The 71725-nt window shown below is 36.4% G+C and overlaps 6 protein-coding genes and 2 non-coding genes across 8 annotated transcripts; 3 read left to right on the top strand and 5 right to left on the bottom strand.

Annotated features, from left to right (window-relative positions):
• Window positions 1-2685: 2685 nt before the first annotated feature.
• On the bottom strand, window positions 2686-5562 carry LOC111992135 (uncharacterized). The gene has a single exon (XM_065770198.1). The coding sequence runs from the start codon at window positions 5560-5562 to the stop codon at window positions 2686-2688; it is 2877 nt and encodes a 958-aa protein (XP_065626270.1).
• Window positions 5563-32807: 27245 nt separating this feature from the next.
• Window positions 32808-36615, top strand: LOC112002198 (probable protein phosphatase 2C 42). Its single transcript, XM_024034351.2, has 4 exons — window positions 32808-33478; window positions 34342-34712; window positions 35047-35283; window positions 36139-36615. Exons 1-4 carry the CDS (start codon window positions 33163-33165, stop codon window positions 36349-36351), a joined length of 1137 nt encoding a protein of 378 aa, XP_023890119.1. The 5' UTR covers window positions 32808-33162; the 3' UTR covers window positions 36352-36615.
• A 1543-nt stretch (window positions 36616-38158) lies between these two features.
• LOC112002215 (uncharacterized) lies at window positions 38159-46836 on the top strand. Its single transcript, XM_024034369.2, has 16 exons — window positions 38159-38579; window positions 39474-39668; window positions 39761-39835; window positions 39943-40110; window positions 40187-40350; window positions 41140-41358; window positions 41549-41675; window positions 42190-42378; window positions 42730-42816; window positions 42976-43130; window positions 44432-44551; window positions 45451-45676; window positions 45861-45920; window positions 46039-46212; window positions 46296-46405; window positions 46550-46836. Exons 1-16 carry the CDS (start codon window positions 38391-38393, stop codon window positions 46713-46715), a joined length of 2424 nt encoding a protein of 807 aa, XP_023890137.1. The 5' UTR covers window positions 38159-38390; the 3' UTR covers window positions 46716-46836.
• Window positions 46837-49080: 2244 nt separating this feature from the next.
• Window positions 49081-49167, bottom strand: LOC112002226 (small nucleolar RNA snoR118). Its single transcript, XR_002881871.1, has one exon. It is a non-coding gene; the product is annotated as a small nucleolar RNA snoR118 (small nucleolar RNA).
• Window positions 49168-49276: 109 nt separating this feature from the next.
• On the bottom strand, window positions 49277-49350 carry LOC112002225 (small nucleolar RNA R66). The gene has a single exon (XR_002881870.1). It is a non-coding gene; the product is annotated as a small nucleolar RNA R66 (small nucleolar RNA).
• Window positions 49351-52782: 3432 nt separating this feature from the next.
• On the bottom strand, window positions 52783-53733 carry LOC136066187 (uncharacterized). Its single transcript, XM_065770100.1, has one exon. It carries the CDS (start codon window positions 53731-53733, stop codon window positions 52783-52785), a length of 951 nt encoding a protein of 316 aa, XP_065626172.1.
• A 9042-nt stretch (window positions 53734-62775) lies between these two features.
• LOC111983139 (calcium-binding protein CP1) lies at window positions 62776-63684 on the top strand. Its single transcript, XM_024014796.2, has one exon. The coding sequence runs from the start codon at window positions 62915-62917 to the stop codon at window positions 63413-63415; it is 501 nt and encodes a 166-aa protein (XP_023870564.1). The 5' UTR covers window positions 62776-62914; the 3' UTR covers window positions 63416-63684.
• Window positions 63685-64160: 476 nt separating this feature from the next.
• LOC111983140 (DNA replication complex GINS protein SLD5) lies at window positions 64161-69100 on the bottom strand. Its single transcript, XM_024014797.2, has 6 exons — window positions 68524-69100; window positions 66950-67072; window positions 66547-66629; window positions 66342-66451; window positions 64710-64785; window positions 64161-64619 (listed from the first exon to the last, which is right to left on the bottom strand). Exons 1-6 carry the CDS (start codon window positions 68698-68700, stop codon window positions 64523-64525), a joined length of 666 nt encoding a protein of 221 aa, XP_023870565.2. The 5' UTR covers window positions 68701-69100; the 3' UTR covers window positions 64161-64522.
• Window positions 69101-71725: the final 2625 nt, after the last annotated feature.

Below are 71725 nucleotides of genomic sequence, written 5' to 3'. Positions count from 1 at the left end.
ACCTTGGCTGCAGAATAGGGATGAGAGAGGGGAACAAAATGAGAGTATTTTGTTAACCTATCTACTACAACCAAAATGACCTCATAACCTTGAGACTTTGGTAAACCTTCAACAAAATCTAAGCTTACATCTGTCCAAGGAGTGGTAGGAATCTCCAAAGGCTGAAGCAAACCAGCTGGGACAGATGTCTCAGACTTAATCCTTTGACACACATCACATTCCCTTACAAAAGTCTTGATGTCTGCCTTCATTCCATGCCAGAAAAATTCCCTTTTAGCCCTCTGATATGACTTAAGGAAACCTGAGTGCCCAGCCACAGGACTGCTGTGAACCAACTGCAACACTTGAGTCTTTAAAGGGCATTGAGGACCCAAGAAAAATCTACCTTTAAAGAAAACCAAATTATTTTGCCAAGTGAATCCTTTGGAAGCAGTACCAGCTTGAATGGACTGAATCAATTGCTGCATAAACTGATCTTGAGCATAACTATCTCGAAGAATATGCAACCAACTAGGATCGGGTACTGAAATAAGCAACATACAACTACTCTTAGGAAACTCCTCATGCTGATCTGGAATAGGCATATAGTCAGACCTCCTTGAAAGAGCATCTGCCACTTTGTTTTCAATCCCTTTTTTGTATTCCACTATGAAGGCATACCCCAACAACTTAGCCAACCACTTCTGCTGAGCTGGTGTGGCAATTCTCTGCTCCAATAAGAACTTCAAACTCTGATGATCAGTTCTCACAATGAAGGGCCTGCCCAACAAGTAAGGCCTCCATTTCTTGACTGCCGTGGCCAAAGCAAGCAATTCAGTCTCATAAGCAGACAAGTGAAGATGTTTTCCCTTCAAAGCCTGGCTGTGATAAGCAATGGGCCTCTGTTCTTGCATCAAAACAGCCCCTAACCCATACCCTGAGGCATCACACTCAATGATGAAGGACTTTGAAAAATCTGGAAGAGCCAACACTGGAGGCTGAACTACTGCAGCCTTGAGTTCATTGAAAGCAAGAAGAGCTTTGTCTGTCCAATGAAACCCATCCTTTTTGAGAAGATCAGTTAAAGGCTGAGCAATAGCTCCATAGTTCTTGATAAATTTCCTGTAGTAACCTGTGAGACCAAGAAACCCTCTCAAAGACTTAATGTTTTGAGGAATTGGCCACTGTTGCATAGCTAAAGTCTTCCTAGGATCAGCTTTAACCCCACTACCCGAGATGATATGGCCTAAATATTCAACCTCCTCACATCCAAACACACATTTAGATTGTTTAGCATACAACTGATGAGATTGTAGGACCTCTAACACAGTCTTCAAGTGAGAGAGATGGTCAGAAAAGTTGGAACTGAAGACCAAAATGTCATCAAAGAAAACCAATACAAATTTTCTCAAATAAGGCCTAAAAATAGCATTCATGAGAGCTTGAAAGGTTGAAGGAGCATTTGTTAGGCCAAAGGGCATTACAAGGAACTCATAGTGACCCTCATGGGTCCTAAAGGCTGTTTTAGGAACATCCTCTGGTTTCATGCGGATTTGGTGATATCCTGACCTCAAATCCAACTTAGAAAAAATGGTAGAACCTGCAAGTTCATCTAGCAACTCATCTACCACAGGAATTGGAAATTTATCCTTAATGGTAGCCTTATTAAGTGCTCTATAATCAATGCACATTCTCCAACTACCATCAGCCTTTCTAACAAGTAAAACAGGTGAGGAAAAAGGACTTTGGCTAGGTTGTATTGAACCAAGTTCTAACAATTCATTTACAATTTTCTCAATTTCAGACTTTTGGAAATAAGGGTACCTGTAGGGTCTTTCACAGACTGGTGGGCTGCCATCTTGTAACACAATTTGGTGTTCATGCCCACGGATTGGTGGTAAGGCAGTAGGAATTTCAAACACCTTGGGAAATTTAGCCAAAAGATCTGACAAAGCTGCAGGCAGTAAGGGCTGATCCTCAGGACCTGATTTGGTGATAGCAGAAATATGAAGAAGCAACCCCTTCTTTTCACCATGAGAGAACAAGCTGTCTGCCTCTGAAAAGCTTGAAGTTGACAGCTGCATTCCTTTCAGAAACACTCCTTTACCCAAATAAGCAAACCTCATGGTTAAGAGTTTAAAATCCCATACAATAGCACCCAATGTGCTCAACCACTGAGTACCAAGGACCACTGCACAGCCCCCTAATTGCAGCACATTGAAATCCACCACAAACGCAGACCCTTGGATAATAATGGTCACCCCATGACAAACCCTAGAGTCTTAATAGTATTGCCATCAGCCACCTTAACTTCTAAAATTTGGGAAGTATCTAATGGTAATTTCAGAGTCAACAACTCAGCAGCATCCAAAAAGTTGTGTGTGCTCCCAGAATCAATGAGAGACACCACTTCATGATTCTTGATTCTACCCTTCACCCTCATAGTCTGAGCAGATGGATTACCCACCAGAGCATACAAGGTGATCTCAGCAGATACATGGTCAGAGGCTTTCCCTTGTTCTTGAGGTCCCAACACCACTCCATCTTCCTCTAACTCCACTAATTGTGCATCGGAACAATGTTCAACATCCATCCAACCCTCTAACAAAAACAGTTTTGCCCCTTTACACTTATGTCCTAAATGCCATTTCTCATCACAATTATAACATAAGCCCTGTTTCCTTCTCTCCTCCATCTGGGCACTGGTTAGCTTTTGCAATGGAAGCTTAACCTTAGAATCATTCCTACCTTCCAANTTTTGTATTCCACTATGAAGGCATACCCCAACAACTTAGCCAACCACTTCTGCTGAGCTGGTGTGGCAATTCTCTGCTCCAATAAGAACTTCAAACTCTGATGATCAGTTCTCACAATGAAGGGCCTGCCCAACAAGTAAGGCCTCCATTTCTTGACTGCCGTGGCCAAAGCAAGCAATTCAGTCTCATAAGCAGACAAGTGAAGATGTTTTCCCTTCAAAGCCTGGCTGTGATAAGCAATGGGCCTCTGTTCTTGCATCAAAACAGCCCCTAACCCATACCCTGAGGCATCACACTCAATGATGAAGGACTTTGAAAAATCTGGAAGAGCCAACACTGGAGGCTGAACTACTGCAGCCTTGAGTTCATTGAAAGCAAGAAGAGCTTTGTCTGTCCAATGAAACCCATCCTTTTTGAGAAGATCAGTTAAAGGCTGAGCAATAGCTCCATAGTTCTTGATAAATTTCCTGTAGTAACCTGTGAGACCAAGAAACCCTCTCAAAGACTTAATGTTTTGAGGAATTGGCCACTGTTGCATAGCTAAAGTCTTCCTAGGATCAGCTTTAACCCCACTACCCGAGATGATATGGCCTAAATATTCAACCTCCTCACATCCAAACACACATTTAGATTGTTTAGCATACAACTGATGAGATTGTAGGACCTCTAACACAGTCTTCAAGTGAGAGAGATGGTCAGAAAAGTTGGAACTGAAGACCAAAATGTCATCAAAGAAAACCAATACAAATTTTCTCAAATAAGGCCTAAAAATAGCATTCATGAGAGCTTGAAAGGTTGAAGGAGCATTTGTTAGGCCAAAGGGCATTACAAGGAACTCATAGTGACCCTCATGGGTCCTAAAGGCTGTTTTAGGAACATCCTCTGGTTTCATGCGGATTTGGTGATATCCTGACCTCAAATCCAACTTAGAAAAAATGGTAGAACCTGCAAGTTCATCTAGCAACTCATCTACCACAGGAATTGGAAATTTATCCTTAATGGTAGCCTTATTAAGTGCTCTATAATCAATGCACATTCTCCAACTACCATCAGCCTTTCTAACAAGTAAAACAGGTGAGGAAAAAGGACTTTGGCTAGGTTGTATTGAACCAAGTTCTAACAATTCATTTACAATTTTCTCAATTTCAGACTTTTGGAAATAAGGGTACCTGTAGGGTCTTTCACAGACTGGTGGGCTGCCATCTTGTAACACAATTTGGTGTTCATGCCCACGGATTGGTGGTAAGGCAGTAGGAATTTCAAACACCTTGGGAAATTTAGCCAAAAGATCTGACAAAGCTGCAGGCAGTAAGGGCTGATCCTCAGGACCTGATTTGGTGATAGCAGAAATATGAAGAAGCAACCCCTTCTTTTCACCATGAGAGAACAAGCTGTCTGCCTCTGAAAAGCTTGAAGTTGACAGCTGCATTCCTTTCAGAAACACTCCTTTACCCAAATAAGCAAACCTCATGGTTAAGAGTTTAAAATCCCATACAATAGCACCCAATGTGCTCAACCACTGAGTACCAAGGACCACTGCACAGCCCCCTAATTGCAGCACATTGAAATCCACCACAAACGCAGACCCTTGGATAATAATGGTCACCCCATGACAAACCCCTAGAGTCTTAATAGTATTGCCATCAGCCACCTTAACTTCTAAAATTTGGGAAGTATCTAATGGTAATTTCAGAGTCAACAACTCAGCAGCATCCAAAAAGTTGTGTGTGCTCCCAGAATCAATGAGAGACACCACTTCATGATTCTTGATTCTACCCTTCACCCTCATAGTCTGAGCAGATGGATTACCCACCAGAGCATACAAGGTGATCTCAGCAGATACATGGTCAGAGGCTTTCCCTTGTTCTTGAGGTCCCAACACCACTCCATCTTCCTCTAACTCCACTAATTGTGCATCGGAACAATGTTCAACATCCATCCAACCCTCTAACAAAAACAGTTTTGCCCCTTTACACTTATGTCCTAAATGCCATTTCTCATCACAATTATAACATAAGCCCTGTTTCCTTCTCTCCTCCATCTGGGCACTGGTTAGCTTTTGCAATGGAAGCTTAACCTTAGAATCATTCCTACCTTCCAACTTAGGTAACCCCAAAATAGAAGGTCTACTAACCTCGGTTACAGGCCTAAAAGATTTCTTGTTGCTATATAAGAATTCTTCTTGAATCTTAGCTAGCCCAAATGCATCATTAAGAGACTTAGGAACTAACATCCTCACAGGCAATCTAATCTCATCTTTTAGACCACTCAAAAAACAACTAAGTTTGTGAGACTCAGACAATCCTTTAATTCTGTTAGAAAGGATTTCAAAGTTACCTTTGTAGGAAACCACAGAAGTAGTCTGCTTCAGCCTAGTGAGTGCTTCCATTGGATCATCGTAGGCTGAGGTACCAAAACGTGTTTGCAGAGCTTTGATAAAAACCTCCCAACTCACAAAGCCACCTGCTTGTTCCGAATCTTGAAACCAAATGAGAGCTTCTCCATCGAGATGATAAGAAGCCATGAGTACTTTCTGATGTTCTGGAGTACGATGGAATGAGAAGAACTGATGTGTTTTGTAAATCCAACAAGTTGGGTCTTCACCATGAAACCGAGGAAAATCCAGCCTCAAATTCTTGATGGTACCCACTGAAGAAGATTCTAGGTTGGTGGCATTCCCAATTTGAAGAGATCGTGATTCATTGCTGGAAGAATTAAGACGTCGTTCATCATTCTCAGCTATTCTTTGCATAAACGAATTGAGGGTTTGCAATTGCTTCTGAATCTCTTGTAAGGTCTGTTCATGGCAGTCCAAAACCTTGGACATGGTTGCGATTTTCTCTGTGTTTTGGGAATTTGATCGTGTTTCTGTCATGGTGGTGTATTGGGATTAACTAAGCTCTGATACCAATGTTAAGATTCAGAATCAAGGCTTGGTTTTAGTAGATTACTTAGAGGGAATCTGGTCCTCCGAGAACAAAGAATAGAAGAAATGTAAAGAATTGAGAGTAAAGGAAAGAGAGAGAGAGTTAAGCAAATCTGGAAAAGAAGAAAAGAATTAGGCAATCTTCAACATGCCTTTTCATTAGCTCATGACCCCCTGTTATACATTCAATCCGTAACTAACTAACCAATCCGTAACTAACTAACCAACTACTCCAACGGTTATCAACTACTAACTTCCTCCAGGTCAGCATCTAATAGAGGTGCCTAACAGAATTGGATGGCTCCAATTGTGTCGTACCTCAAAGACGGACGACTCCCAGAAGGGAAGGACGAAGCTAGAAAATTAAGGGTGAGAGCAGCCAGGTACATTCTTATGGACGGAATTCTTTATAAAAGAGGTTTTTCCCAGCCTTATCTCAAGTGTTTAGCCCCGGACGAAGCAAACTATGTAATAAAGGAAATTCATGAAGGAGCATATGGTAATCACTCAGGAGCCAGGTCGCTCGTTCACAAAATCGTCCGTGCAGGGTATTATTGGCCAAATATGCAAGCTAACGCTAAGGCCTACGTCAAGGTCTGCGATCAATGCCAAAGGTTTAGCAACATCCCCAAGCAGCCATCAGAGTATTTGACTCCAATGACAGCCCCATGGCCTTTTGCCCAATGGGGACTAGACATTCTAGGTCCATTTCCATTGGGTGTAAGGCAAATGTAATTCCTCGTGGTTGGTATTGATTATTTTACCAAGTGGGTAGAGGCAGAATCTGTGGCCAACATCACACAACAAAATGTCAAAAACTTCGTGTGGAAGAACATTGTGTGCAGATTTGGAGTACCTAGGGTGCTGGTATCAGACAACGGACGACAATTTAACAATGCACTTTTCAAAGATTTTTGCATGCACTTTGGAATTCAAAGTCACTACTCCTCTCCAGCCCACCCACAAGCTAATGGCCAGGCGGAAGTTGCAAACCGATCCTTGTTAAAGATAATCAAGACTCGGCTTGAGGGGGCTAAGGGAGTATGGCCGGATGAGCTACCAGGTGTCTTATGGGCGTATAGAACGACAGCAAGAACTCCTACAAGGGAAACTCCTTTCAAGCTAGCCTATGGAACAGAAGCGGTCATACCTGCGGAAGTGCATATGGCCAATCATAGAGTGGCGATGTATCAAGACAAAGATAACGAGGAACAACTCTGTTTGAACCTTGATCTCATAGACGAGGTAAGAATGGACGCTGAGCAAAGGATGGCAAGGTACAAAAACCTCATGGCTAGGCGGTATGATGCAATGGTGAAGCCAAGGCGTTTCGACATAGGAGACCTCGTCCTGAAAAGGGTTTCCTTGGCAACAAAGAACCCAGCACATGGGAAGTTGGGACCAAATTGGGAAGGCTCCTACAGAGTCATCAACTGCAAAAGACAAGGATCCTATTACTTGGAAGCCCTTGATGGGAGGAAGTTGGAGCATCTTTGGAATGTGGAGCACTTGAGGAAGTACTATCAGTAGAATGTCAGCTTGGAGGAGCATGACTCTGGACGAGCTCAGGGATTAAAAACTTTACTATTATATTCTGTGTGGCTTTATTATTGTGTTAAACTTATGGACAACGTTATAGTCTGTGTTTGAATAAAGGCATTAGCCTATGAAGTGTATGCTCTGTCTTAAAACAATATGTTATGTTATGTATATAATGTTTTGTGCAATATTGATTTTCATGTAGCTAAGAGCTGAAAAGCTCAAGACGAGAAAATTCTCTGGACGCGGAGATGTATCGTTTAAATTTTTTCCAAGGCAAATCTGTCCGAATAAAAGGACGAAATGAAATTTATGCCATCCAAGTAAGCTCGTCCAAACCAAAGGACAAGGTAAAACTTGATATCCAAGTAAACTCGTCCAAACCAAAGGACGAGGTAAAACTTGATATCCAAGTAAACTCGTCCAAATCAAAGGACGAGGTAAAACTTACACTCGTCATGAGGTTAACATATACTCGTCCATACAGGGGATGAAGTAAAATATTATGTATATCTCAAGTATGAACAAGGAAAGGTACAGACGAGTGCTTCTAGACGGAAGTTGGCAAAAATAAAAAGAATGATGCTGAATTGTTACTTCATGGATAAATCACACTTAGTGAAATTCCAACAAAAATGGTAAAATGTGTAAAATGGACGAGCTAAGCATCAGAACAGGCATGTGAAAAATAAAGACTCGTCCATGCACATATTAAAGAAAGATAACAATATTCATTCAACTGTTTCAAGGGCGGACAACTATGTCCAAACACCCTTGTAAAATTAAAATTGTTTTGCATAAACTCGTTCTTAAACTATGGACGAGCTGAATGTACTTGCATTACATAAAAGGGTCCTAAAATAATGGACCAAAATAAAAATAAAAATACAAAAGATAACTAAATTAGAACTTCGTCCTTAAGCTGGGGGAGCATCAACATGGGAGTCGTCCTGAGGAGGCAAGGTCGAGGCGTCGTCTTCAATATTGACGTCTTCAGAGCCAGTATGGAGGAGAGAGCTAGTTGCAGCAGCGTTCAAATTAAGCTTGATGGAGCTGAAGTCAACTTCAGGGAAGTTTTCCATAGCCTCTATTCTGAAATCCTCAAAGCCAGCTGCATAGTTGGTGTCTAGGAGATCAGTACATTGCTTGGACGCCCTAAATTCAGCCACCGCGTCCTCTCATGCTTTAGAAAGAAGAGAACTCAGCTTGTCATTCTTTTTCTGGAGATGATCAAGACGAGTCTCTTTCTCCACAACATCAGTCCTCAGCTCCTCGATCAAATTTTCCAACTCTTTTGCCTTTTCTTTAGCATTAGCAGCTGCCTCAGCCCACCTTTTGGATTCAGCCTTCACCTCTTGGATCCTCGTCTCCAGCAAGACCCTCGTCTTGTCTAGCTCTGTAGCTTGCTTAGAAGCCGCCATAAATTTTGACATAGCCTATAAGAAAGGACGAGTAAGAAAAGTTAACAGAATGATCCTCATATTATAGATAAAACGAGCTCAAGAAGTCCATACCTTAAAAAGATCATGAACACCTGAGTGTTCAAACTCCTTCAAGGACATGTCATAACAGGCATTTATGTCCTCGTCAAGCATAGCACTCTAGAACCGTTCCCAGGCCAAATCTTCGTTCTCAACAATATTTGAAGCAACCCTTTAGGAAGGCTGGGACGAGGCGGCAATGGTCGTCGTGGGTGTAGGAGTCTTGGACGGGGGGGTCTCAATGGGCGTGGACGAGTCAACGTCAAACACCTGGGTAGGTGGTTGGGACGGAGGTAGGTTGGGCTTCGCTTGGGATGAGACCTGTTTAACTTTCTTGCTTTGACGGCTGGGGAGATTCCCTAAATCCAGAGTTCTGGATAAAGTTTTCCTTTTCTCCCCAGCCAATGGACGAGATTGAGGCTTGCCCTCAAGATGAGTCCCTTCAGCAGCAACCTCTTTCCCTTTATTTCCCTTCATTGTTGCCATTCCTAAAAATAAAAATAAAAAAAAAATAAAAAATAAAAATCTTTCTTTTAGAACAAAGACGAAAGACAAACAACAACAAGAACACTTAGAATTTTAAACTTACTTCTTCGAACTGTGATCTCGTGTGCAAGAGCTTCTTCAGATGGTTTAGGACCAAGTCCCCACTTGGCAAGTCGTCTGAGTGTAACTAAGGAATGGAAGTCCCTGTCAGAGTGTAGACGAGCCCTGTGGACGCGGTCACGGTGGAATTTGCTAAGGGAGAGTCGTCCAACGGCTAAAAGAAAATAAATAAAAGTTAGTCATAAAAAATAATAATAACACATAAAATGAAAAGACAAAGGGAGACAAAGACTTTACCCTCTAGACGAAGGTTCCCTAAATCCCCAGTATAAGGACCAAACGTATCCCGGCCAACGTCTGCAGGGCTGCCAGCCCAAAAGCCAGAGACGAAGAAAAACTCCGTCTTCCATTTCCTATCAGACGAGGCCAAGGACTTGATCAATCTACAATCACTACCCCTGGCTGTGAACTGATAGAAGCCAAGTGATTGATGAATTTCAGAAGGTTTGTAACAGAAGAGGAACTCGTCCACGGTGAGAGGACGGTCCCCTCCAAATACTTCCCTCCACAAAATTTGCATGGAGATAATCAACCTCCACGCGTTGGGGTTAAACTGACATACTGCTAAACCTAACCTACATAGTAATTCTCTGGTAAAGGAATTTAATGGAAATATTAGGCCCCCCAAAAGATAGGCTTCATAGACGCCTATCCCAAAACGAGGGTCACAACACCATTCTCCACGAACTGGCAATCTGGGATTAAGCTCGTCCGGGATTTGGTACCACATCCTAAGATTGTTCAACCTTTGCTCGTCTGTCTTAGAGGGAACATCTAGGGCGCAACTAAAGACAGTGGTCTGTTCGTCCGAAGCATTAGGAGGAATGTTGGACGAGGTACCTGCCCGGGACCTTGAGGCCTTCCGAAGTTGATCTTGAACAACTTCCAAAGGAATCCCAGGGACGCCAGAAATGTACTCGTCCGAAGAATTCCCCCCACTGCTATCACTAGTACTACTAGAATTATTGGAGCTACTCTCATCGTAATACTCATCTATCTCTTTCTCTACACTATCACTAGACGAGGAGATAATTGTTGCTGACATTTTCTTTGAAAAGAAAAATTGAAGAAACCTATAAGACGAAGGAGGTAGGAATACCTGTTTCTAAGACGGATGAAGGCTATAGACGCGTGAAATCTCCTAGACGAGGCTCTAGACGAGGAATGTCAAAGGCAGAAAATTCTAGAAATGTGAAGGGCACAGGAGAGATTTAACTATTTATAGGATGTTGACCTGGGCATTTGAAACGACATCACCAATACGAGAGTGACACGTGGCGTATATCTCGAAAAGATGAATCGACGAGACTAATTACCAATAAGATGCTAACACGTGGCACATTTACTTGTCCTGCATTAGCTATGAACATCCAAGGACGAATCACCCCATTAACTGAACGACCCATGTGGACAGGGGGCAACTGATGCGGAGGCAAAAATATCTAAGTCCCAAGTCGTCCACACACCTCGTCCAAGTAATGGGGAAGGAAAGAGGCAGCTCAGGTTGTCTACAAATTCTCGTCCATGGAAAAAGATGGAGCCTTCGCCAATCGAGTCAACATTCATCCTTGCCTCCATCGTCCTAAGGAACGAAGACGAGGCATAGTAAAAATGTCTCGTCCGTCCTTAACGGCGGACAAGCCGGGCATTATAACCATCATGTCTGAGGCGTTGCGTCCGTTCTCAACGGGTGCAATGTCCATTAACCGTTCTACAGTAAGTAATCAGTTCTAAGCATTGTAACTGTCGTGGCGGTTGTGGCGGTTACCCCCAAAACCCGCAATGACTGGAGTGATTACAAGGTAACTGCTTTTGCCGAACACTATATAAAGGGCTCATTGGCAGAGAAGCGAGGTATGAAAAACATTCTGAAAACTTCTTGATAGCACTTTCTTTCTTTGGACGATTAGCAAAAAGATTAACTTTGCCATCGGAGGACCCTGGGCCGGCATCCACCGGTCTCCTTTAATCTTATTTTGTTTTTACAGGATTTAATCTTCAAGATTGTCGAAGTCCGAAGATTTTCAATCCATTGATTTTCTAGAATTATCAGTAACCTCAAACCATTTCGGCCTTCTTGGGGCATTCAGCAAGGGGACTCACTATCCCCCTATATTTTTATTCTTTGCATGGAAGTCTTGGGCCATTATTTGAAGAAAAATGCAGAGAGAAAAAATGGACTCCTATTAAAGCATCGAAGAGTGATATTGCCTTTTCCCACCTCTTCTTTGCAAATGACCTTGTGTTATTCGCTAAGGCAAATGGCAGCAATTTTTTAGCTATTAGAGATGCATTGGACAAGTTTTGCATCAGGTCTGGTCAATTAATTAGTGAAGCCAAATCCAAAGTTTTCTTCTCTCTAAATGTTAATAGAGACACTAGGGAATCCTTGTATGATATTTTGGGGTTTTCTTCAACACCTAATCTTGGCAAATACTTGGGATTTCCTATTAAGCACTGTGGGTCAAGCAACCAGGACTTCAACTTTGTCCTTGAGAGAGTTAAACAAAAACTTGCAGGTTGGAAGGCCAACCTCCTTTCCTTTGCAGGCAAAACAATCCTTGTCCAAGCTTCTTTTTCTACCATTCCAACATATTTTATGCAATGTAATGCCCTCTCGGGTAAGCTCCTAGATAACATTGATAAAGTTAATAAGAATTCCCTATGGAGCTCTTCGGAGTCTGTGAAGAAAATGCATTGGGTGGGTTGGCAGAAAATCACTCGGCCTAAAAGTGAAGGTGGGCTAGGCCTTTATACAGCAAAGGGCAGAAACCTTTCTCTTCTTGCTAAGCTTAATTGGCGTTTTCATTCCGAAAAGGATGCGTTATGGAGTAAGGTCTTAAGAAGTAAATATTGCACTAGACAAAGACTGAATGCCATAAATTCCACAAAGCTGCCTTTTTCTAGAGTGTGGTCTGCAATGAAAAAGGTGAAGATATTTTTCGTAAAGGAATAATATGGGTCGTGGGCAAAGATAGTGACTTGAGCTTCTGGTTAGATAATTGGTGTAGTGTTGGGCCTGTCAGGAGTTTGGTGCAAGGTCCACTGTCTATAGAAGAGGAGAATCTCAGAGTAAAAGAAGTGATTTCAGCTGATGGATGGAATTGGTCAAAAATCTCCATTCCTATTCCGAACAGTGTCAACAATATGCTAAAAGCCACCCCTGTCTCCTTTGCTACTAAAGGACAGGATAGACTAGCTTGGGGTATGTCCACTAATGGCAGCTTTGAGCTCAAAAGTGCGTATCAAATTGCTATTGTAAGTGAAGAAAAGGCTTCTCCATTCTCGGGCTAACATTCTCCCTCCTATACAAACCTTCGTGTGGATGTGTTTACATAGTAGTATCGGTGTTAAGGAGTGCCTCATTAAGAGGGAGGTACCAATGGATCCCACATGCCCCTTATGCCTTTTTGAATCTGAGTCCATAATTCACGTGCTAAGGGATTGCAGAATGGTAAGGAACATTTGGACTCAGCTGGGAGCCGAGGAGATTAACTCCTCTTTCTTTAGTGGTAATTTGCAACACTAGATTACCACTAATGGAAATACTGATACGAAAAAAGCACAGAGATCACCCCCCCCCCCATGGAAAACCTCCATCCTTTTCGCAATTTGGCGCATTTGGAAGCATAAGAACAATGTTGTATTCCACAACAAAACCATCCAACAAAACTTGGGTCATGAGATATTCTAGGAAGCTATGGAGTACGAGCATTGTGTGAAGCTTCCTAGAATAATTCCTGAACAGGTGGTTAAGAGGATTAGGTGGGAAAAGCCAGAAGTGGGTTGGTTCAAACTTAATTCAAACATATCCTAATCGGGCAACCCAGGTCCAGCTGGAAGTGGAGGGCTCATTCAAAATGGTGTGGGAGATTGGGTCTATGGTTATGCTAGGAAGATTGGTATCACAACGAGCTTTGCAGCAGAGCTCTGAGGCCTTAGGGATGGATTTCTTCAATGTTTAAATCTCCATTTACCTGCAATTGAGATTGAAATTGACGCTAAATCCATAATTGACCTGTGAATAATCCTAGGGCTGCTAATAATGTTGTTTCTCCTTCAATGAATGACTGCAAGTACCTAATCTCTCAACTCCCGCGGGTTCGTATTAAGCACGGCTTCAAATAGGCTAATAGATGTGCAGATGACTTGGCAAGACTAGGCTCCAACCAAGCAAATGATTTTTGTGTTTTTAGTAGTCCGCCTGTGGACATTATTGATTTTCTAAAGACTGATGCTGATGGTTTGTACTTAAACAAACTCTGTTTTGAGCCTATTTTGGTTGTTTAGTTTTAGTAATATATCCCTTGTTTGAAAAAAAAAAAAATAAAAAAAATAAGGGAGGGAAAAAAGTTGGAGAAATGTAAATGTTAAAAACAATTATAGGAAAATTGGAAAGAAAAAAGATAATGACATGGACACTGATGTGGCTCAACTGTATGTAGCAAATTTTTTTTTTTTTTTTTAGGTAACTTTTAAGGGAGGGTGAGGCAAGTTATACTTTGTGTAGCAATAATAAATGCTACGTTTCAGCTTAAACTTTAGATATATATATATATATATATAGAGAGAGAGAGAGAGAGAGAGAGAGAGAGAGATTACACGAAACTACAAGATTTGAAGCCCAAGCATTACTTCATTACCACCATAAACCACGCCTTGATTTTATTTATGTATAGCACTCAGAAACCAACAGTTGCTTTATAAGAGCATTATTATTCGTAGTGCTATACGAAATCTCAGATATATTCGAAAAGTTTTACAACTTATTTGCTTTTGATATATTACCTTTTAGGTTAAAATATATACTATATAGGATATAGAAAAAATTTCGGAGAATTCATTTCTACTGAGAAATCTTGCTTGAGCAAGAATGGCCGGTGCACCGCCCAATTGTGCCAATCACTATCATCCTACGTATCAGTTTTGGTCCACAAGAAATGGGGCCGAGAGAATGAGCGTATTTTTATAACAATATGATTCTTTAAATTTTCCTATATATCTTTTTACTATAAAAATAAGAATATAATTCTTTAAAATTCTTTGAATAATTCAGTTATGGAATTATTCTGCCCAAAATCAGTTCATACAATAAAAAATGAATGGCTTATTTTTATTACCTAATGTTGATTTTTTTTTTTTTTTTAATTGAGTTTTAACTTATAACGTCCACTCCTGATGATAGCTCTTATTATCAGATCAAGACATCAAAAAGTTCCTGATGATAACTTTTATCACTAGATCAGATCTTTTATTTAACCATTAGAGAGTTTAATAGTTGAACTAACTGGAATCCACATTACATAATGTTGATTCATTTATAAAAGAGTAACAAAATTTTAGTCAATATACATGCAATTCTAGATTGGGACTGACTTAATTTGAACAAAATATATGACTCTAAATACAGACACATGTCATAAAAATTTTAATTAATATATACTAAAATAAAAATAACAAATGTGTGTTTGTGTTATTATTATTATTTTTATTTTCAGTTTTTTTTTTTTTTTTTTTTGGTGAGAATAAAGACATCAATTTCATTAAATCAGAGATGCTAAATCGGCCTAAACTGCATGAATGATACCTGGTGGCACATCATTCATCCAAACAAGTAAATTGGGTGTAGGATTACCCTTTCTAGCAAGAGAATGTGCTACAATATTCCCTTGATGGTGAACATGAAAAAAAATCTAATACGCAAGAATTGTGATGTTAGAAGTTTTGCATTTGAAATCAAATGGCCATGCAATGCTAACAATAGTTCAGAGTTTATGAGGCCTTTAATAATAAAAATCTTTGAATCACCCTCAACGATTGCTTTTCTGATACCCACTTCTATAAGGGAACTCAATTGTTCTTCTTGTTGCCATCGCTAGCTTCAACGTGCTACCATACCTGGGAAATGGTTTTGTTGAGTTCGAGAGGCAATTACTAGGCCCTCATAATTGCGAATCACTACCCCTATCCCTGCTCTATTCTCCTAGGAAAAATTACTCATCGAATTTGACCTTGAAGTCAGGGACGGAGCTAAGTATTGACCAAGGGGGGCTCTAGCCCCCCCCAACCTCATGAACTTTTCCTTAGTATTATACATGGTACAGAGCTTTTCATACACTTAAAAGGCTATGGCCTCCCTAAGTTTTTCAAGAAAATTATATTCGGCCCCCTAACATATTTCTTAGCCTGTTAAGCAAATAAAAATTAGCCCAACCTTGCACCGAATAATATATAACCCAAACGATAACAAAAAGAAGAAGAAGATAAAATTGGTCCAAATAACATTATTTCTTGGTTTGTTAAGCAAATATCTCCTCTCAACGCCTTAACGTCAATGATGGATGCCTATCTACATCTGGTTCTTCTTTCCAGGTATCTGTGAATTGAATTTTGTGGTATGTCTTATTAACAATCTCAAATCTCTCTCTCTTTTTATTGCATTTGAGCTTTGTTTTTTTAACAATACATGTACCTATTAGTGAGTTGTAGGGACAGATGCCCTTGTCTAATTAACATCTTCAAGGGCAAGCTACAAAGGCGGAGCAACAACAGCAAAACACGTAGCATATGTTATTATTCTCTCTTTTGAAAGTTAGACTCACTTAGACTAGTTAATGTTAGACCCTTAAATTGATCACTAGATTAGTAACTCAAGAAAAATCTGACTTCTACCTTTTTAAGTCGGAAAAAAAATAATAATAATTCTGACTTGGTTATTATAACTAGTTAATAACAGGCTACAAAGGTGATTTTAAGATTAGGTTAGTAACTAGTTAGTAACTCAAGAAAAATCTGACTTGGTTAAAAATTTAAGATGATTTTTAGACAAATTGCTATAACAGTTTGTAATGATTTTTGACATTTAAAAAAATGACTTCTCTTTTAATAAATAATTGTGTTGCAAAGTATTTAAAAATAGTTATTTTGTGTCCTTTTTGTTGTTGCCATTTTGTTAATACTAAATGAATGTTAATTTTTAAATTTTTATGAAAATAAATTGTTTTTACTTCGCCCCCCCTCAATTGAGCTTCTGGCTCCGTCCCTGCTTGAAGTAGTTTAGGTCTGGCGGTTTCCAGTGAATGTGTGTGTTTATATGTTAATAACGCGAAAAAATTTTAGAACATGATTATTATATTAAGCTCAATAGAAAAGTTTGTGCAAACATAAGGAAAATGGAAAACATGAACAGACTTTGGAACTCTGTGATAAAAAATGACAATTCTTTTATTAAGAATTTTGAATTCACTAATATTAATTGTCTGTTCTTTTTTACAAAAAGAATCTGAGTTCAAATTTATCTCTTTCGTTATTATAACTATCAATCTATCCTAAAACAAAATACAAAAAGTGACCTTCTTAAGAAGAAAAGTTGGCGTGAGTAAAATAGATAAATATTTTAAGGTCAAATTAAAGTTTTGTAATTCAACTTTTAATGCCTTATCTTTGATTTTGACACGGAGATATAACTCAATTAAATTTTAGTAAAATAAATAAGATGTAAAAATAGCATTTTTTTTTAAATTTATATTTCAACATTTTACAACAAACAAAAATAATGACATTGATGAAAGATTTTTTGTATTAGCTTTATTTCCAAGTAATTGGTGAACATGACATATGAGCTCAGCGTGATAATCTTAATATACAGACACACACCTTAGTGATAATTTTTTTGGAAAAACAAGACTAACAATTTCATTAAAAAATACCATATTCTTTCGTACTCCTATAAAGTAAAGTGATTATTTTTAAGGGTTTTTTTTAACAGATTATTTAGTTTATTTTTTAATTGACTATTTAAAAAAAAAATATTGCTTTTACAGAAATATAAAAAATTGTCAAAAAATTCAATTTTTTTATATTTTTTTCATAAACTTTAAAAAAAAAAATACTGGTTTAGGAGTTGACTTTTTTCTATTTTTAATTCACTAGTCTAAATTACCATTCTTGTTTTTGAAATGGGCCGAGAAGCCCTTGCCTCCAAAAGATTCGATGAGAATACTCTGAGCCCAGTTAGAGCTAACCAATAAAGAGTGGAGACTATCGTGTGGGTCCCAAATCCTCCCAATTGGCTCAAATGTTCAAGGTTAGAGCATTTCCAGCAGGCTAGCTATCTCTACTTTTTGGAAAAAAAATTCATTGTTTACATAAAAAAATAATTAAAAAAAAAAAAAAAAAACCCCTCCAACAGCCTTTCCATCTCCAAATTTTTTTTTAGATTTACTACAATAGCTCTCTAGGCCTGGAGAGTACTATAGTATATCTAAAGAATATTTCCTCTTAAAATAATACCAGTTGAATTAAAAATAAAAAATAAAAAGACTTTTTCTCTTTCCTCCCTTTCTCTCTCCTCTCATGGCTACAAACACAACCATTTTTCTCTCAAACATCTCTAAACTCAAGCATAATCAAAATACAAATTCAAAAACATAATCTTAAAATTAATCAAACCACAACAATAAAAAAAAAAAAAAAAAAAAAAAAAATCTTGCTCTCATAAAACTAATATAATTTAAACAAATCTAAAATCAAAACAACAACAACAGCAAATCAAGAACAGAAAAAAAAAAAAAAAAAAAAATAGAAGCCAATCTGACAAATCTAAAATCGGAAACAAAAACTAATCAAGAACAAGGAAAAAAAAAATAGAAGCCGATATGACCCCTAGTTGCATGCACTCCGCAGTGAGAAGGAGGAGCAGCGATGGCGGTGTGGTGGAGCAAATGCGATTTCTCCTTTCTCTCCATGCGTGTCTATGTGTGTTTGAAGACAATGACACCAAAAGGCAAGCAAGGTTATGTGAGACGTATCACAGAGAGAGCTACATAATTTATGGAAAAAAAAAATAGAGTAGAAAATGAGAGAGTTGGAGAAAGAAAGAGAGAGGGAGGTTCTGGAATCAAGTGGAAAGTAAAGAAAAAAAAAGGAGAGGATGGAATCCTATGAGTATACGTGTGTAGTGGAAAAAATGCAAGAAAAAAAAAAGAAAAAAAAAAAAGTAAACGTATGGATGAAAGAAATGCATAGAATAAGAAATCACGATTTAAAAATATTACCACAATATTTTCACAATAAATTTTAAGTAATTAGCTAATATTGGTGAGTAAAAATATAATTTCAATGGTGGGTTCAAATTAAAACTAGTAACAACTTTCTATATAAGATTTTGTTATGATTCTTGTGAAAGTATTGCAAAAAATATTGTGGATGTAACACTTTTCGTTGAAAATTATAATTGTTGAGAATGAATAGAGGAAAAAAAATAAAGATTAATAAAGAATAAAGAATGAATAAAGAATGAATGAAGAAATAATATTTAAATGAGATGGAAAAAAGATAGAAAATATGTTAGAAGATGTATTTGAAAAAGTGGGTAGATAAAAGGTAAATGTCACTGTTCATTGTCCAAACCGTACCAAAATTTTCCTAATCTGCTAGAGATGCTCTTAGTTAAGTCAATTTAATGACAAAAAACGGTTTTTCTCATGGTGTAGTTGGTTTTAATGGACGACTATTTTATGGTGCCCTTTAATATAACACTAGGCTCTTTTCTTTTCTTTTTTTTCTTTTTTTGGTGAATGTTAGTAATTTGAATCAATTATAATTTGAGATTACTAAATTTTTCAATTACCAAAAAAAAAAAAAAATTCTAAGTGTGTGATAAGCATTATGTTTTTTGGGTGAAATAATTTTTTCATCACACCTCTAGTTTTTCTTTTTTGTAATTGGAAAATGTAGTAATCTCAAATTATAATTGATGCAAATTATTAACATTTACCAAAAAAATAGAAGAGCCTATGAGCACGCGGTATTTTACTTGTAGCTCAATGAGTTGAAATTTCACTATCCCCAACTATTAAATAGTTTTTTTTTTTTTTTTAATATATAGGAGAGGCTCTCTGTTAAGGTCCAAAATATCATGCGTAATGTGTCAAGGCCCAAAGTATTACAAATTTAAGAAAAAAAAACTCATTTAGGCCTTCAAAGAAGGGACAAGGCCAAATCCGTCAATCAAGGCCCACTCAAAATAAGTGAGAGGAGGTCCAAACTCATGAATGGACAAGCTTTGGGCCTTAGAAAATAAAGAAAAAGGGAAAAAAATGAAGTTCAGCCCAGCCCTTGCGAAGAAAACTTGCTGGGAAGCCGAGAAAGGGATCAGACCAAGATACCTGGGGATTCCCAAAAACCCGAGATCCTCGAGATATGCAAAAAGAAGTCAACTAGGATTAGGACAATTCAAGAGAGCATGCTCATAAACAAAAAGAACGAAGGTGGATGTGTCCCATCAGCCACCCATGGTTTAAAAAAAGGCTGGTGGCTTAGGAATCAACACTCCGAAAGAAAAAGCCTAGTACCTCAGGGAATGTAAGAAGATGGACCATGAAGGAAAGTGGCTGAGGATCTTTCAGCCTGACAAAGAAGAATCTGCCCATTTAGAGAAAATGACAAAAGGTGAAGCAGCCTAGAAGGTGGATCTGAAAAGTAGTATCTAAGAGCCTTGGAAAAAGGGGATTAAAAGTCAGCCCCTAAGACCTCCCAAAAGGGGAAGGTTAGTTAGGGACTTTTAGGAGGGAAACCTCAAAAAGAGAAATAATGAGAAAATAAGGAATGGACCAGCCACCAATATTGCTGACACAACATTGGTTCTGGTACCCAAAGCAGCAAATAGAGGGAATCAATGGTACCCCAAAAACCTTAAAGAGGTACTATAAAAGGGAATGGAGTCAACAGCAAAAATTAGTTAGCAATAGTGAATCAGAGTGAAAAAATCCTTTAAAAGAACTTCTTTAGAATTCAAAAAGGGGAAAAAGAGGAAAAACTCCGTGAGGGATCCTTAGACAGACACTAGAGGATACACTTGGATTCAAAGGGATTCAAACCTCACAAGTCTTAAAAGTCTAAAAGAGGAATCTAAGTCTGTAACTTTTGAACTTATTTGGATCTTGTAACGCATCCCAGTGGAGAGAGGACCCAATGTATTTGAAAACTCAAGAAATAATGAAGTATTATTCATCATTCTAAGGATCCCTAACGTTTTTTAATTACCTTTTACTATTCCTTTACTGTTCTTTACTATACAATACGTATATATTTTGTATGTATGGATGTGTATGTATTGTAGAATCCATGTTTTGTGTACGACTTGGTTCATAATCAGCCCAATATAATGTTATGATTTTTTTTTTTTTTTTGGGTGCAATGGGAGTTGTGAAGTTATTTTTAAAATGACAAAGTTTAGCTACAAAATTGGTTATAGTCTTAAGCTGTAACCTTATTCAATATCTTTTTATTGGAGGTAAATTTTGACAAATCCACCATCGGATTATATCTTTTTCTTATATTCTCAATACTTGCAAAATTTCTAGAAAATTAAAAATCAATAGCTATGCATGGTTTTTAAACTCGGACCAGATCGTGTTGTCCGACTTGGTTAATTGTGAACCTCTCATCATTGTAGTTCTTTTAACCTTAAGAACCCCTCTATACAAAAAAAAGCACAAAACTTCTCGAATCGCAATCGAACCGTATGGTTCTGAGAACCATTTTCAGTTTTCACGGTTCATACGGTTCTTTTTTTTTCAACAAAGTTTCGGCCAATACCAGCCGAAATTTCAGCAATACTTTGGGTTTTTTTTTTAGATTTGGAACTAAATGAAAGGAAAAAAAAAAAAAAAAGAGAGAAGAAGAAGCAGAGGAAGAAGAAGACCAACGAAGATGAAGAAGAAAGCACAAATGAAGAACTCAACCTTCACAGCAGGCAACCTTCATCACGCCATAGGTCAACTAAATGAACCCCTTCTTCTTACTCTTCTTCTTCTTTGTTTCATCCTCACCTCCACAAGCTAACTTCTCTTTTGCATTTTTTTTTTTTTTTTGATTTCTTTTGTATTGATTTTTAGTTTTATGAACCCAAGCATGTGACTAGTATTGGAAATGACAAAGGATTCTTCAAAAAAAAAAAAAAATGACAAAGGATAGTGGAAAATTGAAGGTGGGAGTTGAAAGTGTCAGACTACAAATGTCATTTCAATTTTGAATCTCTCCCCCACGTGATAAGTGTGTATATTATATTCTCTCTTTTTCTTTTTATTGTTCTTTTTCTTTTCTTTTCTTTTTTTTATTTATTATTTTTAGGTTCATATTATAATTATAATATTCTTAAAAATGTAGTTGTTATTATTATAATTATTGAGTAGAGATTTAGGTTTGATGTTGATATATTAGTTGAAATATTTTTAAAAAAGTTATATGGATTTTGACTAATAATATATAAATAAATATATGTCTCTATATTTAATTGGATTGTCTTAGTTAATTTTTCTATTTTTATTAATTTAATATATTTATTTATATTTTAAATTAATTATGACGTCATCACAGTTCAACTTCGGTTTAACCTCAGTCTAACATCAAAACCCTGAATCCCTCCTTTTTACGGTTCATTGAACGATCCGGGTCTGAAAACCATATAGCTATATCATCAATAAGTTATTTAAATTACAAATTTGTTTAGTTTAAAATTATGCTTAAAATATAAATTTATAGATCACATAGTAAATAATATTCGATTGATATAAAATTTGACATGTGTATTAAGAGCATAAAGAACATACAATTCAATGGTTAGATTTTCAAAATATATAATAATATCTATTTTATTGGATAAGATTATAGCCTAAGGCTATAACCAACTTTGTAGATAAACTTTGTCATTTTTTAAATTGTATTAAACTTTTTTAAACACCATGAATACCATTTGCGAAGTCCACCTATTCTCAAAGTTAATATCAAGTTACATAAATTTTTTTTTTTTTTTGGTATTTTGGTGCATCTATTTTTTTTTATCCCAGGCCTAGAAGTTTTTTTTTTTTTTTTTTTAATCGGCACAATTTTAATACAAAAAAAAAAAAAAAAAAAAAAAAAAAAAAAAAAAAAAAAAAAAAAACTGGCACAATTCTAATACAAAAGTTTCAAATGCCTAAAAAGAAAAAAAATTTAAATAGTATTAATTTTTTTTTTATATGGGAAAGGCTCACGATTGTGAAGTTTTATTTTATTTTTTTATTTTTTTATTTTAATGAGAGTTATCAAGGTTTTTTTAATCCTAAAATGTAGCCACCTAGTACACATCCATAACAAAAGTTTGAAATATCTAAAAAAACAAAAATTAAATTAAATAGTATTATTATTATTATTTTTTTTTTTTGGGAGGGGGAAGGAAGTCTCTCACATTGTCAAGTTTTAGTATACATCCATAATAAAAGTTTCAAATGTATACCAAAAGAAAGTATGGGAAAGGTTCATGATTGTAAGTTATTTTTTTAAAAGAGATTTATCAAATTATTTTTAATCCTAAAAGGTAGCCACTTAGTCCTAAAATGTAGTTGTACGAGGAATGGCCCCAAGGTCATTGGGCCTTGGACCCCAGCCTTGTAGCACTATACAGGACAGAGCCCCATGCCCATTAGGCCTTGGGCCTTGACCTCAAGATACAACACCAGACCCTCTCCTCGTTGGACTTATGACCTTGATCCACACACCCCTTGAGACCCAGTGTGAGCCCAATAAACATAACAGGACTGTTTTGCCTTGAATGTCAAAGGCGAGCCACTCCTAATCAATCTTAACTTGATCAGGTGTGTGATTGCTCAACAGTACAATATCTCAGCTTCCCGGTATTGCCTTAGGGAATTTCACTGTCGAGCAGGCTTTTGGAGGTGGGAATCAATTTCAATGCCATTACCACCTTTCCCGACGGAATATCTACTTTGAGATGATGGAATTGGACCCCCATTCACACTAGTAAGGAGTAATCATTACACCCCCACTTATCTTAGCCTATAAATAGGAGAATAGAATGAAGAAATGGGGTTGGCAATTTTGGAAAGAACACTGAGAGAAGAGAGCAATCACTCTAAGAGATAAAGGGAGTGATTCTGTGAGGTAAAGAGAAGGGTTTGCAGAAACAAGAGTGTACTTGGGTCTCCAGACATAGGACCACCCATTGTAGGAAACTCAAAGCCCACAATACAAATAGATTGTGAGCCCAAGTAAAGGTTGAGCCCAATAACCATATTTTGGGTGCGCACAGTAGTCATTAAATACACATCCATAACAAAAGTTCCAAATGCCTAGAAAGCAAAAATAAATAAATAGTTTTTATTATTATTTTTTTTTTTTTGGGGGAAAGGCTCGCATATGAGCAATAATATTTTTTAATTTTAAAAATATATTTTCTTATAAAAAATGAAAAGAATTTTGTAGTGAAAGGCACAACAATTGTTAGGGATAATTAAATTCATATGGAAGAGATGTGATTGAGAAAAATAAAGTTAAACTTTAGGAGTTTTCAATTAATGATGATATTTAACATTAGTATTCCAAAAAACAGTAAATTAAATCCAATGTAGAATTACACAAATTGATAAATATAGACATAGGTAGGATAAATTTTTTTTATACAAAAAAAGGTCTTAAACTACACTTAATAGATGACTACCACTTTATATGAGCCTTGAATCATACAATATTTTTGTAAAGTCTCTCACTTGAACTCATCAATATGCCTAGTATGTAATCCAACAAAATTGTTGATATATGACCCTAAAAAAGAGAGACCAAAAAAAAAAAAAAAAGTGTAAGAATTAAAAATAAGAAAAACAACAAACATTATATAGGAGATAACATTGGTATTGCACCGTTGTTACTTCGTAATTAAGTACAATATTCAATCTCATTAATCACTATTTCTCAAAAAAAAAAAAAAAATCTCATTAATCACTAGGTTTTTGTTTAAGGTTCCAATACCATCTAAGTAACTAACTTCGGCAAACCACCACTTGAAAATTGAGCTACATTTTTAGTGATTTAAAGTTTGTAAAAGACTGAGAGTTTTAAGTTTAAAGTCCATAAGAATAGGATTATGGTCGTGTTTTTATAAAACTTATGTGATAAGATAATATTTTTATTGTATTAAGTTTAAAGAACTATATATATACATATCCTATCACTGTCTATATGGCACATCGAAAACTCCATAAACCAATAGTGTGGTGAATAAGATTCGGGAGTTGGGACCTCTAAACTCATGGCACATCCCTTAATTTATTGAGTCCACCACTCGAATATCTTCGAATAGATAAAATTAAGAAACTATTAATAACTAATATATATGCCTTTACACTAAGTACCTTTGTAAATGATTCATTTGTATATAATATTACATACAACTATACAAATAATATTCATAAGCATGATTTTCTTAGGATTCTTCTTCTTCTTTTTTTATTTTTTGTGTGTGCATTGACCATGGCCTTTCTCTTAGTTGACAAGAAACCTCAAAATATCATATATAATACCATAATACATAGCGTAGCTACGATAAACTTGACTAAAGACTATTAGTATCCTTAATTCTTAGGATAATATTTTTAAGTTTGGGTCGGTGGCTTTATCTCTCAGTGCAGGGTCACAAAGTCACAACAGAACCCTCCTAAATTAAGCAACCTTACCTGATAAGCGGAATACCAGTCATCACAAATTGTGTGGTGATGTGATTAATTTTTGAGTCTATGGAACTGTTGGTGATGTGATTGATTTTTTAGTCCATGGAACTGTTCACATTTGAATAAATTGAAATGAATCGATTTCAAGTGTCTTTGGGTGCTCTATATATTAGAACCAAATAATGACTGCATTTTGTGACTGGTAGTTTTTTATGTTGTATTCTAGAGTAATACATAATCTAATTAGCTCAACTTCTCATTTTGACCACCCAGCTACAAATTGGGTTACTTCTGTATTATTTATTCGTATCCATCCTTCACATATTAGCATATTTTGATAGCATTAATTACCCTTATTAAAATAATTTTTAATATGGTTCTCAAAAACAAAATAAATAATAATGAGCTTAATGTTTAGTTGATTATAACTTTCTAATCGATGTGTGATGCAATAGAGTAAATTTTGAGACAATCTATGTGAACAATTCTCCCATTGTGCCTGAAATACAAGAGGGCAAATTTCTGCATGACCAATATTACTTGTAAGGAGCCCTGCCGCTCCGATCTCATGAGTGTCAATGTATATTTACTACACATACACGCCTAGCCCATTGAATTCATGCCCAGATTACTATACTTATTGTGTACATCTAATACTTGTACAATACTTTCTCACGCCTATTTATAAAGGCCCTCTATATAGACACACAAATATACAGATTATTCCTATATTCTCAGTTGGAAGCAACATTAATGTTAAAGATGAAAGTTTGTACACTAACCTTTGCAAATAATAGCATTATTTGTTGTAGTTTGTACCATGTACAAGTGCAATTCATGAACATGTCCTGCATAAATAGTTGAACAGAAGTTGGCAGTTGGTACAGCTCAGCCATATGTATGGTGCTATGTGTTTATAAGGGAAGGTGGCTTCCCTACAATGTGTCACACAATGGAAGTAATATGCCCCAAATGAAAGTAATTATCTCAAATTGCACTCACCCCATAAACCGATTTTTCACATCTCGTAAGTCCCACGTACAAGGTAGTATCTAGTGTTTCGGTTGCATGTAACAAAAACATTATATACTTTTTTTTCGACAGACATTTGGGGTGATACCCCTCCTCGGATGAATTTTTTTTTATTTTTTATTTTTTTATGAAAAGATGAGTAACTTTATTCAAATGAAGATCTTCCTCAGATAGATATTTTTAATAATAATAGCATCTGGGCTTCCCAATGATATAAAAATCCTAGACCAATTCAAAGAAGAATTATAGCTGCTATCCAATTTCATCAGGCCCTTTCCATTGAACATACCAAGAGATTAACTGTGTCTAAATTCCCCAAAACAAAATTTTTTTTTTTTTTTCTTTTTTGGGTGATAGCTAAGCACACTATCTGTGAATAAGATCCATGGAAATGAAACCTTAATAGTTTTCAGGTTCCTAGATGATTTAAAAACTGATTGACAAGACCACAGGCCCAGTGTCACAATTTTTTTTTGTCTATATCAAACATGAAAACTCTATAACATGGCTACCAATTGGAATGAGAACAGCGTCCAAGAAAACCGACCATGAGAAATAAATCAACCCGGCAAGACATATGGGCTACTCGACCAATGTCCCAAAAGCTTTAGCAACTGATTGACAAATTTGCTACCCAGAATGTGACCAAGGTGGCCCATTACTTGCAAGGTGGCATCGGCGTTGCATGTGTTGTGGGGGAACCAAGCAGTAAAGTTGATTGTGCCATAACTCCAATCATGCATGGTGGTGATTTATTTCGGTTCCCATGTCCCTTAAAGTGCAACACCCTGACTGCATTGCAAGGAAACTGTAATGGCAATTTCTGTCATTTTGCTCCGTAGTCCATGCTATAAGGCTAAGGGTTGGGTTTTTATTTATTTATTATTGTTTTTATGAATGAGGTGTTGAAATTTTTAAGCTATATATTAAGGTTTAGGGCTGAAAGCACGGTTAGTGTAAAAACACTATAATTTGTTTAGACACTCAATTTTAAATTACGGCTTAATTACCTTTACTTTAATTTATCTAAGTGCGAAACAAGAGTAAATGAAACACAATAAACCGGAACTACTCTAGTGCATGAACATAAGCAATAAACAATGAATGTAAAGCACAAAGAGTAAGAGAAAAGAGATACAAATACAAGATAATACGACGATGTGTTATTAAAGAGGAAACCGAAGAACTTGACGAAAAACCTCTTCACAATCCTCCAAGTCGAAATTGATCCACCAACGAATAATTTGAAGTACACAAATATCAAAAATACCCTCTAAGCCTAATCTACCCAATGTACTTGAACCCTCTAAACTCCAACTATCAACGGACTTCTTAGAGTCTTGTCTTCGCTAGTTATCTGGTTCCCGCAATACCGCCCGATTGCATCCGCCAATCCTCATTGGCTTCTTTTGGCAAATCCCAAAGGCTTCCCAAACTCCAAAACACTTTCTACACTCTGAATATGTGTGGGTTGTGTTTGGGTACAAATCTCTTCTTAAGATATAACAATGGGAGAAGGGAAGAAGAAGAGACTATAAAAAAATTTTCACTTAAAAATGAGTAGCTCTCTCTCTAAAAGGTAGGTGTGTTGTAGAAACCTCTCTAAGGTTTTCTTCTGAATAGTCTTCTTAGCTCCTTACACTTTTGTAAGTAATAATGATATATATAGTAGGGTAAAGGATATAAAAGTCACACTTAAAATTATTTAGGCAGTGAGCTTCACGGGTCACTCACAACTTAGCCTAAGTCGCGAAGTGACTGACGAAATACAGCCGGCATTTAACTCTTCAGCTTCCAGTATGTGCTCCTCATGTGACCTTTCGCAAGTTGCATCACTCACGAGCTAAGTTACAAGATCAACTTCTTGAGCAATCTTCACCAACTTAGTACTAAACTCAATACAATAAATCCCACAAAATACAAAGAAATAAATTTATGCAATTACAACACTTTTGTTATGGAATAAAGCCAACATAAATGTTATGTGAAAAATCATAACTTAACAGGGGCAGTGTGTAAATTGTGTCTAACTTACTATTTCAGTTGTTTTTCATCTGTGTACGAACATGCGTGCAACAGATCTTACGGAAAGGTTTAGGGTCCGTTTGGATACAACTTATTTTACTGAAAACTGAAAACACTATAGCAAAATAAATTTTAAATGTGTGAATAGTGTTGTAGGACACATTTTTAATATTTTTTCTGAATAAAGTGGTTGTGAGTCCCATGAATAGTATATAAACAGTGCGTGAATAGTATTTTGTCTCCTAAAGCTGAAAATATGGAGAAAAAAAAAATTGCAAAACACACATCTCCAAACACATACTTAATATAAAATACTAGGTTATATATATTAAAATAAAGCATATATTAATATGAGAGGAAAATCAGAAGTTTCTTCACAATACATATAAAATCCCAACTTATCCCTTTAAAGAAACCACTCATAGTATCAGTAACACTTTTTTTTCCTTCAACTTTTGTTTTGTTTTTTTTTTTTTTTTTTTTTGGGTATTATAGTTTATGTTCATAAATAAAAGCCACATCAGCATGGTTCTACGGATGACATATCAAATAAATATATGTCAGTATTAAGGGGTAACAAGTGGAATTGTCTTGATGGTAAAATTGGATAGAGATAAATTGTTCAAATGACGCCAAGAACTCGCAAATCATAGAAGTAGATTACAAGAAGAAATGAGAATATATACGCAGTCATTTGAATCAACATCTTAGGTTGTATCTTTAGAAGCAGTCTGCCCTTAGCCTGAAGAGTACTGTAAAAGCTAGTTAACAATTGTAATTGGTTGATCAAGCAAGGATTCTTGTCGAGTATTGTATTATCCAACTTATATTGATGCAAGTAAGTTTTTCATTATGTAAAGTGTGAAAGCGGCAGAAAATATCATAAAATTATGAACCCATTAAAACCAAAACTCATAAAATTTGGTAAACCGGCAGAAAATATCAATTATACTTTTAACCATGATGCAAATAGCCATGTACTCCATTTCAGGTTTAGAGGTGGTGCCAGAATCCCAATTGTTCAAGCCATCATATATGTAGTTACGTTGTTAACTCATTGATAATGTAAAAGACGTTTTGAAAAAACCATTTTTAAATATACACGTATGAGTAGAAGTTTCACATAGATGAAAATATTTAAACTAGTAACATGGCATAGTAGGGCATAAATTCATACACACAATTTTTGAGTTAGGTGATGTACTTTTATGTTCTATTAAAGCCTCAATTGCAATATCAATCCCTTAGCTAGGCTTTCTAATTATTTGCTTTGAAATGTAGAGGTCTCTTTTAAGGTGAAAGTTTAATATTGACTAAAATACATTATTAGTCCCTAAAGTTTACACATTGAGTGATTTTAATCCTTATGTTTCAAATGAGTGATAAATCACTAAAGTTTTAAAAACGAGCTTCATTGATCCTTTTGTTTAGTTTCATTAACTTTCTTTGTGTATATGGCTAATAGAGTAATGTTATGGTTATGACTTATTTTTAATCACGTGCCAACTACTTGGCCGGCATCTAATTTTGTCTACTTTTTCTTCTCTCTTTGTATTACTTAGTCAACCTTGACGCCATAACAAGTATGATATCATCCAAAACTACAAGGTTCTTTAGGAAGTCTCTAACTAAGGTCTTTTTTTTATTTAAATTGTTTCTTTTCTCCCTTTTTTTTATTGTAAATTTGGATATTTTACTTTTTTGACTTCATCCTTATCTATTAGTTGTATCATTTTTCAATATTAGAGTTTCTTTAAATTTTTGTTTTACACTTAGAGTTTTTTTTAGAGAGTTTCAACCTATGACACTTACTCCTGATAATAACTCTTTATCATCAGACTAAACACCAATCAGTTTTTGGTGTATGCGAGAATTAAACTCCAAATCTCTTATTCAATCATGAGAGACTTTACCAATTTAACTAACTGGAACCTATGATAGTTTGGAGTTCATGCAATGGACTGTATTGCAATTTCATCGATGGAGCCATTTTGCATAAGTAATTTTAATTTCAACTCTCTATTTTAAACCTCTTAAATGCTGTTTGAATTTGTTAAAGACGCCATGATGAAAAACCTTTTAGTTATGAATCATCTTGTACTTGTTCTTGATGCTATTTTTTTTTTTTTTTTTAATTCGATAGTTACAACATTAGAAATGAGGGGTTCAAAATGTGGTTCACCTTACAAGGAGAACAGACAACTATTGAGCTATAAAGTTTATTGTGTTATTAGTGTCAAAGTTGATCATGGAAGGCAAAGAAAGGGAAGAAAAGACGGAACATTTAATACCATGTGTAATTTTTTAATAAAAAGTTAGATATCATGTCATTAAAAGTAAACCACATCAATGTTTTGTTAGTCATGTACACAAAAAAAGTTTAGACAAAATGACTAATAGAGCATGTTCTTGAAACTTATTATGGATTAAAAACACTCATTTGGAAATTAGGGAACTAAAAGTGTTTAACATGTAAGCTTTAAGAATAAATATTTGATAAATCTAAATATAAATGATGTCACACAATTGTTTTGTTTTCAAAAAAAAAAAAATGATGTCACATAATTCAAAAATAATTATCATTCCTGGTACGTTGGAAGTATATTTAAAATAATGTATCACTATGCATGTCTTCTTCTTTTTTTCTTTTTTTTTTTAGAGAGTTTCAATCTATGACATCCGCTCCTGATGCTAACTCTTTATCATCAGACCAAGACACCAATCAATTTTTAATGTAGGCGGAGATTAAACCCCAGATTTTTTATACAACCATCAGAAACTTTACTAGTTGAGCTAACTGTGTTGGGTTACATGTGTGAGTGAAGTCCCACATTGAATAAAGATAAGAAAAATGAGTGGTTAATATAACATAATTGAGCACATACCCATTGGGGCTTAGGTCTTTTGGGTTAAAGTGTGTCTCTATATGTTATATTAATTATTCAAGGAAGCTCCCCAAAGTGTTTATCTCCCCAACAAGTGGTATCAAAGCCCATGGTAGTGTGCGGCGAAAGTCGTGAGGTGTTCATGGTCCCTACCCAGCGGGGACAGAGAAAGCCTAGACGGCCCACACACAAAAATCCTGGAGAAGAAAAAAAAAAAAAAAAAAGCCCAACAAATGAATATTGCTAATGGTGCTAAATAATGGTGTGATGCGAGGTCGAAGGTCGTGAGGTGTTCATGGTCCCTACCCAGCGGGGACAGAGAAAGCCTAGACGGCCCACACACAAAAATCCTGGAGAAGAAAAAAAAAAAAAAAAAGCCCAACAAATGAATATTGCTAATGGTGCTAAATAATGGTGTGATGCGAGGTTCTCATGGACATGGACGTGCGGGGTTCCCATGGATGTGCGTGTGGGGTTGACACGTGATTCCCATAAATGGCGTACAAGAGACCCATGGATGACGAGTCGATGAAGTGAAAAGCCCATTAGGCAAGGAGGAGTGAGAAAGACTTGTTCATGACCCACAGAGAGGTCTTGAAACCCATAGAGAGGCAAACTAACATGTGAGGGGGGAGATTGTTGGGTTACATGTGTGAGTGAAGTCCCACATTGAATAAAGATGAGAAAAATGAGTTGTTAATATAATATAATTGAGCACATACTCATTGGGGCTTAGGCCTTTTGGGTTAAAGTGTGTCTCCATATATTATATTAATTATTCAAGGAAGCTCCCCAAGATGTTTATCTCCTCAACAAAACCCACTATCACTATGCATATCTTTGAATTGGCAAAATATTACTTTTTCATATCATTATAAAATAAAGCCTCCCCCCATTTCAAAGTAAATGGATGAGATCATTTTCCTTCAAAGGCGGCATGATGATATCATCGTAGAGCATGCTCCTCCCCCTATACGACTACATAATATAGTTGGAAATGTAAGAATTAGTGATCCTCTCGAAACCTTTGAATCACTAAGGTTGACTTTCATCCATAATTTAAGATGAATATTGCAATCAAACCTCCCTCTTTGCCTTTATACTAATCACCTAATCTCCATTTGGTCCGAAAAAACCTTTAAAACCCATTTATACTACCTCAGGCAGGCAATAACTTCAAGGGCAATGAACATGCAGCGAAAACGACATTAACCCAAGTCAGAAATGTTTCTGGCCTAACTTCCATGAAAGCTAAATCATTCACATTATAGCTCCAATGAGCTTGCTGCAGCCTCTAGCTAGAGAAAATCAATCCACCCAATTCCATCTCAAAAATCTTCCATGCCTAACTTCCACCTTTCAGCCTGCCCATCAAAGCCAAATCATGCCTTCTTCTTCTTCTTCCATCAATTTGCCAATTGCCAAGTACTCTACATAGTAATTCAGCAAAGAAGATAACAAATGCAGACCAAGAATAGTGGCATAGTTGCACTAGGAAAATTATCTTATAGAACCGCTTTATACAATGGTCTCTCACAACATGTGGATCTCATGACCCACATCTATGTAGGTGTGGTTACACATCACATATAACCATTACATAAAATAAAAACTCAATGGATAGAATCTAATCTAATGCCTACCAAATGTGAGAGGATGGTTTACACACCAATTTTATGAGTCTTACATACAATGAGAAAACAAGAGTATATACTTTTGTTTTTTAATATAAGAAATGGTCTCTCAATTTTTGGTCAAACAATTCTATTTGTTGCCCATAAGATAATTCAAAAAACCCATGTATATATGTATAGAGTAATGGATTGATCCTAAAATTTGGGCTTATGTCATGCCTCAAATCAACGAGCTCACCACCTTAGATGAAATTAAGCAAGAGTGTGCATAAGCTCAATGAAATCCACCTTGTTCGTAGGTCAAAACAGAAACAACAAAAATAATTCCAAAACAGAGAAAAAAAAAAGTGGTTTTTAGAAAATGTGAAATCTCAAAAAAAGAAAAGAAAAGAAAAATGAAAGAGAGAGAGGGAGGGAGATATGGGGAAAAAAAAAAACCAACTTGCTTTATTGAAAAAAAAACAAGACCCAACACAACAAAAAAGGTTTCTTGCTTTCTTTCTCTTCCCCCACACCATTTTTTCTCTCTCCCCCACAAAGAGAATGAGCGTTTCCCTCCCTTGTTCCTCTACCACCGAACACAACCATCCCCCAATCTCCCTCTGCTAACGTGCGCACCCCGCTCCCACTACTTTATAAAACCTAGGGTTTCCTTTTCCCTCTTCTCTCTCTCTCTCTCTCTCTGTGTCAAACTTGGAGGACCACTCCGATTCCGATTTTGAATTCGAAGAAGAATAAGATTGAAGAAGGTTCTGGAGTTCGAGTTGGGGTTAGGGTTTTTGAGAGATGTGGGATGCTTCAGGCATTCATGAATCTGCTCTCTCTGTGCTGGAAGCCATTCGGGCAGCACGACGGTGAGAGACTCGATCAAATCGGTGTGATCGGAGCAACCAATTTCGTCGGAAGAGATGGATTACTTTGGTACCGCGATATCGGAAAGTACGCCACGGGAGATTTCTCCCTGGCCGTCGTCCAAGCCAACCTCGTCCTAGAAGACCATTTCCAGATCGAGTCCGGTCAATTCGGTACCTTCGTCGGCGTCTACGACGGTCACGGTGGCCCCGAGGCTGCTCGCTACGTCTGCGATAACATGTTCAATCATTTCCAAGGTTCGTGATTTCGAAACCCTATATAGAAACTCTCTGTTTTAGGGTTTTTAGGGTTTTGTGGTTTCCAATTCGCCACGTCTTAAACCTATATCCATGTTATTAAGAAAGGGAGAGAGAGAGAGAGAGAGAGAGAGAGAGAGAGAGGAATGTTCAATTTTGTGGTTTTGAACTGTTTGTTATTAGTGAATTCTGTGTGTGTGATCAATTTGCTTTTTCGTGAGCTTTTGATAAAGTTGTGTTTTTTTTTTTTTTTTTTTTAATTATTATGGGGGGCTTTTGAAATTTTAGATTGCGAAATGCGAAGTGTCTATCTCATACAGTTGAAAGAGAATTTTTACTGTACAAATGTGTGGTTCTCTTTGATTATTGTGTGTTTAGGAAGTACTTTTCCTTCTTTAAAAGTGAGTGGAAAAATGTTTTAAGAATTGAACCTGTCTAAACTCTACAGCCCCAGAATTTGCTTATTGGGTTTTATGCCTTTTTTAAAAAATTAAAAACCAATATTCTGTTTGTTTAGTTTTCGCTTGATATGTTTGGTCATGTTGGGAGTGGTTCATGCACAGCTCTAAAAAATGAGTAACTTGATTTAAGTTGAGGAAATGAAAAAAAAAATGTAGAGAAGGCATCAATAGGAGTAGTAAAAAGTTACATGTTAATTAAGGAAGTAATAAAGAGTATGACTTCAGATATAATAGAATGATGGAAAAGAATACATGTGACTGACCCTGATTAGTTTATTGGGGATCAATAGTCGATCTCAAAATTTTTGGGACTAAGGCTTGGTTGTTGTTTTTGTTTATTTAGTTTTTGATAGAGAGGGAGACTTTCTTATGTTGGCTATCTTAGGCTTTGTGTTTATGCAGCAACATTAGCTGAGGCGGGGGGAGTTGTGACAGCTGATACCATCCAGAGAGCTTTCCTCCAAACAGAGGAAGGGTTTACTGCTCGTGTATCGGAGTTATGGAGTACTCAACCCAATATGGCAACTGTTGGGTCATGCTGTCTGGTTGGAGTTATATTTCAGCGGACTCTTTTTGTGGCAAACCTTGGAGATTCCCGCGTTGTGTTGGGCAAGAAAGTTGGCAACACTGGTGGAATTGCTGCCATACAGTTATCAACAGAGCACAATGCAAACATTGAGGATATCAGGCAGGAGCTTGAGGAGTTACACCCTAATGATCCTCAAATCGTTGTCCTTAAGCATGGAGTTTGGAGAGTAAAAGGCATTATTCAGGTTATGCTGGATTTTGTAATATCCATTTAAGAACCTATTGTATCAGATTGTGCATAAGGGTTGCTTGTAATCTCCGGTGTATCGTTTGGTTTATAGAATTTAGTTTTAGTTGTGCAGAAAATCCAGAATGGTTTTTTTACTTATTAAAAAAAAAAAAATCCAGAACGGTTTCATAATTTTTTTTATTCTGCATTAGTATCAATTCTTGGAAAAAACTGTGTTTTTTATCGTTATTTTTTGCAAATTCTAGCAACTATTCTAATTTGTATAATTTGACCATTATGACTCTTCAAGTGATGTCTTGCCACTGACTTCACTGTTGTGCTTGATGCAGGTTTCAAGATCTATAGGCGATGTATATATGAAACATGCCCAGTATAACAGGGAACCAATTAATGCAAAATTTAGACTTCCTGAGCCAATGGACATGCCAATCATGTCTGCCACCCCAACTATTATTTCGCATCAACTCCAACCAAATGATTCTTTCCTTATATTTGCATCAGATGGTCTATGGGAACACTTGAGCAATGAAAAAGCTGTGGATATTGTCCAGAGTCATCCACGAGCAGTACGAGTTTGTCCTGTATAATCTAATATTTTTGTTTAATTCTATATTGGGTGCTAGTTTGATTGTTGACTGATTGGGATATTCTTAATCAAGCTAGATGTCTACTGGAAATAAGTATTGGAATTATCATGATCACATGCACTCATGATGTATGTGCCAATATTATTTTTGGTTGACAATTTAAATTTTACTTCAGTCTCTCTCTGCTTGATTGCAATTTCATATGCTCATTCATATGTGATCTTGTAGTATTCTGTTGGCTATGTTTTCTGATGCCCAGGTTCATAATTAATCTTCCTTTAACTTGATTTCTTGCTACATTCAGCATGCTCTCAACACATGTGAGTGTATGAGCTGTTATGACCATTATAATATTCTTTTTGGTTTACATGCTTCTTGTGAATCATTTAGTCATTGATGATTGAGCTGACTGATTTGTTCTGTGCAATTTATTAATGCTATTAACCTGCAGTTATTATAAATCCCCCTACTTCTTGAAAGATGAAAATATAGTTGTATTAATAAGCTAGCTTCCAATTTGTATTGCCATTAGAGCCTATTGCGGGGTTTTGGGTGAATGTTTAGCTATGCTTTAATGCTGTTAATATTAACCATGGAAATACTGCTGCATGAATTTTTTTTTTTTTTTGGCCACTTGCAAACGAGTGGGGGATGGGGGTTTTGAACTTAGGTTCTCCTTGTGGGAAGATCCAGGCAATTCCACTAAGCTACAATAGAAAAGTTTGATTAAATTTTACTCATTTGCTAATGTTTATTTCCGTATGTCATATGAGATTGTTGGGGTAGTTATGCTTGTCTTGAATTCTGTTGTGCTCACTAGCTTCTTGAATGCAGGGAAGTGCTAAAAGGCTTGTCAAGGCTGCCCTACAAGAAGCGGCAAGAAAACGAGAAATGAGATATTCAGATCTTCGCAAAATTGATAAGAAGGTTCGACGCCATTTTCATGACGATATAACTGTTATTGTTTTGTTCCTAAACCACGACCTTATATCCAGAGGGATGGTGCTAGAACCCCCACTCTCAATCCGAAGCGTTCATGATCACTGATGATTTATGAAAGCAAAACATATTTCTGCTTCCTCTGATTTTGGCTGACATCCATAAAACAGCACTACCGCCACGGATATGCTTTGATGCTGGCTTGAGAGCCGCACTGACAAAGCAGTTGCACTTCTGGGATAATTATACTGAGATTACTTATTTGAAGAGGCTTAAAATTTGTATAATGTTGTGAGAAATAACTTTGATTATTACAATTTCATGTAATACACTGATATAGTTTTATTTCATTGCATGTTCCTTGTTTTCAAATTACTAAACCCATTTTTAGGCAGTTTTAGCTTGTCCATTTGTATTATTAACATTTTGTTGACATTATGGTTAATATATCTGCCACTGGATGTGCAGAAGTTTATGGTGTATTCAAGAAAACGTAGATAGGATTGTCATCTATACGCGCTGTGACTCGCTGTCTGCTGATTCCAATGTAGTGAGCCAGTGAGGTCAGCCCAAGATGGGTTCCAGGAGACAATTCAGTCACTTGAACAAGTTTTTTTGACTTGCTCACAATAGCTGGATACTTTCTGCCCATATAGACACCACTTTTTGTCGAGACAATCTTATATATCCAAATTCGTAACTTGACTTTCTGCCCAAGCTGTTGTTGCGAGTTAGAGACAGTTACATGATAGATTTCATAACTTATGCAACAGGTGAATGCTTTCTGCTCATTTGGGCCCGCCACTTTTTTTGACCATTTACAATCACATAAGTCAGCAAGGTGTGACATTGGCTGATGGTGAAAATATGGTTGTGGTTGAGAATTGGAATGAACTGGTTTTGAATTTAATGAACATACCAGAATTTGATCGAAGTTGTAACGAGCCCGACATTGGAAATTAGAAACTCGTGTACTACTACAAGTACGAGTTGTAGTATGCTAGACTGCTAGTAGTCCAAGCTCCAACAATTAACATTACCTATTTATCACTATTTGAAGGCAACAAACCTAAGATCAAGACTAAAGAGTTTTGTGGTATTGCATAACTTAGGTTTTTCAAGCTACTTCTCCACTAGGGATGACTGGTTGGAAAAAACGGAGTCTCATTTTATACACGCTGTCCCTAACTGAAGTGGTGGCTAATGGAACGAGACAAATATTGCTTGTTCTACCCATAATAAATTTATATTTTTTTAATAAATATTTAGAATTATATATAATTTATATTTTTTTATACAATTTTTTTAAACCCATATCTCTAATTTAGTTTTATGTATTCTATTATCATTCTAAAATACTCTCTTTCTTAGAATTTTTGCAAGAGTTGTATTAGAAAAATAACAATATTTCACTTTATTTTAAAAAAAAATAATAATAATAATACTGGTTAGTCTAAGTTTAATATTTTATTATTTTATTTTAACCAATGACACCTAAATGCAGTGAAAATTCTTCTAAAAAAAAATGGTGTGAAAAACGTTCTTAGCGCCTTCTATTTTTCAAACTCTCTTTTCTCTCTATCTTATCAAAACCATGTCTCGTCAAAAATCACAAAATACTTTTCCCTCAAGAGTCAAGTCTATCCTGCCCCAAAACAGGGACAGACACCCTTGATTTGATCCATCTCGGCGGTCAGATTTCTATCCCCACTTGTAAGATGAGAAGAGAGACCATTAAAAAATTTTAAAAAATTTAAAATAAAAAAAAAAAAAAGCCTGACTACATTAGAATCTCAACGGGATCGGCCCAGTGAGGAAAAGGGACAGGGTAGCCCAACCCAGCATGTAATAAAATAGTAGAGTAATTGTAATCCTGTAATTATTCAGAGAAGCAAGGGTATTTTTGAGAGGAAATTCACATTCACTGACTCTCCAATGGACTGAGAGAGAGAGAGAGAGAGGGGCCTGACTCTGACCGTCCCCAACGGGTAACCTAAGCTGAATAACACCCCCGACTGTGCTCGACTGAACAAGATCAATATCAATTCAACATTTTATTCATTTTCAGCTTTTTTATACATATATGTCAAAGACCAACACTCCAATCGCATAACAAGATTCGAGCTAATTTTCTCTCTTACACAGTCATGGCTCTGAGATGGAGCTCAATTCTAATGGTGGCTCTGAATCTACTTCTAATTATCAATCAGTCAGAATCGGCACCGCAAGCTTTTCGGCGAGACCCTGGACACCCTCAGTGGCACCACGGTGCCTTCCACGACGTCAGAGATACCATCCGATCCGAAGTCCGTCGCCTGCTCCACACTCGCGCTGAGGTATCACTCTCTTTTTTTTTTCTTCTTCTTCTTCTTCGCCTCCGTGCCTTTTATTTTCTCACTTAGATTTTAGGTTTATACAGAAAATTAAGCCAATTATTCATCATATGGATTTTTTTTTTTTCAATCGAATGGTAATGAGAGAAATACAAATATATCTACGGAATTTCTCAGAGATTTAAAATGAGTTATTCAATCACTGTTAACCGGTGTTGTAAACTAAGAGCGCGATCTGACCGAATGAGCTGTCTGGAAATGTAGGCGTTTCTATGCTCCATTTTATTCTTCTCTCACACACACATATGTATGCATGTATGTGTAAATATATGTTTTTTTGTGTGTAAGTTTCTATGGTCCGTTTGGTTCTTCACAGACATACATATGTATATGTGTGTATGTATACATGTGTGTGTATGAGAGTATATTGATCCATTTTGCTCTTCCAATACATACATCAGACATGCATACATGTATCCATATATTTATATGTGTGTATATGTGTGTATTTATATATTATTATATGTTAATTTTGAAAATCTATTAGTTGGATTGCATACTCTTTATGTTCTTACCACACATGTCAAATTTTGTTTAAATTGGATGTTATTTATTATTCGATCAATAAACTTACTTTTTATGCATAATTTTAAATCACAAAAACTTGAAATTTAAACATTTGTTTGATGATATACAACTAGATTTTCAAAATTCACGTCCAATAAAAAAGATATCGACTAGTTTGGAGAGAAACCTTGTCCATATGAATAGTCTTGGCCTATTTACTTGAAATAGCTTTGAGATCATCGTTGTTTTAACTGATGTGCTTGATTTAGAAGTCAAATTGTTTGTGTTTGTGCTTTGAATGCTTTGCTCATGTAAATGAGTGTGGTGCAGGTCCCATTCCATGTTCCGCTCGAAGTAAACGTAGTCCTCATTGGTTTCCAAGGCGATGGAGGCTATAGGTACACAGTAGATTCGCAAAAATTGGAAGAGTTTCTCAGGGTCGGCTTCCCAACCCACAGGCCGTTGTGCCAAGAGACAGGCGAGCATCTCGATATCGAGCATAACATTGTTTATAACACATTTCATGTAAGCTTCACAAAATTTATCATCTCAAAAGAGTCATATTTTGCACGACTTCTATTGTTCAATTTCATCATCTTTTTTCTTCCTAACCACAGGCTGGACAGGCAGAATTTATAGTGCTTGAGAAATCAGTGAAAGAGGCCATGGTTCTAGCTGGAACTGCACGAGAGGTGACCACTGTAGTGTTTATCAATTACCGGTGCTCATAATTGTTTGTGGAAAAGATAAGATAATTATTTTTCTTTGATTATGTTCTAAAATATATTTAAACTTTTAGGCTGATTATGGAAGGGAGCTTCCATTGTTCGAGGTTGAAGCAACAGTTGTCGAACCCGTATTTCATAACCTGTATTCCTACCTTTTTGACGTGGACAATGTTCGATATTCCGCTGGGGATATGGATAGACCTATGCCTACTGTGATATTTATTGTCAACTTTGATAAGGTATACTGTGCAGTCCTTATTCTTTAGTTGTGTTCCTCAAGGCTTTGTGATTGATGCGAGCTGATATTCTTTGCAGGTAAGAATGGATACTAGGAATAAGGAAATTGATCACGACAGTTTTATGTATGGAAAAATTACCCAGCTAACAGAGGAGGATATGAAAAAACAAGAGGGTGAATACATATATCGTTATCGATATAATGGAGGAGGAGCATCTCAAGTTTGGCTTGGCTCTGGCAGGTATGGTTGACAGAATATAATGAGTGGAAAAAACATGGTCTTGAAATTGATCCAGTTAGGCTTCTGTATCTTTTTTCTGCACTATTTTGATTTATTTTCTGAATTTATTCAATGCTGTCAAATAATCTTGTCAAATACATTTCAGTTAGCACAGACCATAGATAAATTCCATCATATCTCACAAAGCTTTTGTGAAGCTCAGGCCTAACCCAATGAAGATGAATACCACTTTGTTAATGATGACTTTACATGTTGGGTTTTGAAATGAATACCTATCTCATGAACTGTGTTTTGAAATTCATTTAATCTGACATAGATTGAACCCAGGACATAAGATATATTGTAAGATGGACTTATAATATTTATGTTGTTTGAAATTTTGGTAACAGTGGTAGAGTGGTGCTGCTACATTCACTGACAATTCTGTTGTAATGATAGAGTGAATACTCATTTAATTACAAACTTATCTCCTGCATTATTCATCTCCAATACTGTCAAGTCATTCAATAGTGGTTATGTTGATAGTTGCTCATCATTGTTATCACCAACCTTTCTTTCTCTGGGAGTTGTATCTTCATTCACAGAACCAGAGGAGTATAGGAAATGATATTTGAAACTGTATTAGTATTTCATAAAATATTCTATTGAATTAGATAATTTATGTGTTGAGTTCTGTGTTTTCACTGTATTTGAGGCCAATACTAACTTGCTTCTTCCCATTTCTCTCACTCTGTGTTTGTGTGTGTGTGTGTGTGTATCTGGGTCTAACTGTCTGCCTACACTATCCAGATTTGCTGTGATCGACCTTTCAGCAGGCCCTTGTACATATGGGAAGATTGAGACCGAGGAGGGGAGTGTCAGTTCTAGAACACTGCCACGGTTACAGCATATGATATTTCCTGGTGGTTATGGTCCAGTTACTGGTCATTCTACCTCTGATATTTTCATTGGACAGCTAGCGTCTTTGATATCAACCACAATTGAGCATGTTATAGCTCCAGATGTTAGGTACTTCTTCCATATCTTGATGTTTCCAAGTGCACATATCACTTTTTTTGCTGAATTTTTACTTTCTTTTACTCATGAACTATATTCACACATGCACTGTTGGGTCATTGTTTGAATATCTGACATGCAGTTGTCTAAGTATCTCAATTCTGGTCCAATCCAATCATATGTTTGTCATTTGTGGACTCAGGTTTGAAATTGTTGATCAGACAACACGGTTGCTTGTACCTATAATCGTCCTGCAAAATCATAATCGATATAATATTTTGGAGAAAGGCCACAATTACAGTATTAATATTGAAGCAATTGAGGCAGAGGTGAGTTTTACCTTATGCTTGCTCATGACTTATGTGTTGAAAATGTTGTTCTTTGGGTAATTATTAGACAATTAACTATGGTTAGAGCTATAGAAACAGGGAGGAAGTATCTCTACATTCCTGTAGCTAGCCTGAAGTGCTTGGATTTAGGCTGGTGGTTGAGTTGAGTGATCTAGGGATTCCAAAAATTGTTTCATTTGCACAATGTCTCTGGTCAATGGTCAATGGTCAATGGTCATGCTTCAACAGGCAACAGAAAATTCAGTGTATTTTTTTAGTGACTAAATACAGAATAAAATCCAATTTCTTCCAAAGTGGAGGTTTATGCAGTCTTTTACTACATAGATGTTGTTCTTGAAAAGTGATACAGATTTTATTACTCGTTTGATTTTTGAGGTTGAATGACTCTGACAAAAATTTTCCTGAATAATTTCACCATACTCATTTTTCTTTTTGATTAAGTAAACAAATAAACACTTTGTAAGTTTTTGTTGTCTGGTATTCTCTGTCTCAGCTTAAGAAGATGGTTCATGATGGACATGAAGTAGTTATGGTTGGGGGTTCACATTCATTACACCGACATGAGAAGTTGTCTATTGCTGTTTCAAAAGCAATGCGAGGCCATTCCCTGCAAGAAACAAAGAATGACGGCCGTTTCCATGTTCATACCAGGACATTTCTGGATGGCGCCATTCTTAAAGAAGTGGGTATTTTCTTTCTTATATCAATTTTTCTCTACTTCTTAAATCACCTGGATTTTAAGTATTGAATGATGTGATTATCTATCACTTGTGATGAAAATTGAAAATGGTGAAAGCATTCCCACTTGTTTTTAGTCACTAGAAGAAACTCGTCTTTCTAATGTTCAATGATCATGAAAAGCTTACAAGGGACATTTACAGCTCACTTTTAGCACTAGATGTTGCCAAAGATGAAATTTTTGAGTAGCCATTATCTTTTTGACATCATGACAATGCTTGTAGTTCCTTTGCTGAATGAAAACTATTATTTATACATTCTTCCTCACATTTTTACTTGAAAATACTTATTGCAGGAGATGGAAAGATCTGCTGATGTGCTTGCTGCTGGTTTGCTTGAGGTGGCTGATCCATCTCTCTCAAGTAAATATTTCCTCCGCCAGGTTAGTGGGGAAGCTTCTAGATTTTGGTTAATGTGTGGAATGTCAGGAGTGATTTACATTTGGCCTTTCTTATGGACTTTCTTTGCATAAAGACCATATTATATTCTGTGCCTTTGTTCCCTCCTCTTATTGCCCTGAAATGTGTTCTGTTTCCCACAGCACTGGATGGATGACTCCGAGGGTTCGAGTGATTCCATACTAAAGCATAAACCCCTCTGGGCTAGTTATGACTCAAAACGAGGCAAGAAGAAAAAGAAAATAGTAAAGAAACAGGGGGATCTGACCCGTACTTATGGAACAAGAGTAATTCCTGTGTAAGCATGCCTCCTTGTCTTGCACTGTGGTATACCATTTTTATACCATTTTTTGCATTGGTGCTTTACACATGCACCCGATGGGTCATGAACCAAAGACCTCACACTCCGTCTAGGACTTATAAGGAGAGGAAGTGCCAATTGAGCTAAAGCTCATTGGCACAATTTTTATACCATTTTCACACTAAGTTATCTTCATTATAGTTATATCATCTTAATTCTATTGAGCATGCCTTGCTCATTTTTCTTGCTGCATTTTGAGATACAAAATTAGCATAATAGTAATCCATTTAGTTGTGATATACTATTCCATCTTATGTAATTACTTTAGAAAGACATTATTTTGGGATCCATAGCCAACCCCAAAATTTTGGGACGAAGGCTTTATTTGTTGTTTGTTTGTTAGTAGAAAGCAATGATACCTAATAACTGTCAGGGAACTGATTTCCTTGTGGTTCCTATGGTTTTCACTGTAGATTAGATTCATCATAATTAATTTGCATATTTGAAATGACATTTTCAGGCTCTTTGTAACTGCCACACCCAACAATAGTGTTTACCTCTATCTTGTAGTTGACACTATGGTGGTGGTTAATGATGTAGAATTGTTTCTGTTCCCCTTAATCATTCTTTTTTTTGATAGGTAATATAAGAATTATTATTGATCAAAATGGAAAAGAAACATACAATGTGTTCATGAGAATGAACACAGCAAAGCACAAAACAGAACACCACAGAAAAACAATCAAGAGACTAAACTAAGAGCAGAAAAAAAACTGAACAATAGAAGAACATTCTGTAAAACCCCAACACCGAGACCAATCAAAAAGACTTCTTTGGCACAAGCCTATTAACTCAACCAAAGACTTCTCAGAATCTTCAAAGGACCGACGATTTTGCTCCATCCATACAGTCCACATCAAACATCCTGGAATTAAATTCCGAATATCTGAATCATGTTTCCCAAGCCGATAATTCCAACAAAATAATAATTCCCCTTAATCATTCTTTCTATAAAGTCTAAGGTTTAAAAGCTCTAGAATTGGTTAGCCATGTTGCTGCAGAACTTCGTAAGGCTCAACTCATAATGTCTTATGAAATTTAGCTTCAATAAATTGTAGGGAAAATTTGTAGGCAAGGGCTTGGTATTAATCACATCAGACTAATTAGACTTTATGTGCACTGATGACCATATTTTTGTATAACTCTGTATTGATGATTGTAGATGCTTTAGAATTTTTTTTATTTCATGTAAGAGCAATTGCTCATATTTTTAAATGTGATGAGCTCGTTTCCTGCAGCTTTGTGTTATCATTGGCTGATGTGGATGCTCAACTTATGATGGAAGATGGAAGTCTTGTATGGACGAGCAATGATGTTGTCATTGTACTTGAGCATCAAAGTGAAAAGATACCTCTTAGGTGAGTGGCTACTGCTTGTTTCTGGCTTTCAGCTTCACAAATTTGTTGAATATATCCTGTGCTGTCCTTTTTTTGATAGATATATCCTGCATAAACATTTATCTAAAATATTTTTTTAAATTCCATAAACTCATCCCACCTTGGGCCACGTGCATAGGTAAATAGTAATAGTCTTTTTATGGTGAGCTACTCTGTATATTACCCTTATTCTGTTTGGGGATGTGTATAATCCATTGATTTATAACGAGGTGAATGCTTTTTCAGTAACTCAACAAAGCCCTTTTTTTTGTCTTTCTTTGTAGGACCTATAACTTTTATGCAATTCCAGTCCCTGCTAAATCCCAACCCCCTAATTACCTGAAGCTGCTTGTGCAAAACCTTTTCAGTCTAGTATTTTTTTTCTTGCTAGTAACTCATTCAAAGATCCACAGTTGAGCTATGCTCTTAATGGATGTATTGCACATTTGCCACTGGAAATTTGGACTAGAAAACATGCTTGACCTTCTAGCCTGTAAATATACTTTTTCCATCAGTTCGATAGATATACATTGATCAAGATGTATCATATAATTTAAGCTCTATTGCTATTCATCTTTCCTTAGTTCTATGAGTTTTAACTTTTAACTTTTCTGCATTACCATCACTGTGGGTCAACTAAGATTTTAATAATGGCCACATTCAGGTATTTATTTGTCATCCATGTGGCTATTCTGCTAATGACGTTGTAGGTCTATCTTGTGCACGTCCTTGAGAATGTAAACATGCAGCCTTTCATTCATTGCACAATATAAAAATGTTACTTTGTCAGCATTGCATTATGATCTCAGATTGATTAAGCTAATATGTATGGCTTTACTTAGAGTGGGTTTTTCTAAATATTTGATTGTCTTGTTTGACAGTTATGTTTCAGAAACACAGAGAAGGCATGTTGTTCCATCACAGGCACAGCGCCACATATTGGCAGGGCTTGCTTCTGTTGTGGGTGGATTGAGTGCACCATATGAGAAGGCTTCTCATGTACATGAGAGGCCAGTTGTGAATTGGCTTTGGGCTACTGGTTGTCATCCATTTGGACCATTTTCCAATACTTCTCAAATCAGTCAAATACTTCAAGATGTGGCATTGGTAAGGCCAACTTATCACGCCGAAGTATTCATAAATATCACCTGACTTAGTTTATTGATGCTTCGTTATTATAGCAAATAGAAAGTTTTGGTCTTTTTCTTTTGACGTTACTGGAAAGGAAAATAGATATCTTTTGTAGGACTATGGCCCTATGGGTATCTGAACTTTATATTCTTGTTTGCAGAGGAACACAATATATGCACGTGTAGATTCTGCGCTTCACAGAATTCATGAAACATCAGAGGTGAGTTAATCTCAATTCAGTCATATTTAATTTGTATATTTACTTATTTAGATATTCAGCAACAACAACAAAAAAGTTTATTTAGATGCTTAAATAGAGTCCTGTCCATTCTGTACAGGCTGTCGAAGCTTTTGCTGCAGAACATCTCAAAACCCCACTTGGTGAACCAGTAAAGGGCAAGAAAAACAAAACAACCACTGAGCTCTGGTTGGAGAAGTTCTACAAAAAAACAACCAACCTGCCTGAACCTTTTCCCCATGAATTAGTTGAACGTTTAGAGAAATACTTGGATGTAAGTCGGTTATAAGCCAAACTCAAGTTCTGTTTAAACTGTTTCACTTTTAATATGTTGCTTTTTTGTGACTAAATACACAGAGCCTTGAGGAGCAGCTTGTAGACTTGTCTTCCTTGTTATATGATCACCGGTTACGAGATGCAAATTATAACAGTTCAGCAATTCTACAGAGCTCCATATTTACCCAGCAGTAAGTTATCCTGCAATATAGTTTCTGTAATCAATCTGATTCCATGTTTTCATTTGTTTCTTCTGTATGAATTTTCTAGAGTAACCGCTTGAGTTCAATCTTTCTGAATTTTAATGATATTACCCTGGGAATTTTGTTCTGCAGGTATGTAGAACATGTCTTGTCTAATGAGAGGGAAAAGATGAGATGCTGCGAAATTGTTTACAAATATCCTGTGCAATCTTCCCAAACTTACATCTATGGAGGCATTCTTCTTGCTGGATTCTTTGTATACTTTCTTGTCATATTTTTTTCAAATCCCGTGCACTGACATTAAACAGTAATCCCTGGACTAATACATCAATTTTCCAAAGCTTTTAGATGCTCTTAATGTAGAAGAAATGCATGTTTCAACTCATACCAAATCCAAAAAGATAAAAAGATTTTGATTATACCATCGTTACATAGTTCCTACTTTATAGTACAGACAGTAGCAAATCGGGGCAGTCAACCTATCAAAAACTATTGTCTGGGAACTGTTATCAGTAGATTAGATTGACTGTGACCTTCCTTAATGAATGTCAGGCTTGTCAGCTAGTCCATGACTGTGGCTACCCCTGCACTTACACTATAGTGTGCTCTCTTCAGGTGTATCCTTTTATGCTTTATAAGCAGTTGTCATTGTTTCATGGATGGAAGTGAAATTAAGGTTGTACTTTCTAGTTTCTACCAATCTAACATGGCAACAAAATTGAAATCTTCAGAAGTAGCTTTTTTACCTAACAGTATACACGGTAACTTAAGGCAAAACAAATAATATTATTCTAATATTATTTGTTATTTATATTAGCATGGTTTTAAAGTTATTTGGAACTATATAGTCTTTTTTTTTTTTTTTTTTTACGTGTTTCCAAAATATGATTTCAAGATTCTATTTGAAATGTTAAAGTCGTGTCTTCACTTAAAAAATCAAGGCATTTTAAGTTAAATCACTAAATAACTTTAAAACATTGTCCATTCAAATAGTAATTATTAAAATAATAGTATTTTTCAAAATAAATCCTTTCTTTCAATAACCCAATATTAGATATTTCAAGATTAGATTTGTAATATCTAACCATGAAATCAGCATTTCCAATCTTCTTAAAAAACCAGTATGTATAAACGAAACTTTCATTACTATAGGATTTATCAAATAGAACAATTTTCTGGTGGCATTTTATTTATTTATTTAAATAAGGTATGTAATTATCCTTGAAATATTCATCGCTATAAGATTTATAAAATAGTATTCTTCTTGTGGCATACAATTAATCAAGTTATTGAAGGGCTTCTATGCTGGTTTAAAGCTGTAGAAGATCACGAAATGATGCCAAAGATGGAGACTATTTGGTATGAGTTTCCACCATCTTCTTCTATCTCGGAGAAACTACCCCGCATAAATGAAGTAACTCAAGAAGCTGTGGCTTGGGGTACATACTGATTTTAAACCCAAAATTCTTTACACCTACAATCTAAAAAACATTGTGAATAGACAATAGCTAAGAACTTTGTATCATAGAATGTTCTTATTTATGAGGAGAATCCTCCCTTACCAACAAAAATGACAAAGGCAACAAGCTAATTTGCCATTAAAAAAGGTTGGGCCAACTTGTAATTAGCAAATACATTGTTAATCTCAGCGGCTAGTTTAAGATTATTAACTTTCTCAAGCACTTTCCTTTTCATAAACTAAAATAAATTTGGTCACAAATCAGCAATGTTACTCTTTAATATCTACTTCTGGATGCAGATAGCCTGATACCTCTAGCATTTTCGCAAGAGATGTCCATTAACCCACCCCATATCAAAATTTAGTGCCCTATTTATTGCATTTAATGCTACTTAACTAATTATTGACTGGTTTTAGGGTGATTTTTCTCCAAATACCTCTTCCCACCATAATCGATGTCTACACAAGAACGCTGTCAATATACCATTCCGTATCAAATAAAATAACGGCATGTAAAAATTTAAATCAAGAGGTTTTTGAGTGTTTGGACCGATATTAATATTTAGGACTGGAAAAAATCAAAAATCAAAAGATTCCCACTTAATTTAGAACGCATCAATCCTTAATCTTTTTTATGCTAGGTTAATGTGTTCTAAATTATTGATGCAATAGCCAATTAAGGATTCCCACTTCAAAAAGATTATGCAGCTGCTACACACACCCCTGATTGGCATGCTACTCCAGACAAGCTTCCATTACAACAATTTTAACATTTCATTTATTCAATTTCAACAAATTGAACTAATCCTATTTTCATGAAGGACTAAGAAAACAAAACTTATAGCCTTGGTCCAAATGGTAGATAAAAATAGCCATTTTTAACTGAACCCAACACGTCTTATTCTTTTTTAGCAAAGCCATCTGAAATGCAGATTTCTAGAGTCAACAGTTAAATTTCCAACTTTCAGATTCCAAAACTCTGTTAATCGCCATTGACATGCAAGCTTCCGACCCCAACACAAACTTTTAAATCATATTGCTTTATATCTAGCAATTTTAAAGTCTCTTCGAATTAGGACCATCTCATTGACGCTTTAAAAGTTTGAATTAAGATTTAAGCTTTTAAGTTCATACATAAAAACACCATTAAAGAGCAATCACAGACCAGAACTTCCATCTACAAAATATGCTTAAACAAAGGAAAAGATCAGATATAGCTTTCTAGGCTGCATTGTCCATCAAAAACAGCTGATATCAACTGCTCAGAGCCCAGTGCATATTCATCATCTCTAAACATAACATAAAATTATCCTTTCAAAACCAAAACCCACCTCAAAAACTTTAAAAAAAAAAAAAAAAAAAACAACTTTAAAAGAAGTAATAGTCATTGACACGAAGGCATCCTCAGAAAGATTGCTTATAGTTGTCATCAAATTAGACAATCAGGTCTCAAAGATATCATGCCATCATTGGAGCCCACCCCATATTCTAAATTTTCAATACATCAAATTGTAAACCCAAAAAAAATAAAAATAAAATATAGCTACAAACAAATCCTATTGTAATACATAATTGGAAAACAGAGAAAAAAGGTATGGACTTGTAAAAATATTGGAAATTTGGCAAGGCGTTATTCACTGCACCTGGTAAAATTACTAAGGCGAAGTGACTCAACTTCCTTGCACAAAAACTATGCCTCCTATTCCGCAATAACATTTATTGGAAACACCCTTTAATCCATATTGATTTTTAGATCAAAGGAAGCTTATAAGAGGTCTTTTTAAAATCAGAATAAACAAAATTTAAACACAGGTAAACAAACAAATAGAGAGATACCCATCAGCCGAAAAATTTTAATTCAAAATAATATTGAGATTTGAGAGAGAGATTTGAAGCTTTGCTATGACCAAAGGAATTGGTGTGGTTTCGTTTATATATATACTGGGAATATTAGAATTAGGGTTTTGAGTAATGGGTTTGGTGAATTGTTAAAAAGCCCTTCATTATCTGTAAAATTACGAAACTACTACCACTACGGCGAAAAGCCCAATAAGGTTTCTGGGCCTGAGAAAAATGAATATTTAGCTCAATTGGTTTGGGCTCAGAGACTCGCCAGTGACCCATTTTGGCGAGCTTCACAATGCCGATTAATTGATCATAAAACGACAAACCGTTTTTGCATTTAAAGTCAACGACAGACGGTGTGGCAATCATTCTCAAAAAAATGAAATGAAATGCTTTTCTGTGTCTGTGTGATGAAGGTGCATACATCTATCTTTATCAGCACTATTTTCCAGTTCTTAATTTCAAAGAACAATCCTGTTAATGGTTATGATTTCAAGAATATTACATATAAATTATTAATTGCAATGAATTTTTTATTTTATAGAAGAGTTTAAATTCGATCAGGATGTGGCGTAAAACACTGGTTTTACGCCAACCAATAGAACACGGCCATGTCATCTTCTTTTAAGTGATAACTTAAATTCCTCTCCAAACACGGAACGAAATAAGAAAACTCATAGAAACCCACAGCCCTGCTTCCTCCCTCTTCTATCTTTGCTTTCCCAAACCTCCACCACACCACACAATTCAATCATCAAAAACAGAGTACTTCCATGGGTCTCGAATGTTTAGGGTGGCTTTGCCCTTGTGAACGCCATGGGAGGTGGTGATTTTGATATATGAGGGGTTGAAGGAGAGAGGTATATCCCCGACTTAGTGGTTCGGCTGAAGATTCTAACGTTGCTGGAGAAAAATGCGAATTGGAAGTTGAGGAAATCGTTGGAGTGGGAGATAAGGACATTGCCAGAGGATAAAGGCTGCTCAGGAATGACGTCATTGCAGTGCTGGGAGTATGAGATTTCGGGTTTCCAAAATGGGTTTCGGAAAAGCTGTTGTGGTGGGGAAGTTGAGGAATAAGAATAAGAAGCAAAGGAGGAGACTGAGTGTGAATTTCAATTTCTTAGGATTTGGAGAAGAAGAAGAACAACAACATGAATTTGAGCCCATTGATGGGAATTAAAGATTACAAGAATGAAAGAATTACTCTCTGATAAGATTAACAACATGAATTTGAGCCCATTGATGTGAATTAAAGACTACAAGAAAGAAAGAATTACTCTCTGATAAGATTGAATATTACTCTCATGAAAGAGGGAGGAAGTAGGGCTGTGGATTTCTGTGAGTTTTCTTATTTTGTTCTGTGTTTGGAGAGGAATTTAACTTATCACTTAAAAGAATATGACGTTGCTATGTTCCATTGGCTGGTGTAAAACCAATGTTTTACGTCACAACCTGACCGAATTTAAACTCTTTATAGAAAAGGGAAAGTACAAAAAAAATCTTATTATTGTTTTATCATTAGAAATTTAGAGCACTTTAAACCCCAGACTTTTAAATAAAATACCTTAAATCTCATACTTTCGTGAATCTATATTTCATATGCGAGGGTGTGGTTTGTTTGGGGTTTTTAGAATACATTTATAAAAGTCTACGGTGTAAGGTATCTCATTTAAAAATTAAAAATATAAGGTATAATGTGTCACAATGATAAAGTCATAAAATTATTGAGGGGTGGGGGTGTAAGGTATCTCATTTAAAAATTAAAAATATAAGGTATAATGTGTCACAATGATAAAGTCATAAAATTATTGAGGGGTGGGGGTTCAAATTTCCTCAAAAAAAAAAAAAAAAACTAGTTGATGATCCATTGGAGAGCTTGCTCACAAATTTGTGTATATTTAGAATTAAAAAATGCATTAATCTTAATTTATGCTCTCAAGGAAATTCATTGTCAAAATCCTTTTAAAAATATTCTCTAGAGTGCTTTCGAAAATAACTTGTGTATGACTTGGTTTAACTAATCTAGAATAGGATGCCCTTGTTCAGCGTTTGTAACTTTGTTACATGATTGAGAATAGGATGCCTTTGGCATCTGTAGTTTTTTTTTTTTTTTTTTTTTTTTTTTTTGGCTTTGGCATCAGTAGTTGCACTCCATTGGAGCATAGTGGCGAATTTGATAAAGCTCAAAATAGGGTCGTTTTGCTCTTGTGTCAGTGTCTCTACCTAGTTCTGTTGTGAAAATTTATTTTGTCTAGTCAATTGAATAAGAGAAACAAATTACTATATGATTGGAACCCCATGCTTTTCAATACTTAGATATTAGAAAAGAAAATTATTAAAATGTTTGACCGAATAAAGTAATAATATGCTATAGTCACTGCGAAAATGATGCGAAATTAGCCAAAAATAAAAAGGAAAATGATGCGAAATGAGAATGGAATGTCTGGTCCATGAGCCTTCATAGAAAATTTTATACTGATTGTAAGGTGTACGGATATACCTTCAATTGAACTCAAGGACCATATAATTCTTCTTTTTTTTCTTTTTAAATTTGATATTGGAGAGGATTTAAATCCCGAATGTTTTGGAAAGATCAAAAAATTTCAATTAATTAAATTACAAGACTCTTAATTATATAAATTTTTTTACCAATATAGCACAATAATATTTTTTATTAACCTATATAATAAATTGATATATGTCACTTATTGACCAATATTTGTATATTTTTGTATAATGACATATTTTCAAAAAGGTATGGTTTGATTAAGAATCTAAATTATAGTAATGAAGGAATTAAATCTAAGTTTAAGGGATAATTACAATTTACAAGCTTCAAGAACATATGATTGATTAGGATTCAACTAATAGTACAACAATAATGATATCTATTCAAATGGCCCATATTTTTTATGCTTTAGTAATTATAATAACTAGCTGATATCACACGCAATGTGTGGTGCAATTTGATAAATTTTATAAGAAATTATTTTTGATCCATTGATTTTATGAATACTATTATTGTTTTTTTTTTTTTTTGCTAAACTTCAATGACATTGCACTAAAAAAGGAAAGAACAGGGGGGGAAGTCTGCCTTACAAACGGTGGCTAGGACCAATGGCAGACTTTCCAAAGAAAAACAACAAGACTCAGAGGTTTGAGGAGCAAACTTGGCAGTTTCATGGGCTGCCATGTTGCAATCTCTTCTAACCCAAGCAAAAGAAACAGAAATGAACGACTTACAAATAGAAAAAACATCACTAACAATATTACTTATATTCCAAGGAGGCAGGGAGTCTTTGGCAGAAAGTGCGTCGAGACAAATCTTAGAATCTCCTTCTATAATAATTTTCATCCAACCCTCAGCAGTGGCAAGGTTGATGGCCCAAAGCACCGAGGCGGCTTCAGCTTGAATAGGGAGACAGCTGATATATTTTTTAGCCCAAAGCTTAATAGGAACCCCGGTGTGATCTCTAGCAATAACTGCCAGTGCTGTGAATGTGGGTCCAACCGCTGCATCTACATTAAGCTTGATGATACCCTCTGGAGGAGGTGACCAAGAAGTTGGTGAGAGAGGAGGGGGAGCATGTACTTCTAGGTTGTGCAAATTGGAAAATTCTGCTGCTCTGCTTGAGATACGACTGCTGGAAGAAAGAATGTCAATCTTGGTGTCTTCGAAAATGAGTTGATTCCTCAAGAGCCATATTTCATCCAGAGTGAATGCCAACGTTGTGGTGATGTGCTCTCTGTCTACTTCTAAATCCGAGGGAATAGGTGGCTCAAGAACCAACTTTACAATATCAGCACTGTTGGTTATGTTTTGGTTATGAACTCTCATTCCCCAGCAAGAAGAAAACCAGATTGCTCTGGCTACAGGACAGAGGCAGAATAGATGGCAAGAAGATTCAGGGGCTTCATGGCAAAGTTCACACACCTGATTGTCCAATCCCATTCTCTGAGCTAGGATTTCCTTAACCGGGATGGTGTTTGATGCGATTCTCCACAACAACATCTTGATCCTTTCAGGCACTTTGATTTTCCATAGCCTTCTCCATAGCTAGTCAAATAGAGAACTTTGTGAAGACTGTGGGTTGGCGACTTTGTATGCTGATTTGACTGTAAATTCTCCTCTTAAGCAAGGCACCCAAATGAGTTTGTCGTTGCCTTGGTGCACAGCAAGTGGAATGGATAGGATTGCCTTTGCAGATGATGGTTCAAAGAGTTGGCGAATAAGACTCTCTTTCCAATGTTGGGATGGTCCATTGATGAGCATGGAAACCATAAGGGGTGTCTCAGCAAATGCAGGTTGTGCTGGCTTTGGTATGAAATTTTGAATCCAAGGGACCCACGGGTCTAACCAGACATTAATGGAGGCTCCATCTCCTATTAGGTAGCACGCACCTTTGACAATGGTTTCCTTGACACCTTCAATGGCTTTCCAAACTGGAGAAGCAGTTCTTGGGGGTTCTCTTCTCAACCAGTCATTTCTAACTTTGTATTTAGCTCTCAAAATAGACATGCAGAGACTGTCTCTTTTGGATGCGACCATCCAAGCGAGTTTAGTTAGCAAAGCATTGTTCATCTGTTTTGCTTTTTTAAACCCCAAACCTCCTTTGGTTTTTGGCTTACATAGATTGTCCCAGGCTGTGAGTGCTAGGAACCTCCCATCTGAATTCTTCAGCTTCCACCAAAACCTTCTAGAAAGAGAGTCTAACTTGTTGCAGACGCTATTGGGGATGCTGAATGAAGACATGGCATAGGTAGGGATGGATTGAACCACTGAGTTTAAGAGGGTTGATCTTCCTGCCCAAGAGAGGCATTTGCTTCTCCAACCCGTGAGCCTCGTTTCAACCTTATCAATGATATGTCTGAAGTCCTTTGCTCGTGCTCTGGACAAGAAAAGGGGGGAGCCCAAATAGATAGCATCCTTCTTCAATTTTTTCATCTGCAAAATGTGTTTGACAGCTCTGCGATTTTGGTGTGAGGAGTGCTTAGAGAAATATACCCCAGATTTGGAAGTGTTGAGGCTCTGGCCAGACCAATTACAGTATTTTTGAATGCATTTGACAATGGCATCAGCATTGTTCCTTGTAGCCTTGGAAAAGAGAATGATGTCGTCGGCATACATTACATGGGTGATTGGTGGTGCGCGAACACTAGCTTTAACCCCATCAATGTTTTTAAGAGTGAATTCTTTCTCCAAGAGCCTAGAAAGAACCTCTTGCCCAATTATGAAAAGATAGGCCGACAAGGGGTCACCCTGCCTGAGCCCCCTGCTTGGCTTAAATTGGTCAGACTTGCCGCCATTGACAAGCACTTCAAACGACACCGAGGAAATACATGCCAATATCCACCCAATGAACACATCATTAAAACCCAGCTTGTTGAGGACAGCTTGGACAAAATCCCAGTTCACTCGGTCATAAGCCTTTTGGAGATCAATCTTAATGGCCATCTGCCCTGCTTTAATTTTCTTGACCTTGAAACTATGTATCAACTCTTGGACGATGACTTGATTTTCAGCTATCCAGCGGCCAGGGATAAATGCAGATTGACAAGGAGAGATGAATCTGGGAAGGAGAGGCCTGATTCTAGACACTAAGATCTTGGAGATAATTTTGTAAATAACGTTACATAAACTTATAGGCCTATAATGATTGAAAGAGGAAGGATTGGGTACCTTTGGGATGAGGACGATAAGAGATGAGTTTATTTCCTTGGGCATAGAACCAGCAGTGAAGAACGATGTGATTGCTTTGGTGACGTCATCTCCCATTATAGGCCAGAAGCTTTTGTAGAAAGCAACGGGAAAGCCATCGGGTCCAGGTGCCTTCAAATCAGGCATGTGGAACAATGTGGCTTTAATTTCCTCAGGAGTAGGAATGCTGCAAAGAGCTATATTATCTTCCTCTAAAACGACAGCAGAGACAAGGTCTTCTAAATGATCTGGGAAGTTGACTTCCTCAACTGTGTAGAGATGCCTGAAATTGTCTAGGAAGTGTTGTCGGATTAGGCCCTTATCAGTGATCCAATTACCTTCCTCCGACCTTATAGCATCGATATTGTTCTGTCGACGTCTAATGATGGTGGACAGATGGAAGAACTTAGTGCTCTTATCTCCTTCCTTAAGCCAAAGCTCTCTAGATTTCTGGCGCCATAAAACTTCGCTTCTCATGAGCCATTCCCTCAGCTCAGCTTGAAGAGTTGCCTCAGTTTTACCATTACTGTTTGAAGGGTTGGCATTTTGAACATTGGAGATCCTTTGGATGAGGGTATTGATTCTTACCTGACAAAGACCAAACACCTCTTTATTCCATTTACGGAGGGCTTGGCGGGTTGCCTCTTGTTTTTTGCACAACCTGGTGAAATTAGACCCATTGACATCCTCATTCCAAGCATTTTCTATGACAGCAGAGCATCGAGGATCCCGAATCCAGGCCGCTTCAAAACGGAAAGGCCTGTGGGCAAAGGCATCCTTGGGACAAGTATCTAAAAGGAGTGGTGTGTGATCGGAACAAATGGCTCCAAGGTGGGATATGTAGGCCTTAGGAAAGGCTAAACGCCAGGCAATGCTGGCGATACCTCTGTCCAACCTTCTCTTAACTGCGGCACTGCCCCACTTACCTCTAGCCCAAGTAAATTTGTTTCCAGAGAACCCCAAATCAACAGCGCTGAACTCAAACATAAGATCTCTAAGGTGGTTGGTGACTGATTGGGAACTTGTGCTTCCTTCGCTGATGTCTTCCTGGCTTAAAGTGTAGTTAAAGTCGCCAAAGCAGACCCAAGGACATTGAACGGACTCAATGAATGCCGTTAGGTTTATCCATGCTTTGGCCTTTTTGGAGGAGTAAGGTGGACCATAAAAGCCCACTAAGACCCAATCACTCACCGGGTCAGAGATTTTGATGGCTATGAGGTTTTTGTTGCACTCCAAGACACTTACAATGCTATCTGACTTCCACATCATAGCTAGACCGCCAGCTCTTCCTTTGGCATCAAACACAATTCTATTCTGAAATCCTAACTTTTCCATAACAACCTTCATTCTCTTATCAGTTGCCTTAGTTTCGCAAAGAAAAATAAAATTGGACGAAGCGCCGCTTATTTGAGCCTTTAAGGCTCGGACTGTCGAGGCGCCGCAAATGCCTCAGCAGTTCCAGCAAAGGGCCCTCATGGTAAGGGTGGGGGCATGGTAAGGCCCGCCTCCTCGGCCGTATGAACAGAAAGAGTGTGTGCAACTTCCACAGAAGTAAGGGGAACAACAGATTTAGAAAGGTTAGGGGTTCGAGCTTTACCTTTGAGTGGCTCTCCATGGACCTTGGGAATGAAGGGGGAGTGGGATTTATGCTCTTCTTCCAGGATGAAGGATTCAATCTTTGATTTAGGAATGAGGGTTGTGGTGACGGGGTCGAAGAAGACTGGTTCAGATGCATTTGAAGCTATTTTGAGTCTTTTGGTAAAGGTTGATAGCTCTTCCTTTGAGATTTTTCTTTTAGAGACAGGGGTGGACGTGTGTGGGGTATCAGAGGGTATAGATTGAGTGTTTACCATGTGAAAAGTTGAAGGGGGAGAGAGGGTAAAAGTTTGGGTTTGATTGTTTGTTTTTGTTGGGCTGGAAGAGTGTGGGCTGGGTCGCGAAGATGGTGATGAATGGGATGTGTGGTTTGGTTGAGATGGGCTGTGGGCTTGAGGGAGGATAGGGCCCAACTCAGAAACGGGGGTGGGTGCGTGAATATCCGGAGAAAGATTTAAAGTTTGATATTGTGGTGGGCTATGTGCTTGAGGGAGGACAGGGCCCACATGAGTATCGGGTGTGGGTTGGATATTAGATAAGCAGGGGTTAGGGGATAGAGGATGAGACAAACCTTGTGTGGCAACGATCGTCACGCCTAGTTCAGCCGGTATCTGTGAGGAGCTGCTGGTGCAATTGGCGTGGGAGCACAATCCCACTGCCATCTGTCCTTGGAGTGGGTACACTTGGGGCAGATCTTGGCTGCATTCGACCGAGGGCTGGACAGCTGTGTCAGGTACCAGAGGCTCTTCTTCAATCTCAGTCCAGGTGGCATGAACTTTCTGCAGATCTAGTTTGTCGTATACTCCCATCGGAATGTGGTCGTTTTCCGGCCTGAGCCAAGGACCGGCAGCCTTAAACCGGGCACCAAATGGGTTTTGCAGTTTGTAGATTTCTCTGTTGCAATCTTTTTCATCGTGCCCAATGAGCCCGCAAATATAGCAGATAATGGAAAGCTTCTCATATTTGAGGCTTACCCAGAGATCGTCAAGATTAGGCCGAGGGAGGAAAACTCCGGGGAGCAAAGGCTGTTCAACTTCAATGTTAACTTTGATTCTAGTAAATCTTCTCCATTCTGAGCCTCCTTCTCCAGATAAGTCTAACTCAATGACATCTCCAGCTAAAGTGCCAATGATTTTAAGGTTGGCTTCTGAGAGCCAGAGTGTGGGTAGCCCATGAACCTGAATCCAAAGGGTGGATTTGGAGAAATCCACTTCTTTCCAGGTAAGGCAGGGGTTCCACTTCTTTAGAATAAGATGCCCTCCACGGATGGACCAAGGTCTTTTAAGGAAGGTTTTTTGGGCGTCGGTTTCGTGTTGAAATCTGAACAGGAAGATGTTGCTGTCTAGCTTGATAACTTCAAGAGGATAGAGGGGGCGCCAGGCTTTGGACACTACCTCTTTAATGATTGGTAGACTGAGAGTTTTTGGGGATTAAGAGTTTACCGATGATGGTGTTTGCAGTGGGGTTCTGAGATTGTTGGTTTGGAGGGAGCTCTAGCCGAATATCTTGAGAGGAGCATCTCTTTGTGCGGTTTACCAGATCCGAGACCTCCATCAGGGACTGTGGGATGAGTGGGGTAAGTTGAAAAGGATATTTAGATGAGGAAATGGATGGCTAAGGCATTGATTGAGTAGGAGAGGAGTTATGGAGGGTTGGGATGTGCAGAGACAAGCTCTCGGGAATGGGTGCTACAGGAGCACGGTTTTTTTGTCTTTTCTCAACGTCTAGTGTTTCTCTATACTATTATTGTTAGTCGTACTTAATCTATGAGATTTTCTACTGAAACTAAATTCAAACTAAATACATTGGAGGGAAAATTCCTTTAATTCATACAATCAAGAAATGTCACTAGATCATAGTGAAATTGTCACCTGCAAACCTGTTGGTTCCTAGGTGTCTTTCTTATATTATTTATGTTTTATATATCAATTGGCTATAAAAACTTCTAGAATTTTATGATGAAACAATAGAAAATATTAATGCTATAGTGATGCAATAATATCACAATTTAACCTCCAATTTTTAATTGAACTAAAAGTAGACAAAAATAGATCCTTACCAAGTATACGCATCATACAAAAAACCAAAAATATAAATTGGCACATAATATGAAAAAAATAAGCATAAATAAATTACAATGCTACATAAGTAAAACCGTATACATAAAATCTAAACAAAATATTTAACTCTTGCAATTATGCATTAAAGTTAGTCTTATGTAAAAAATTGAAAAGTTTTTTTGATTCCTACCTTTCCCATGATTTTTTAGATCCATCCGTATCAATTCAAAGCATGTAAAGTTATAAATGTATACAAATTCTATGAATTCTATTCCTACATTTCTCATGACTTTTTAAATTCATCTGAATCAATTCAAAGCATATAAAGTCATAAATATATACAAATTCTTTGAATTTTATTAATACATTGAAATAAATGCATTTGTCATTACATAATAGTTTGACATAAATACTAAATTTAGATGAGGTGGAAGCCTAAATGAGAAGAATGTCATACAATGTGTCACTTGGCAAAATCTCGTGCTTTCTCACACGAGGTCTCTACTTATATATATATATATATATATATATTGATTGATGTGGAAAAATAATATTTGTCCAATTCATTGAATTTGACTCTTGCAATTATGTATTGAAGTTAGTCATATGTAGAAAATTGAAAAGTTTTTTTAATTCCTACCTTTCCCGTGACTTTTTAGATCCATACGTATCACTTCAAAGCATGTAAAGTTATAAATGTATACAAGTTCTTTGAATTCTATTCCTACATCTCCCATGATTTTTTAAATCCATCCAAATCAATTCAAAGCATGTAAAGTCATAAATGTATACAAATTCTTTGAATTTTATTAATACATTGAAATAAATGCATTTGCCATTACATAATAGTTTGACATAAATGCCAAATTTAGATGAGGTGGAAGCTTAAATGAGAAGAATGTCATACAATATGCCACTTAGCAGAACCTTATATTTTCCCACATGAGGTCTCTACTTATATATATATATATATATATATTGATTGATGTGGAACAAATAATATTTGTCAAATTCATTGAATTCAACTCTTGCAATTATGCATTGAAGTTAGTCTTACGTAGAAAATTGAAAAGTTTTTTTGATTCCTACTTTTCCCATGACTTTTTAGATCCATTCGTATCAATTCAAAGCATGTAAAGTTATAAATGTATACAAGCTCTTTGAATTTTATTAATACATTGAAATAAATGTATTTGCCATTACTTAATAATTTGACATAAATGCTAAATTTAGATTAGGTGGAAGTCTAAATGAAAAAGATGTCATACAATATGCCACTTAACTGAACTTCATGCTTTCCCACATGAGGTCTTTACTTATATATATATATATATATATATATATTGATGTGGAATAAATAATATTTGTCCAATTCATTGAATTCGACTCTTGCAATTATGCGTTGAATTTAGTCTTATGCAAAAAATTGAAAAGTTTTTTTTTTTTTTATTCCTACATTTCCCATGACTTTTTAAATTCATCCGTATCAATTCAAAGCATGTAAAGTTGTAAATATATATAAATTTTTTGAATTTTATTAATACATTGAAATAAATGCATTTGCCATTATTTAATAGTTTGACATAAGTACTAAATTTAGAAGATGTGGAAGCCTAAATGAGAAGGATGTCATACAATGTGCCACTTAGCAGAACCTCATGCTTTCCCACATGAGGTCTCTACTTATATATATATATATATATATATATATATTGATGTGGAACAAATAATATTTGTTCAATTCATTGAATTCGACTCTTGCAATTCTACATTGAAGTTAGTCTTATGTAGAAAATTGAAAAGTTTTTTTGATTTCTACCTTTCTCATGAATTTTGAGATCCATCCATTTCAATTTAAAGCATGTAAAGTTATAAATGTATACAAATTCTTTGAATTTTATTCCTACATTTCCCATAACTTTTTAAATCCATCCTTATCAATTCAAAGTATGTAAAGTTATAAATGTATACAAATTCTATAAGTTTTATTAATACATTTGAATAAATGCATTTGCCATTACATAATAGTTTAACATAAATACTAAATTTAGATGAGGTGGAAGCCTAAATGAGAACGATGTCATACAATGTGCCATTTGGCAGAATCTCATACTTTTTCACATGAGGTCTCTACTTATATATATATATATATATATTGATGAGATAGAGAGGGATTAAATCTTGAATATCTTTGTTAAAAACATCTGTAGAAGCTAGTTGAGCTACAAATAACTTAATGTAATGGCCCATATATTTTGTGTGATGACCCATATTTGTTGTTCACTTCAAATCCCACATCCTCCTCTCCTTTTTTTTTTCTTTTTCTTTTTGTTTTTTCCTCTTTGGAGAATCATCATCCTCATCTGCTAATACTACACCTTAGAAGTAATTATGCATAAGTATTACTGTCCTACCTTTCTATTCTTCTTATCCTAATTTTTTTTCCTTAGCAGGGTAGTTATGGATTTATATTGTACTAATATAAATTTTTTATTATAAACTAAATAAATTTGTACAATGTTCTGCACATTTTCCAAAAAAAAAATTGTAAAGGACGAGAATTTCCAACCTTTTAGTAATTAACTAATTATTATTAAAAGTGATATGCCAACCGTCACAAGAATATTGTTCACTCATTGCTGACTCCGAAACCAACAAAATGGTAAGGAGAAAGGGACCATCAAAACACCAGACAAAGTTACTCTCTCGCTCAATCACAAATTATAAAAAGCATCTCTATAGGGATAGGAATATCCAACGTGATCACACTAACCAGAAAACAAACCTACCATTCCACCACCACCACACACACTTGACACTTGTGTTCTTTAACCTGACAGCCCACACACCACAAACGTGAAAAAAATCTTCACAACACAAACAAACGAAGACCGACCGCTAGCCTTATTTTTTATTTTATTTTTCTAAATTAAAAATAATAATAATAATAATGTCTCTGATGTAGAGTCATGGGAACCTCGATGGGGTTATCCTTATTCGCACAATACGAGTTTAGATAAGGTATTGCAAAAGGTGTTGATGTTTTAAGTTTAAAATCAGTGTTTGTTTGCAAAAAATATAATGAAAATTTGCTACTACGAGATGGAATTTTGGGTTTTAGCCTAATCAAATGGACTGAATATCATATGTATCGAAGGTATTCATGAAAAAAAAATTATTTTATATTAAATGATACCTCGTCATTTAAATTAAAATTTAATAAATAAAAGACATGTGTGTAAAAATAACTATTCATCAATACACGTCTTTCGTCTTTTATTTGTTAGTAAGGTAATTATTTTTTACTGACATATCTCACACTTATTAAATTTTTTTTAATAAGAACATTTGTTGAATTTTAATATCACTAATATAGTATCATTAAATACTAAATACCTTTTAATATTGCTAACATACTATTATTTGATACCATATAGCTTAGAGAATTGTAATTGGTGTATCGTTGAAGCCATTTGAACCACTCAACGAAGACTCCAAGTCCTGCCACTAAGTCGCCGTGGTAACCGCCAGCCTTATTAAAAAGACTGACAGAGTCGCAAGTCATAAGTCGTCACCACCTACGTATCAACCTATGCAAAGATCTAAACGCGCTGGACTTTTATAATATAAAAAGCTAAAACCCCATTTCTTAGAGCTTGTGCCCCAAGCCTAACACGTGGGCCCATAAACCTTGGAACCCAGCTATATATACACATGCATATAACACTACTCCTAATAACCCTTCATTTCTAAGCCTCTACATTACTTTCGTAGTATAAACCACTAGTTACGTTTCTAGCTTCTCTTTCACAAAAACAAACAAACAAACAGTCATAATAATGTGTCCTTCTGGTACGACTTTACGAGCTCAAACCACCGCCGTGGGTTCAGATTTGAGGCCAGCGTTTAACGTGCTTGATGTTGATCACGATGGCAAGATTAGCGGCGACGATCTCCGCAAGTTTTATTCTGGCTTTTCAAGCGGTGGTGCTGACGAAGAGGCTATAAAGACGATGATGTCTGAGGCGGATTTGAACAAAGATGGGTTCGTTGAGTACTACGAGTTTGAACGTGTTTTGGGGTCTCAGAAAAGGTCGTCTTCAAGAAATGGTGGGGTTATGGAAGACGTGTTTAGGATTATGGACAAGGATGGAGATGGGAAATTGAGCCACGAAGATTTGAAGAGTTACATGGAATGGGCTGGGTTCTCTGCTAACGATGAAGATATTAGAGCTATGATTAGATTGGGCGGTGGTGATGAAAAAGATGGTGTGTCCTATGATGGTTTGCTTAAGATTTTGGCTATTGATTTTGTCGGCGAGTCTTCTCGATCGTGTTAAATTTTTGAGTTTTTTTTTTTTTTTTGGGGGCTCATTTCCATTATATTAGTCACTAATATTTTAATATAATGGATCAAAAGGCTACTTTTCAAACCTTTTTTTCTTTTTTTTGGCAAGTGACAATTTTTGAGATAGTGAGTTTGACTAGAATGTTATGAACCATGCCAGGTTAGGGCAGGTCGATTTGGGCCTTGACAGTCCGGTGTGTGTACCTAAATAATTTGCCCTCTATTCGGTATCTTATATCATTTCTCTTTCTATTTCTTTTATTTTCCAGATTCTTCGGAGATTGTTGTGCGGGTTATAGAGTTATACTTTTTTTTAGTTTACCATTAGTTTTGAAGGTGTGAAACATTGTTTTGGGCTTAAAATAACATTCATTAAAGAGCTAGAAGGAATTACCTTTGCAAAATGAAATTTTGAGCTTTAAAAACGTCATTTTAGTTAGACTTTCAGATCGCCTAACCAAACGGACTGTACATCTAATTAACCTAATTAAAGATGGCAATAAGATAGGATTAAATCACGGGTGCTTTGTATTATTTTAAGTCACCGTGTGGGACGAAAGCAAGATAGGTTATGAATGGGGTGGGCTTAAAATATTATGTCATCCCAGCAATTGATTGATTTTTGTAATCTTGTAAAATCTAAACCGAGTTGTACAACTATAAAACAACAGCAAATATTTGACAATCTGTACGAGTCTGGCTATAGTAATTAACAATTTCTTAAGGAAATCAACATAGAAGATGAATGATTTGATTGATGAATTTATTTAAAGTGTGGCCATAGAATACATACAAAGACTCAAGAGAGGATGGCAAGCCAAGCACACATTAAACTTGCCAGGGTTTTTGTAATTTTGTTTTGGAGTGCTTAACCACGAAAATCCAGAATAAGGCCTCTACATTCTCCGGCTTTTGGAACTAAGTTAACCTCATAATGAATGTCAGAAAGCTAAATGATGTTTGCCCACACCATCAAACCGCCATGACATTCATATGGTTGAATAATGAACAAGTTCAGATTACAATTACATGAATGTTACTTTTCCTCCTTAGCAGCCTATTATTCTGAACATAAAACAAACAAGTGAGCGACTGATTCTCAGACCAAATCAATATCCCCTTCTTGCACACGCTCCCTGATTGACTTGTAATGTATTATACATAGTTCATCAGGCTTCATCTCCAGGAGTTCATCACTGCCAAAAGGGGAGAACTAGTTTGGTTAGCAAATAGATGAAACATTTCTAGCAGCACAAACTAGTAAAATGCAAGAAATAATAGATTGCCTGCCATCAAGCTGAAAAGGTCCCAGAAATCTTCTGCTTTTACAGACGACGAATGAGTCCAATTGTGGCTCTGGGACTGAAAATGGCAGAGGTATAACGTAATTGTCAATATTCAAGGTGCATATTCTTGGCGCCTGTCTCTCAAGAATTTAGAACACAAGCAAGCCAAATCTAGATGCAAGTCAACCTGAGTCAAATGCTCAAAAACTTGGCTCAAGCATATTACAAAGCATAAGTAGTGCCTCCAGATTTATTTAATTTTAATCATAAAATATCTCATCAGTACAACCTGAAAGTTAGATGTGGATCACTTCTAATCATATACATAGTTTCCAAGAGTCACGATAAATTCTGTCAATTTTGGAGAAAAATATAAAGTAATGATTGAAACAAAAAAGTGAATTTGAAAATTGTGCATCACACCAAGTGACTAGGGAAGCAATAAACTTTAGCCAAGAGAGAAAAGCGATGCATGGGGTCATCTTTTGCATAGAAATATAGCAATAGCTAAATTTCCATGACTGTGACTAATGACAATAATAAAAAGCTTATAGCACAAACCAAAGACCACAGTGCAGATTAACAGAACAAATAGCTAACACCCAGCACCATCAGATAACATGCAGCAAGTAAATATCAAGTACAAAATGAGAGATGGAACTTTTGGAGCTGGGGTGAGGAGGGATGTGTGTATTCCTGGTCATCCCTAATACTAGCAATGCCTTACAATGGATAAGGCTATACATGCCCACCCCTGCGCACTGCTTAAATGAATGACCAAACAAAGGACAAAGAGACTAGTGATGGTTGATCTGGACCCATGAGAATCCTGCAGGGCAACCAATAAAAAGGTGCAAAATTACAGTCCTTCCTGTCACCAAAAATTCTCACACCAACCAGGTAAAAGAAAAAGCATAAAGAGTGGCCATTGTCATTAAAAGTGGGGCGGAAAAAAGAAAAGAAGCTGTAAGAAATATTAGTTTGTTGGGCATAGTTATTACAACCATGAAGAGATAGTGGCAAGAGTATAAGCTAAACTTTACTTCCTGACTTGTCAGGAAATGATTTAGTAAAATTGATGAATGCGTTGAGCAGCCAAAACCAGTGAAACCCAAATAATGTTCAGATTGTCGTGCCCTTTTGAGAACTTAAAATTAAGGCTCAGTCCAACTACCTTTTGTAGCTCATAATGTTAACAAACATCAATGAAGTGCTAAAAAGATATAGTTGTTCTACATTGCAATATATACCTTCTCATAAACAATCAATAATTCAGATCACAAAGAAGATTCAATCAACAGTTTTGAGCATCCAAGATAATAATTTACAAGATGCCCAATTTAGAGGTTCATAATATAGGCATACAAAATTGATTCTAAAACTACAAAAGCTGGTGTATAAGCAATTCCAAGCATATTTAACAGTATCACAGAAGGTCAAGAAAATTTCAGGTCAATGTTCTGATTTCATACTACAGCAACACTTTTGTCATCAGAATAAGGGCAATATCTAAGGCATCCAGAGATTTCCTTGGGCACACACGAAAGTTGAGGAGGCGGGAGAAGGGGGGGAAAGGGGGCATTGAAAGGAAAATAAAAGAAAACCAAGTGACTTATAAGGATGATTGCATACTCATGTCGCTCTCTTCACTTATTATAGACTGCTTTACTATGTCCTGATAATTATCAGGCAATTTCGACAATACACTCTCTTCAAGATGTCTCTCCATATCATCAGCACACCTGCAACCAAAATGTCAACTTCAACAACAGTGCAAAGACAAACTTCAATCTTCCACGATAGAAATGAGAACAACATAAAAACATAACGCCTTTACCTTATGGCAAACCCTTTCTCTTGTTCAGAAAGCCGGCTCTGAACTTCAGGGTTCTTTGAGATATGGAACATGTATTTTTCAATCTGCAATAGAAACTTTCTTACGAGATACACAATGTAATATAATTCTGACACCAGGATACCCAAGGCATGAGAATTTAATTCAAAACACACTAATCTCTTCTTCTTCTTTTTGTGGGGGGTGGGGGGGTGGGGGGGGAGCATCTCAACAGCTTTTATAATGGCTTATCTATTCCTTACCAAGTAGCAAGGGTCTCTATTCTATTACTGCTACACTTTATACATTAATCCTTTCAACTGTTACAAAAATAAAGATCAACTTACTTCCACTGAACATCACGGATACACTAACAAAGGTTTTATCAAAAGAGCCAGATAGAGACCTTTTGGAGGCGAATCCGAAGATACGATCTAAATAAATACTGAGTCCTATCCAAGTCCATCTGGTAGAGTGATACTGTGAGTGGATCGATGCCACTACCAGCAAATTCCTCAATGTTTTCTTCCTGTAAACATGCATCAAACCACCTTTGGTGTCAACAAGAAGACGTACACAAATGACATAGCACTGGATCAACCTAGAATAAACATTTTAAAGTATTCAAAACGACAGCACAGACACCATGAAATATTGCCACAATGACACTAGAATATAGGTCCACAAGGATCCTGTTCTCTATTCTGAGATATTAGTGAGGAATCTGTTTTTTGTGGAATATGAGTCACAAAAGCAAGGACATTTCTAGTGGTTCTATATCAACTCCAGTACTCGTAATATGAGTCACAAAAGCAAGGACATTTCTAGTGGTTCTATATCAACTCCAGTACTCGTAAATTCCTCAATAGTTTCTTCCTGTAAACATGTACCAAAATTCTGGCATCAACAAGAATATGCTCATAATGCCAGATTTACTTTTTGAATTAATTGAAACGATACCACAAAACACGCTAATAATGCCGGATTTACTTTTTTTGTGGTATATGACTCACAATAACATAAACAATTCCAATTCCAATTATTTAATGTCCAATTTTTCATGAATCTCATATGTAAGTGGGTAAAATACTATTTCGGTACCTAAACTTTACTAAAAGTTTGTTTTCGTCTCTAAACTTTATAAAGTTCTTTTTTTCATCCCTAACTTTATAAAGAGTTTTTTAATAGTTTAGAGACAAAAATAGGGATGAAAAAAGAAATTTTTTTAATAGTTTAGGGGTAAAAAACAATTTTTTGGTAAAATTTAAGGACAAAAGGTAAAATATTTTCAATAGTTTAAAGACAAAAAAGAATTTTTTTGAAGTATATAAATGAAAAACAAAACTTTTAGTAAAGTTTAAAGGCCAAAATAGTCTTTTTCTTTTTTTTTTCCTATGGAAGGCAGCCTCTAAAACATCCATCCATACGCACAAACATCATCTTTACATAAAAAGGCCTAGAGTTTAGAACTTATTTCAAATTAGGTCCCAAAATTTTAAGATTGTCAATTAAAGTTCCAAATCTATGCAATCCTTTCAATTTTAAGCCTTTGCTCATCTCTGTTATTAATTTATTTTCAGTCACCTACGTGAAACATAATCAACAATTTTCCATTTTTTTTCTTCTCCATTATTGCCTAGAATAACGGAAATAAATAACAGAGATAGGTTAAGGACTTCAAATTGAAACGATTTCATAAGTTTGGGATTTTAATTGACAAAATCAAATACCTGCGACTACATGTATATGCTAGCGTAAAAGTTAAAGTTGCTCCTCGTTAGCTAAACGTAAAACTCTACCCAAAAAAAAAAGAAAAAAAAGAAAATAAAAAAGAAACTATGACGAGACAGTGATATAAAAATCGAAACTTGATTAGCTTCTGAGAAATGTGTAACACTAAATAATTAAAAAATTAGTTTTAGTTGAATTAAATTTTCTCGGGAAGCAAACAAGGTGCTTAGGGTTGCGAATAGGAAATACCATTAACTGGATCTGGCCTCTGATTCTTTGAATCAAAGAGGTCTCGAATCGAAGAATCTCCGGTGCGGCTTTCTCGTTACGCCAAGCCTTCTTGAGAAGCTCCACGTCGGTCGTTGAGATCAACGTCTCGTAATCGTCCATCCCAGCCGTTGATCCCTCTCCTGCCTCCGAAGCCATCCGATCTGATTACCAAAAAAAAAAAACACAACAGAATATCTTATTTCCTTCTTTCTTTCTTTTTTTCTCTTATCCCAAACAATATGAAACGTTCTTGTCTTGTATTTGAAAAGGAGGGGGAAAAAATGGGAAATTAGTGAAATAGAAATTGGAATTGGCGCCAAAAGCAAAATCAGTGTTTCTGTTTTTTTTTTTTTTAATAGAAAATGAAGTGAGGTGTTGCAGAGGAGACAAATCAAGAGTTTGTGCGTGAATCTAACACCATCGGATGGTATGGCATGATTAAAAATGAACGGCTGTGATGGGGTCGGATTCACGCACAAACTTGAGATAGGTCCCATCTCTCTTATTAATACATAAAAGAGGAGAAAGAGAGAGAGAGAGAGAGAGAGAGTACGGGGGGGAGCAAAAAGAAAAGGCAGGGAATTGATGGGTTTGGGCGTTGCCTTTTATAGAGGATAGAGGATAGAGGATCGTTGAGTAAATCCGCAACTGACGTTACAACTAACGATTCCCATATTGCACATCTGTCTTCGTCAAATTGCCCCATGGGATGAGTGTTTTTTAAGCGTGTTGTAATTTTTTAGAGATTGTGAAGGCGGAGCTCACAGTTTTTTTCCTTTTTTAATTCCTATTAACAGTATTAAAAAATTCCTAAATTATCTGTCATTGATAATAAATTATACTTACCGAACCTTCTGATATTTTGAGAAAGTAAAATTTTATTTTATTTTTTTTAGAAACAAAACCTTGAAAATTTATTCAAAAATAAGCCATAATCGACTAGAAGTACATGATGAAGTTGTGGAGAAACATCCTTCATCCATATTGTGAAACCACGAACATATTTTGCATGTTTAGCTATGTTATGAGCTAACGAATTCTCTGACCTCTGAATCTCCCTTAACTATAATAGAAGGTAAATTGAGGTCAATATCAAAGAAATTGCTTTAACAGTAGCCATCACCTCGACATCATTTGAAGAAGAAGGTAGCTTGACCTTTTCTGACTGGGAGGTTGTTACCATCCCTAGATGGTCTCAAACAACCACCCCCAAGCTCAATTCATCTGAGCTAACGAATTCTCTAACCTCTGAATCTCCCTCAACTATAACAGAAGGTAAATTGAGGTCAATATCAAAAGAAATTGCTTTAACAGTAGCCATCGCCTCGACATCATTTGAAGAAGAAGGTAGCTTGACCTTTTATGACTGGGAGGTTGTTACCATCCCTAGATGGTCTCAAACAACCACCCCCAAGCTTGATTCATCTGTCTCCCTAAACACGGCATCATCGAAGTTGACCTTGAGGAACGATGGTGGTGGGGGGATCCAACCAGTCCAAGGCTTAGGCAGAGCAAGATCTTGTGTCTTTGGGATCAGTAAAGTCTGAAAAAAAAAATCTTGGAGAGTTTGTGAGGCCGAGAGGACAACTTGGGAGATTGGAAAAAGCTTGTTGTTGGTCCGAACTAGGTTTTTGCGATACCATATATAGACCATACCAGGGTGGTGAGCAACTCCGGGTTTTTCCTTTCCTCCAACATGTAACTAACCAACTCGAAAAAATTGGAGAATTTTTTTGTACTACAAAACAACCACATCGTATCAGCTTCACAAATGGCTGATAGTGTTGGACAATCCCATAATGCATGAAGTACATCTTTAGTGGCCTAATTATAGTGAGAGTAGACATCTTTGTCTAGGACTCTTCGTCGAACTAAATTCTTTTTGACAAGGATAGCTTCTTTACATGCTTTCCACAATAAATTTTTTACTTTGTTCGGCACCAAGAGACTCAATAACTACTTCTGGATACTACGGATATCTACTTGAGAATTGGGAATTAGTAGGAGCAAGGACTTTTCTTTGGCCAAGAAATTATACCCGGATTTAACCAAATAAATTTCGTTTGAAACATAGGGCCAGAAAAGTTTGTCTTCAACATAGGTCTGGTTGAGAGGAATTTTTAGAATCAACTCTACTTCCATCGGAGCAAAATATCCATGAAGAATATCTACATCCCATTTTCTAGATAACGTGTCAATGAGGCTGTCCACTAATGCTTCCTACAAGCCTTCTTGGCTTAGTTAATGTGATAGTCCTTTTTGGACAGCACTCAAACCCAAGTAGAAACAACGACCCTGAGCCCTTTTACTTGTTGTTTTAAGGGATTGAGCTTGGTTCACCGCAACTAAATGGGCTGATTGCGAACCAGATGGTGCACAGACCAGGAATCCTACAACACATACATACTAGCAAACAAGAAATATATGCATTGAACAACAAGAAACAATAAAGGGGCAATGCGATAGAGAAAGACACAAAGTAAACATTAGGGGTCCTTAAGATACTGTGAAATATTTCATTAATTTTTCAATTGTGTAATACATTATGCTCACTAGGACGTATCACAAGGTCCAAATATGTTCAAAAATCACAGACTTAGATGGTTCTTCAGGCCTCTATGACTTGCAAACTTTGAATCCGTTTGAATCCAAGTGTGTTCTCTAGTGGTTGTTTTAGGATACCGGGCGGTATTTCCCTTTCTTTTCTCACTTTCTTTAAGTTCTAACAAAGTTTTCTCAATGATTCTATTCTAATTCACTGTTGCTGAATGCCCTTCACTGTTGGCTGCTTCCCCCTTTTATAGTGTTATCTTAGGGTTTCCAGGATACCACTAATTCCCCATATTTGCTCCCCTGGGTGCTAGAACCAATGTTGTACTAGCAGCATTGGTGGCTAGTCCCTTCTTTATTTCTCATAATTTTCTTCTTTTGGTGTTTCTTCCTCAAAAGTTTCTTGCTGCCTTTTCGTTTTGGTATGTCTTGAAAAGCTGACTTTGGGTCTTTCTCCCTTCAAGGCTTCTAGTTCCCACCTTTTTAGACTCAGCTTTTGGCTGCCTTTCCCTTTGTCATTCCTACCAGGTTGAAAGTTTCCTAGCCACTACCCTTCATGGTCCTTCTTTCTAGGTTCCCCGAGGTACCAGCCCCTTGTTTATGAATTGTTGGTTCTCAAGCTTTCTAATTC

Source organism: Quercus suber, unplaced genomic scaffold (assembly GCF_002906115.3).
Source record: "Quercus suber isolate HL8 unplaced genomic scaffold, Cork oak 2.0 scaffold_4, whole genome shotgun sequence".
Classification (NCBI taxonomy): domain Eukaryota; kingdom Viridiplantae; phylum Streptophyta; class Magnoliopsida; order Fagales; family Fagaceae; genus Quercus; species Quercus suber.
Note: the sequence above shows the minus strand (reverse complement) of the source record. Positions and strands in the feature narration are given on the sequence as shown.

Coding starts and splice junctions, on each gene's coding strand:
- LOC111983140 (XM_024014797.2), bottom strand. CDS start 68,700: ATGGCTTCGGAGGCAGGAGAGGGATCAACGGCTGGGATGGACGATTAC. Junction 66,630..66,949: donor TTCGGATTCGCCTCCAAAAG/GTCTCTATCTGG, acceptor TTTCTATTGCAG/ATTGAAAAATACATGTTCCA. Junction 64,786..66,341: donor AAGTGAAGAGAGCGACATGA/GTATGCAATCAT, acceptor TGCCATTTTCAG/TCCCAGAGCCACAATTGGAC.
- LOC112002198 (XM_024034351.2), top strand. CDS start 33,163: ATGCTTCAGGCATTCATGAATCTGCTCTCTCTGTGCTGGAAGCCATTC. Junction 33,479..34,341: donor CATGTTCAATCATTTCCAAG/GTTCGTGATTTC, acceptor GTGTTTATGCAG/CAACATTAGCTGAGGCGGGG. Junction 34,713..35,046: donor GAGTAAAAGGCATTATTCAG/GTTATGCTGGAT, acceptor TGCTTGATGCAG/GTTTCAAGATCTATAGGCGA.
- LOC136066187 (XM_065770100.1), bottom strand. CDS start 53,733: ATGTTGTTGTGGAGAATCGCATCAAACACCATCCCGGTTAAGGAAATC.
- LOC111983139 (XM_024014796.2), top strand. CDS start 62,915: ATGTGTCCTTCTGGTACGACTTTACGAGCTCAAACCACCGCCGTGGGT.
- LOC112002215 (XM_024034369.2), top strand. CDS start 38,391: ATGGCTCTGAGATGGAGCTCAATTCTAATGGTGGCTCTGAATCTACTT. Junction 40,351..41,139: donor GTTTGGCTTGGCTCTGGCAG/GTATGGTTGACA, acceptor TACACTATCCAG/ATTTGCTGTGATCGACCTTT. Junction 44,552..45,450: donor AGTGAAAAGATACCTCTTAG/GTGAGTGGCTAC, acceptor CTTGTTTGACAG/TTATGTTTCAGAAACACAGA.